Genomic DNA, 72,089 nt, shown 5'->3' with positions numbered 1-72,089 from the left:
TAGTAGCAGATATGACGAGTTCTCCCAGCTGAGGCTAAAATTAGCCAACACACACAGGACCTGGAGAGCACCAGGGTTCTCCGATTTCGCCTCCTCTTACCACCATGGGGCTGGGCTGCCAGGATCTGATTCACATGCCCCATGCCAGCAGTACAGAACATAATGCCGCCAAGTAATACTACTTAATACAATTACAATCTTTCACTATGGCTGGACCTCATATAGCCCAGCATTGATCAGTGAGAGATCACTTATGGGATGTCTCTTGGGGGCAGTCTCCACAGTGAGAGGTTATTCCTATTGACCCTAGACTTGCTTTGCTAATTAACAAATATAGGAGATTCCAATATCATATGAATATTAGTTGTAGACAGGAACCATGTACAGTATAGAAGCAAATCACAAACTCCAGAACACACCAGGAAGCTGACATGTTGGATGTTGATTGCAGTTTGGGCAGTAATATAGCAGTTAGATTGTACTTAGGGGCAATATTATACAGCATGTTATCAAGGATAACCTAAATGGCATCAGTAGAATAAGGAAGGCAGCTCTGGGGTATAATACAGGATGTAACTCAGGATCAGTACAGGATAAGTAATGTCATGTATGTACACAGTGACTGCACCAGCAGGAGAATAGTGAGTGCAGCTCTGGGGTATAATACAGGATGTAACTCAGGATCAGTACAGGATAAGTAATGTCATGTATGTACACAGTGACTGCACCAGCAGCGGAATAGTGAGTGCAGCTCTGGGGTATAATACAGGATGTAACTCAGGATCAGTACATGATAAGTAATGTCATGTATGTACACAGTGACTGCACCAGCAGCGGAATAGTGAGTGCAGCTCTGGAGTATAATACAGGATGTAACTCAGGATCAGTACAGGATAAGTAATGTCATGTATGTACACAGTGACTGCACCAGCAGCAGAATAGTGACTGCAGCTCTGGAGTATAATACAGGATGTAACTCAGGATCAGTACAGGATAAGTAATGCCATGTATGTACACAGTGACTGCACCAGCAGCAGAATAGTGAGTGCAGCTCTGGGGTATAATACAGGATGTAACTCAGGATCAGTACAGGATAAGTAATGTCATGTATGTACACAGTGACTGCACCAGCAGCAGAATAGTGAGTGCAGCTCTGGAGTATAATACAGGATGTAACTCAGGATCAGTACAGGATAAGTAATGTCATGTATGTACACAGTGACTGCACCAGCAGCAGAATAGTGAGTGCAGCTCTGGAGTATAATACAGGATGTAACTCAGGATCAGTACAGGATAAGTAATGTCACGTATGTACACAGTGACTGCACCAGCAGCAGAATAGTGAGTGCAGCTCTGGAGTATAATACAGGATGTAACTCAGGATCAGTACAGGATAAGTAATGTCATGTATGTACACAGTGACTGCACCAGCAGCAGAATAGTGAGTGCAGCTCTGGGGTATAATACAGGATGTAACTCAGGATCAGTACAGGATAAGTAATGTCATGTATGTACACAGTGACTGCACCAGCAGCAGAATAGTGAGTGCAGCTCTGGGGTATAATACAGGATGTAACTCAGGATCAGTACAGGATAAGTAATGTCATGTATGTACACAGTGACTGCACCAGCAGCAGAATAGTGAGTGCAGCTCTGGAGTATAATACAGGATGTAACTCAGGATCAGTACAGGATTAGTAATGTCATGTATGTACACAGTGACTGCACCAGCAGCAGAATAGTGAGTGCAGCTCTGGAGTATAATACAGGATGTAACTCAGGATCAGTACAGGATAAGTAATGTCATGTATGTACACAGTGACTGCACCAGCAGCAGAATAGTGAGTGCAGCTCTGGGGTATAATACAGGATGTAACTCAGGATCAGTACAGGATAAGTAATGTCATGTATGTACACAGTGACTGCACCAGCAGCAGAATAGTGAGTGCAGCTCTGGGGTATAATACAAGATGTAACTCAGGATCAGTACAGGATAAGTAGTGTCATGTATGTACACAGTGACTGCACCAGCAGCAGAATAGTGAGTGCAGCTCTGGAGTATAATACAGGATGTAACTCAGGATCAGTACAGGATAAGTAATGTCATGTATGTACAGTGATTGCACCAGCAGCAGAATAGTGAGTGCAGCTCTGGGGTATAATACAGGATGTAACTCAGGATCAGTACAGGATCAGTAATGTCATGTATGTACACAGTGACTGCACCAGCAGCAGAATAGTGAGTGCAGCTCTGGAGTATAATACAGGATGTAACTCAGGATCAGTACAGGATAAGTAATGTCATGTATGTACACAGTGACTGCACCAGCAGCAGAAGTGAGTGCAGCTCTGGAGTATAATACAGGATGTAACTCAGGATCAGTACAGGATAAGTAATGTCATGTATGTACACAGTGACTGCACCAGCAGCAGAATAGTGAGTGCAGCTCTGGGGTATAATACAGGATGTAACTCAGGATCAGTACAGGATAAGTAATGTCATGTATGTACACAGTGACTGCACCAGCAGCAGAATAGTGAGTGCAGCTCTGGGGTATAATACAAGATGTAACTCAGGATCAGTACAGGATAAGTAATGCCATGTATGTACACAGTGACTGCACCAGCAGCAGAATAGTGAGTGCAGCTCTGGAGTATAATACAGGATGTAACTCAGGATCAGTACAGGATAAGTAATGTCATGTATGTACACAGTGACTGCACCAGCAGCAGAATAGTGAGTGCAGCTCTGGAGTATAATACAGGATGTAACTCAGGATCAGTACAGGATAAGTAATGTCATGTATGTACACAGTGACTGCACCAGCAGAATAGTGAGTGCAGCTCTGGGGTATAATACAGGATGTAACTCAGGATCAGTACAGGATAAGTAATGTCATGTATGTACACAGTGACTGCACCAGCAGCAGAATAGTGAGTGCAGCTCTGGAGTATAATACAGGATGTAACTCAGGATCAGTACAGGATAAGTAATGTCATGTATGTACACAGTGACTGCACCAGCAGAATAGTGAGTGCAGCTCTGGGGTATAATACAGGATGTAACTCAGGATCAGTACAGGATAAGTAATGTCATGTATGTACACAGTGACTGCACCAGCAGCAGAATAGTGAGTGCAGCTCTGGGGTATAATACAAGATGTAACTCAGGATCAGTACAGGATAAGTAGTGTCATGTATGTACACAGTGACTGCACCAGCAGCAGAATAGTGAGTGCAGCTCTGGAGTATAATACAGGTTGTAACTCAGGATCAGTACAGGATAAGTAATGTCATGTTGTTCTGTCTTCATATACGTCACAGCTGTGTATACTCTGACATACAGCATAAACCTTCCTGTCTTCCAATAAGCCAGACTGTTGTGGTTATGTAGTCAAACTTTATTGCTCCAACAGGTTGACAACTGAACAGTGAGGATTAGGATATTCAGATGTCTGTTTAATGGTAAAACAGCTATGCTGTTCACAAGGAATGAAAAGGAGAAAATATATGGCGGGTAGAATGACTAAGATGGAGAGTGTCTGATCTCCCCAAAGTACAGTCTCAAAAATGGTGGAAGCTCCCACAATGCATTTCACCTACTACCAATAAGATTGCATTAAGTCATAGGTCACATGACAATGACATAAGCATTTGACAATTACATGTTTTACAACTAATAACAATAACAGCTGACAGCCACTAGGCGGCGTACTAACCAAAAATTAAACATAATGATTATAATGTGGTCAACAATGCTTTCCACCTCATGCCCTCATTGAAGGGCAGAACACTCCCCGCTTGACATCATTGGATGTCACCACTAGAGTCTTCAGATGAGAACAAAAATGTCAGTTCACCCACTGGTCTGAGGAATATTTTGGTTCCATCTTTTCTCCATACTTTGACTTCTGCCTTACGAACACTACCATCTTCACTTGGTATAGTTCTGGTGACAAGGCCCACAGACCACTCATTTCTGGGTAACTGAGAATCCTTCATGAGTACAACATCTCCCAGCTTGAGATTGGGTTTGGTGGTTTGCCACTTTCTTCTAGGTTGCAGAATAGGGAGGTACTGCTTTCTCCATCTGTCCCAGAAGGTGTTTGCAAGACTTTGTACTTGCTTCCATTGGCATCGGTACATGTCTTTAGAATTAATTTCTCCCATAGGAGCGCTAGGTGTTGTAGTCTTCTGCGTAAGCAGCTTGGTTGGAGTGAGAAGAGATGGATCATTCGGATCACTCAAAATTGCAGTCAAGGGTCTGGCATTTATGATGGCTGAAACTTCTGCCAGAAAGGTTGTTAAGCTCTCATGAGTAAGCCTTGTAGAGCCCACCTGAGTGAGAATAGAGTCCAAGATTCTTCTTGCTAGGCCTATCATTCTTTCCCACACTCCTCCCATGTGTGAAGAGTGTGGCGGATTGAAGGTCCATGTGCATCCTTGTTCACTCAAGTACCTTTCAACCCTAAGAGTGTCAAGATTGCAAGGAATGTTTAGTGTTCTGACGGCTCCTACAAAGTTTGATCCTCGGTCAGAGCGTATGTGCTTCACTGGTCCTCTGATGGCAATGAAGCGCCTGAGGGCGTTTATAAAGCTAGAAGTGTCCATTGATTCGATTACCTCAATGTGAATAGCTCTAATAGACATGCAGGTGAAAAGTACTGCCCACCGTTTGCAGTTTAATTCATTCTTTCTGGTACGTCGAGTAGATATTGTCCAGGGACCGAAGACATCAAGGCCAACATTAGTAAATGGAGGAACCATGCTGAGTCTGTCAATCGGGAGATTGGCCATCTTTTGAGTCTGAAACATACCGCGGAGCTTACGACAAATGACACAGTTAAAGATAACCTTGCTCACACATCTCTTGCCTCCAACTATCCATATCCCAGCGACTCGAAGAGCTCCTTCGGTAAGTAATCGTCCTTGATGTTTTGTTTGATCATGAAAATGTTGCACAAGCAATGTGGCAATATGGTGATGAGCCGGAATTATTATAGGGTGTTTCTCTGCAAAGTCTAAACTGGCTTCCTTAAGTCTACCCCCCACTCTCAACAATCCATCGTTGTCCATAAATGGGTCCAGTTTCCATAAGGGGCTGTCAGTAGAGATATTTTTATGTTTAGCAATGTTTTCAATCTCTTTTACATAGGTCTCTTGTTGTACCAAACGAAGGATTGCATGCTTTGACTGCTCTAAATTGGAGACTGAGTAGGCATGAGTACAGTGATGCCATCCCTTACAGCTGTCTTTAATCTTTGATGCAGTAGACTTGTAAGAATGAGCTATATGTACTAAACAGGTGATGGCTCGGACAAGTGACTTCCAAGTCGAAAATTTCTTGAAACGATCGCTCTTTAAGTGACTTTCTGAAGTTATTGTATGTAGAGTAGATACCTGAGGACGGATTTCTGCATCAGCGTCTGCATCCACTAGCTCATACATGTCAAGAGTGGTAGAACTGTGCCTGGAATCATACAAGAAGGTTGGACCGGTGAACCATATTGTGTCTTCGAGACAATTAGCTGCAACTGGCCTGGTTGCTTGGTCAGCAGGGTTGTGATCTGTGGGTACAAAATGCCATTGTTTTGGAGAGGTAGACCTCCGAATTCTCAGTACTCTGTTGCTGACATAAACATAGAAACGCCTAGTCTCGTTGCAAATGTACCCCAGGACTACTTTGCTGTCAGTGTAGAACTCAACATCTTCAATCTTGATGTTCATTTCAGTAGCAATGAGCTCCGCTAGTTCGACTGCCAGTACAGCGGCACAGAGTTCTAGCCTGGGAATTGTAAGTTCAGGGAGTGGTGCTAGCTTTGCTTTACCCATGACAAACCCAATATGGCATTTTCCTAGGTTATCCACAGTCTTTAGGTAAGCCACTGCGGCAATTGCTTTAACAGAAGCATCGCTGAAGACACACAGTTTCTGCACTTTAACATCTGTAGATGGCACAGGAGCATAAGGGCGTGCAACATGAAGGGTAGCTAAGAACTTTAGTGAACTTTTCCACTTCAACCACAGCTCTGACTTTTCAATGGGCAGTGGGTCGTCCCAGTCAGATGTCTCACGAGTTAAATCTCGTAATATCGCTTTCCCCTGTATGAGGATAGGAGCTACAAAACCTAGTGGGTCATACAAACTGCTTATAGTTGACAAGACACCTCTGCGAGTGAAGGGCTTTTCTTCTCCGCTGATTTGGAAGGTGAAGGTATCAGACTTTAAATCCCAAAGGAGACCAAGGCTGCGTTGCATAGGGAGGAAATCTGTACCTAAATCTAAGTCCTTCAAGTCATTTGCGTGGTCTTGTGTAGGAAACGCTTCCAATAACTTTTGACTATTGGAAGCTATTTTATGCAACCTTAAGTTAGAAGAAGCGAGCATTTTTTGAGTTCTACTAAGGAGACTGATTGCTGATTCATCTGTGGGCATTGACTTCAAGCAGTCGTCCACATAGAAGTCTTTCTCAATAAAGAGCCTAATATCTGACCCATACTTCTGTTCACCTTCTTGGGCAGACTGTCTGAGACCATAAATGGCGACAGCAGGGGAAGGGCTGTTGCCAAAGACATGCACCTTCATCCGATACTCTGTGATACCTTTAGAGGGGTCATTGTCTTTGTACCAAAAGAATCGTAAAAAATTTCTGTGTTCTTTTTTAACAAGGAAACAGTAGAACATTTGCTGAATGTCTGCCGTGAATGCAACAGAGTCTTTGCGGAAGCGAAGAAGAACCCCTAAGAGTCTGTTATTGAGGTCCGGACCAGACAATAAAACATCATTTAATGAGACACCGTTATATTTGGCACTAGAGTCAAATACCACCCTGATTTGACCTGGTTTCTTAGGGTGATATACCCCGAAGATGGGTAAGTACCAGCATTCTTCAGAATTCTTCAGGGTGGGAGCTATCTCTGCATGTTTATTCTCAAATATCTTTCCCATAAAGGTGAAGAACTGGTCTCTCATCTCTGGTTTCTTTTCCAGGTTGTGCTTAAGAGAGACAAACCGTCTATAAGCTAATTCTCTATTATTGGGTAAAGGTTGCCGCTGGAGTTTGAAGGGTAGAGGTGCGATCCAGTTGTTTGACTCATCTTTAGTTATTTCCTGTTTCATTATGTCTAAGAAGAGTCTGTCTTCAAAGGACAGCGCCATCTGCTGGTCATTTTTTTCTCTGTGAAAAACTGTGCAACCTAAGTGGTCTTGGTCATGCTCAAAAGGATGGTTGTCACAAGGCAGGCCTGCAGATGTACAAGTTAAGGGAGTGCTGTAAGTTAGTTCCTTTATGAGGAATTTATTTTGGCATTTTTGGAAAATAGATGGACGTCCACTTTCTAAAATGTTGGTGTGCATACAATTGATGGAGATAGGTTTGTGCATTCCATTTAGACAAACATCTCCTATAATGACCCAGCCTAGGTCGAGCTTTTGTGCATAAGGAGCACTGTGAGGACCGTTAATCTGAGCTCTGGCTTTGTGGACTCGTAAGATATCTCTCCCCAGGAGCAAGACTATCTGAGCCTCAGGGTCAAGCTTAGGTATCACGTGAGCCAAACGTTTCAAATGAGAGTGCTGGGCTGCCACATCTGGCGTGGGTATTTCTGACCTATTATCTGGGATTTGGTTACATTCCAGTATGGTAGGTAGGGACAAACACGTATAACCATCTATGGACTCAATTTGCAAGCCAGTAGCCTTCCTCCCCGCTGTTTCAATAGTGCCTGCACAAGTCTTTAAAGAGTAAGGAGAGCAAGGTCCCTTAATATCAAAGGTGTCAAAGAGGCATGACCTGGCTAAAGACCTATTACTTTGGTCATCTAAGATCGCATAGGCTTTAATGGCTTTGTTCTTGTGGCCCACTGGGTAGACTCTGACCAGGCATATTTTTGAACAGGATTTGCCCCCTGCGATCCCTTTGCAGACTTCCATACATTGTGAGGTAACCGCAGGGGTGTCTGTGTCCGGGATTTCCAGCTCCCCGCTATGCTCATGGATCTGTGATAAAGTGCCTGATGGTGGCTCAGGGTGTAAAGCTGTGTTATGTCCTGTGCTGTTGCATTCTGTGCACTTAACACCAACCTTACAATCCTTTGCGAAGTGTGACACTGAAGAACAGCATTTAAAGCAGATCCTGTGTTCCTTGAGAAAGGCTTTGCGATCCTCCAAAGGCTTCTCCCTAAAGGCCCTGCATTTCAGTAGAGGATGTGGCTTTCTGTGCAGGGGACACAGTTTGTTCGGTTCTTTGACCTTGTCGTCTGCTTGTTCAAAGTTGGATTTCCTGTAAGAAGAACCTGTAGAGGAAATGTTAGTTTTGTGGACTACCACTGGTGTCTTATGAGATGTTGCACCAATGGAAGCCCCACCTGACAGCATAAAATTAAAACTGGGATCATTCCTAATTTTAGATTGCTGTGTAATAAAGTCCACAAATACCTTAAAGGGAGGGAATTGTACATTATGGGTATGTTTGTACCAGGAGCCATGTCTCATCCACATCTCCTGCAAGTTGTTAGGGAGCTTTTGAACTATAGGATTGACGCCTCGAGCAGTATCAAGATAAGAAAGACCTGGTAAGTCATTTTCTATTTTGGCAACCAGAAGCTCCAATAATAGGTCGGCTAGATCTATGAGTTTATGGTAGCCTTTACCAGCTATTTTGGGAAAGTCGTCTATTCTTTTAAATAAAGCATTCTCTATAGCTTCTGGAGACCCATAGCGTTCATCCATTCTCTCCCAAACCATCCTAAGACCTATATCTGGATAGTTCACATTGATGTCTCTGATCCTTTTGGCATGCTCAGCAGAATCATCACCGAGCCATTTGACCAGAAGATCTAGCTCCTCGCTGCTGGATAAGTCTAAGTCTCTCACTAAGTTCTGAAATGAGGATCGCCAAGCTCTATAGTTCTCAGCACGATCACTGAACTTTATAAGTCCTTTGGCAACTAGTTCATGCCGAGTGAAGAACTTAGCAAAGTCCACTGTAGCTTGCTCGGCACTGGAACGGTTTGGTGTCTTGCGATAGGTGTATGGTGTGTTATCGTACCTGTCAGGAGTTCCTTCTGGAGGCCAGTCAGGGTAATACCATTCAGGCTTTGAGGACGCTGCTTTCTTCTGGGTGGAATTCTGGATTCTTTGCTCAGTGACCTCTTGCTTACAATGTTGTGGATCCATGCTGTTGTTCTCTTTGAAGTGCTGATGTACATACTCTGAGGTCCGCTCTGCTCTATCCGGGTGCTCAAATTCTTGGTCAAGCACACTGCCGCGTCTCTCACTCTCAGGGTACTCTGCTGCTTCCAGAGATTCCGCTTCAGCTAGGGCTGCTGCTGCTTCTTTTTCTATGGCAAGCTTCTCCAAGGCCGCATCCAAGTGCGCTTTCTCACGTGCTCTCTCTGCTTCTAGAGCTGCTTTCTCATGTGCTCTATCTGCTTCTAGAGCTGCTTGTTTTTGCTTTAATTGCATCTCCTGTTCAGCAAAGGCTACTCTTGCTTTTGCCGCCTCTGCTTTTGCGCGGGCAATGGCGGCAGCATTTTTGATAGATGACTTATTTGAGCCACTTGCTTCGGATCGTGTCTTTAATGAAGCTGATCCTCTCTGTGACATCCTGGGACTATTTGGAGACTGTTCTACGCAGGCAGGTCTGCGATGGCGTAGTTTCAGTCTTCTGGGTAGACGTACTGTAACTTGCTTGCTTCTCTCACATGTGACAGTTTAGAGGTCGCGTTGGTGTCTGTATGTAGAACTCTACGTAGACGAACTGCACCTCTGTGTAGTCAGAACATATTTTCTTCGGCAATTCCACCACTTGCTTTAGCAAAGCTGTTTTACTGTTCTGTCTTCATATACGTCACAGCTGTGTATACTCTGACATACAGCATAAACCTTCCTGTCTTCCAATAAGCCAGACTGTTGTGGTTATGTAGTCAAACTTTATTGCTCCAACAGGTTGACAACTGAACAGTGAGGATTAGGATATTCAGATGTCTGTTTAATGGTAAAACAGCTATGCTGTTCACAAGGAATGAAAAGGAGAAAATATATGGCGGGTAGAATGACTAAGATGGAGAGTGTCTGATCTCCCCAAAGTACAGTCTCAAAAATGGTGGAAGCTCCCACAATGCATTTCACCTACTACCAATAAGATTGCATTAAGTCATAGGTCACATGACAATGACATAAGCATTTGACAATTACATGTTTTACAACTAATAACAATAACAGCTGACAGCCACTAGGCGGCGTACTAACCAAAAATTAAACATAATGATTATAATGTGGTCAACAATGCTTTCCACCTCATGCCCTCATTGAAGGGCAGAACACATGTATGTACACAGTGACTGCAGCAGCAGCAGAATAGTGAGTGCAGCTCTGGAGTATAATACAGGATGTAACTCAGGATCAGTACAGGATAAGTAATGTCATGTATGTACAGTGATTGCACCAGCAGCAGAATAGTGAGTGCAGCTCTGGGGTATAATACAGGATGTAACTCAGGATCAGTACAGGATAAGTAATGTCATGTATGTACACAGTGACTGCACCAGCAGCAGAATAGTGAGTGCAGCTCTGGGGTATAATACAGGATGTAACTCAGGATCAGTACAGGATAAGTAATGTCATGTATGTACACAGTGGGGCAAATTTACTTACCCGGCCCATTTGCGAACCAGCGGCGCGTTCTCTGCTCTGGATTCGGGTCCGGCTGGGATTTAAGAAGGCAGTTCCTCTGCCGTCCACCAGGTGGCGGTGCTGCGCTGAAAGTCATCTCATCGCGCCGGAATGCACCACCTCGGACCAGGTGAAGGTAAGCGCTCCCCAAGCGACACTTTTTCGGTTTTTAAATACGGCGGTTTTTCCGAATACGTCGGGTTTTCGTTCGGCCACGCCCCCGATTTCTGTCGCGCGCATGCCGGCGCCGATGCGCCACAATCCGATCGCGTGCGCCACAATCCCGGGGCAATTCAGGTACGATCGGCGCAAATCGGAAATATTCGGGTAACACGTCGGGAAAACGCGAATCGGGCCCTTAGTAAATGACCCCCAGTGACTGCACCAGCAGAATAGTGAGTGCAGCTCTGGAGTATAATACAGGATGTAACTCGGGATCAGTACAGGATAAGTAATGTCATGTATGTACACAGTGACTGCACCAGCAGAATAGTGAGTGCAGCCCTGGAGTATAATACAGGATGTAACTCAGGATCAGTACAGGATAAGTAATGTCATGTATGTACACAGCAGAATAGTGAGTGCAGCTCTGGGGTATAATACAGGATGTAACTCAGGATCAGTACAGGATAAGTAATGTCATGTATGTACACAGTGACTGCACCAGCAGCAGAATAGTGAGTGCAGCTCTGGGGTATAATACAGGATGTAACTCAGGATCAGTACAGGATAAGTAATGTCATGTATGTACACAGTGACTGCTCCAGCAGCAGAATAGTGAGTGCAGCTCTGGAGCATAATACAGGATGTAACTCAGGATCAGTACAGGATAAGTAATGTCATGTATGTACACAGTGACTGCACCAGCAGCAGAATAGTGAGTGCAGCTCTGGGGTATAATACAGGATGTAACTCAGGATCAGTACAGGAGAAGTAATAGCATGGATTCATTTTTCGGCACCCCCTCCAGTACTTAGAAACAATATTTATCTTTCAGGTTCTGTATGGCGACTCCAACTTCACAAATTTCCCTGAAGCCTCCTCTGCTCCTGGGGGTCACATAGAAATTCTCTTCTTCTATAACTATGTGTGATGAGATGATCCATTATGACAATTATCAGCCACAGTCAATAAAGTCTCTGACAACCTACAACTGGGAGATGATGATCAGCAATTACTATATCTATATGTACAGAAAAACACAGACACAAGTGGAGACAGATTATACATCCCGGGCTAAGGGTCAGGTATCTGCTGTGTATATGCAGGTATAGGATGGTAGACAATGATCCGGCTGCTCTTCCCCGGGTGCAGGAGATTATTGTTGCTTATAAAACAAGTATTTAAATAAAATGTATAGATCGTTTCCATGGATATGATAGAAAGGAAGATAAAGAGGGAGGGACTGTATATAGAGATATAACATAGGCAGATCCATAGAAACATATTCATGCGATGGATGGATGGGTGGATAGATACATATGAAATAGATAGATAGATATGAGATAGATAGATAGGAGATAGATGATAGATATGAGATAGATAGATGATAGATATGAGATAGATAGATATGAGATAGATAGATGATAGATATGAGATAGATGGATGATAGATATGAGATAGATAGATAGATAGATAGATAGATATGAGATAGATAGATAGATAGATATGAGGTAGATAGATAGATAGATAGATAGATATGAGGTAGATAGATAGATAGATAGATAGATATGAGGTAGATAGATAGATAGATATGAGGTAGATAGATAGATAGATATGAGATAGATAGATATGAGATAGATAGATAGATATGAGGTAGATAGATAGATAGATAGATAGATAGATATGAGGTAGATAGATAGATAGATATGAGGTAGATAGATAGATATGAGGTAGATAGGTAGATAGATATGAGGTAGATAGATAGATAGGAGATAGATAGATATGGAATAGATAGGTAGAAAAATAGATTATGGGAGCAGGGATGTCAGAGATCCGTTGTACATGACCTCTCCGGCTGGTGTGGCTGATAGCAGAGAACAATAGTGGATTAGATCACACATTGGAGGTGCATGGATCCCTGCAGGCTGTGTATGATTACAGGAGTATTAGGAGTATCAGGGTGATGTAGCAGAGCTGAGCAGTTCTCCAGGATTGAGGCAGGAGGAGGAGGGATAACTGTGGAGCAGCAGAAGGAGGAGGAGGAGGGAGATAGGAGAGAGTCTTCCTTCCATCTGACCCCACAACCCTCCAACAACTTCCAGGACTCACATCTCCTCTGACTTGACAGCTGAGGGGCAGCATGGACATCAAGGAGGGAGACACCATAGAGAAGGGCACTGCCAGTGGGGTAGTGGTGCAGGTCAGGGAGAAGAAGGGACCCCTCAGGGCTGCCATCCCATATATGCCTTTCCCTGTGGCTGTCATCTGCCTCTTCCTCAATACTTTCGTGCCAGGGCTGGGTGAGTGCCATGTCTCTTGTATTATGGGGGGCTTCATGGAGTTAATATGGGGGTCAGGAGCAGGAGATGTGCTGCACATGGATCTGACTTGTCCACCTGTTCCATAGAAAGTTTCTTTGAATTGGAAATCTCTGTTTATTCCAGAGCTATAGGTGATACAAATATCACTGCTACAATGTTACAGCCTTATATCACTGATCCATCTTATATCCTTGATACAATGTAACACAGGGTTACCCTGATAAAGTGTATACAATGTAACATAGGGTTACCCTGATAAAGTGTATACAATGTAACATAGGGTTACCCTGATAAAGTGTATACAATGTAACATAGGGTTACCCTGATAAAGTGTATACAATGTAACATAGGGTTACCCTGATAAAGTGGATACAATGTAACATAGGGTTACTCTGATAAAGTGGATACAATGTAACATAGGGTTACCCTGATAAAGTGGATACAATGTAACATAGGGTTACTCTGATAAAGTGGATACAATGTAACATAGGGTTACTCTGATAGAGTGTATACAATGTAACATAGGGTTACTCTGATAGAGTGTATACAATGTAACATAGGGTTACTCTGATAGAGTGTATACAATGTAACATAGGGTTACTCTGATAGAGTGTATACAATGTAACATAGGGTTACCCTGATAAAGTGTATACAATGTAACACAGGGTTACTCTGATAGAGTGTATACAATGTAACATAGGGTTACACTGATAGAGTGTATACAAGGTAACATAGGGTTACTCTGATAGAGTGTATACAATGTAACATAGGGTTACTCTGATAGAGTGTATACAATGTAACATAGGGTTACTCTGATAGAGTGTATACAATGTAACATAGGGTTACACTGATAGAGTGTATACAATGTAACATAGGGTTACTCTGATAGAGTGTATACAATGTAACATAGGGTTACCCTCATAGAGTGTATACAATGTAACATAGGGTTACTCTGATAGAGTGTATACAAGGTAACATAGGGTTACACTGATAGAGTGTATACAAGGTAACATAGGGTTACTCTGATAGAGTGTATACCAGGTAACATAGGGTTACTCTGATAGAGTGTATACAATGTAACATAGGGTTACCCTCATAGAGTGTATACAATGTAACATAGGGTTACTCTGATAGAGTGTATACAAGGTAACATAGGGTTACACTGATAGAGTGTATACAAGGTAACATAGGGTTACTCTGATAGAGTGTATACCAGGTAACATAGGGTTACTCTGATAGAGTGTATACAAGGTAACATAGTGTTACTCTGATAGAGTGTATACAAGGTAACATAGGGTTACACTGATAGAGTGTATACAAGGTAACATAGGGTTACTCTGATAGAGTGTATACAATGTAACATAGGGTTACTCTGATAGAGTGTATACAATGTAACATAGGGTTACTCTGATAGAGTGTATACAATGTAACATAGGGTTACTCTGATAGAGTGTATACAAGGGTTACTCTGATAGAGTGTATACATTGTAAAACAGTGTATACACTGTAACCCTCTAGCAATTGTCATATTGATACAATAGGGTGAACTGATGTTACTGATACAATGTAGTAGATGCATAATGGTATATCACCAATTCAATAGAATACAGGTCACAATAAAATACATGATATCTGAGTTATAACTACACAAGGGAAACCAGTACAATGTAGGATATTCATCATTGCCACAATATAACACATTGGAGCAAATGTATCCTATACTGGTGGGGACTTGAGTGTTGTGACACATTCATTTGGGACTTTTAAGGCACAAATCAGTAATAAATCATCTGCGAACAGGTGCAGCTCAAAGATTATTTGGGCACAAAGCAGGAAAACCAGTGCGTCACGAGTTGCAGAAAGTCACAGAAAAATGCCCAAATGCAAAAAGGAAAGAAAAAACACAAATAAAAATATACAAAATATACATCTGCCCCATGGCTATCACTGCTACAATATTAAACAGAATATTTGATATCACTGATACAATAACCTTTATCTCACTGATGTCACTGGCACAATATAAAAAAAGTATAATTGTTCCACTAGCAAAGTGATACTGATACAATGTAACACATTTATATAGCTAATACTATGTAGAAAATACAATGTAACATAGTGATACACTGATGTAATGTAATGTAGTGATACACTGATATAATGTATCATAGTGATATACTGATATAATGTAATGTAGTGATACACTGATATAATGTATCATAGTGATATACTGATATAATGTAATGTAGTGATACACTGATATAATGTATCATAGTGATATACTGATATAATGTAATGTAGTGATATACTGATATAATGTATCATAGTGATATACTGATGTAATGTAACGTAGTGATATACTGATATAATGTAATGTAGTGATACACTGATATAATGTAATGTAGTGATACACTGATATAATGTATCATAGTGATATACTGATATAATGTAATGTAGTGATACACTGATATAATGTAATGTAGTGATACACTGATATAATGTATCATAGTGATATACTGATGTAATGTAATGTAGTGATACACTGATATAATGTATCATAGTGATATACTGATGTAATGTAATGTAGTGATACACTGATATAATGTATCATAGTGATATACTGATGTAATGTAACGTAGTGATATACTGATATAATGTAATGTAGTGATACACTGATATAATGTAATGTAGTGATACACTGATATAATGTATCATAGTGATATACTGATATAATGTAATGTAGTGATATACTGATATAATCTATTGCAGTAATATACTGATAGCGGGTATAATTGGATAATTATATACGGATAACCTTATGTTATTAATACAATGTATACCACTCATACATCAGTTACCCTCTAACTACAGCACGCCCAGGCTCTGATACATTGTAACGCACTGATACAGGCAGTGATAGAAGTGATAGCAGGCAGCGCAGCCGTGTGGTGATTTGCCAATAATATGGTATAGACTTATACTGTAAAACAAGTTGCTGCCCTGTTATCTGTCATACAGTGAGTGACAGGTGTAATAACTCACATGGGCTGAGGATTTATATCTGTCCCGGGGGAGGGGAATCAGGGTAGAATCAGGGTCTTCTCCTACACTGGTACAAAGGATTGGGCTTATTGACATCCTGCAAGCCTGATCCTTCTTCCCCTGAATATCTGCTAATGGGAAACATAAGGACACCCCCTCCACATATATATTACATCTGATCAAAATTACCAGGTAGTGGTGACTGTCATCTACTGTGAATGAGCATGAAGGCTATATTCACACTGCCGTTGCTCGCCGTACTGTATTATGGCGGGCACATGGGGGCACCGGGGAGAGAAGGAGGGGGTCCTATCTTTCCACGGGCTACAGAATGGTACAGTGCCGCTGCCTCATGTGTGTGGTGCCATCACTCCCGAGGCCATTGCGATGTATGGGGGACGTATATACGCCGTGTATAAGTTGGCCGTATATACACCCCCTATATGTTCATGTGAATATAGCCTAATACTGTATACTCAATGTAAATTACTAGGACAGACTTCAACGCTAAGGCATAACTTGCTGATCAGTGGGCGTCTCGGTGCTGAGACCCCCACAGATCACAAAAACAAGGGGTCCGATGGGGTCACAGGTATCTCCATTGGACCCCTTATTACTCTGTCAGACCATTGGAGCAGACGGCCACCTACACAGATCTCCGTCTGATCCATTAGCAACGAGGGGTCCGATTGAGATATGTGGGACCCCATTGGACCCCTCATTTTCGTGATCTGTAGGGGTCCCAGCACTGAGAACCCCAATGATTAGCAAGTTAGGCCGTATCCCATGGATAGGGCCAATGAAATGGACCCTGCAACACAATTGATGAATGCCCCCCCTGATACTATGATGTCACTGATACAGTCCTGTAATGTCACTGATACTATGTTACACACTGATACTATGTTATACACTGATACAGTCCTGTGATGTCACTGATACTATGTTATGCACTGATACAGTCCTGTGATGTCACTGATACTATGTTATACACTGATACAGTGCTGTGATGTCACTGATACTATGTTATACACTGATACAGTCCTGTGATGTCACTGATACTATGTTATACACTGATACAGTGCTGTGATGTCACTGATACTATGTTACACACTGATACAGTGCTGTGATGTCACTGATATTATGTTATACACTGATACAGTCCTGTGATGTCACTGATACTATGTTACACACTGATACAGTGCTGTGATGTCACTGATATTATGTTATACACTGATACAGTCCTGTGATGTCACTGATACTATGTTATACACTGATACAGATACTATGTTATACACTGATACAGTCCTGTGATGTCACTAATACTATGTTATACACTGATACAGTCCTGTGAGGTCACTGACACTATGTTATACACTGATACAGTGCTGTGATGTCACTGATACTATGTTATACACTGATACAGTCCTGTGATGTCACTGATACTATGTTATACACTGATACAGTCCTGGGATGTCACTGATACTATGTTATACACTGATACAGTACTGTGATGTCACTGATACTATGTTATACACTGATACAGTCCTGTGAGGTCACTGATACTATGTTATACACTGATACAGTCCTGTGATGTCACTGATACTATGTTATACACTGATACAGTCCTGTGAGGTCACTGATACTATGTTATACACTGATACAGTCCTGTGATGTCACTGATACTATGTTATACACTGATACAGTACTGTGATGTCACTGATACTATGTTACACACTGATACAGTCCTGTGATGTCACTGATACTATGTTATACACTGATACAGTCCTGTGATGTCACTGATACTATGTTATACACTGATACAGTCCTGTGATGTCACTGATACTATGTTATACACTGATACAGTGCTGTGATGTCACTGATACTATGTTATACACTGATACAGTCCTATGATGTCACTGATACTATGATACTATGTTATACACTGATACAGTCCTGTGATGTCACTGATACTATGTTATACACTGATACAGTCCTGTGATGTCACTGATACTATGTTATACACTGATACAGTCCTGTGATGTCACTGATACTATGTTATACACTGATACAGTCCTGTGATGTCACTAATACCATGTTATACACTGATACAGTCCTGTGATGTCACTGATACTATGTTATACACTGATACAGTGCTGTGATGTCACTGATACTATGTTATACACTGATACAGTGCTGTGATGTCACTGATACTATGTTATACACTGATACAGTGCTGTGAGGTCACTGATACTATGTTATACACTGATACAGTCCTGTGATGTCACTGATACTATGTTATACACTGATACAGTCCTGTGATGTCACTGATACTATGTTACACACTGATACAGTCCTGTGATGTCACTAATACTATGTTATACACTGATACAGTCCTGTGATGTCACTGATACTATGTTACACACTGATACAGTCCTGTGATGTCACTGATACCATGTTATACACTGATACAGTCCTGTGATGTCACTGATACCATGTTATACACTGATACAGTCCTGTGATGTCACTGATACTATGTTACACACTGATACAGTCCTGTGATGTCACTAATACTATGTTATACACTGAAACAGTCCTGTGATGTCACTGATACTATGTTACACACTGATACAGTCCTGTGATGTCACTGATACTATGTTACACACTGATACAGTCCTGTGATGTCACTGATACTATGTTACACACTGATACAGTCCTGTGATGTCACTGATACTATGTTATACACTGATACAGTCCTGTGATGTCACTGATACTATGTTATACACTGATACAGTGCTGTGATGTCATTGATAATATGTTATACACTGATACAGTGCTGTGATGTCACTGATACTATGTTATACACTGATACAGTCCTGTGATGTCACTGATACTATGTTATACACTGATACAGTGCTGTGATGTCACTGATACTATGTTATACACTGATACAGTCCTATGATGTCACTGATACTATGTTATACACTGATACAGTCCTGTGATGTCACTGATACTATGTTATACACTGATACAGTCCTGTGATGTCATTGATACTATGTTATACACTGATACAGTCCTGTGATGTCATTGATACTATGTTATACACTGATACAGTCCTGTGATGTCACTGATACCATGTTATACACTGATACAGTCCTGTGATGTCACTGATACTATGTTATACACTGATACAGTACTGTGATGTCACTGATACTATGTTATACACTGATACAGTCCTGTGATGTCACTGATACTATGTTATACACTGATACAGTCCTGTGATGTCACTGATACTATGTTATACACTGATACAGTCCTGTGATGTCACTGATACTATGTTATACACTGATACAGTCCTGTGATGTCACTGATACTATGTTATACACTGATACAGTCCTGTGATGTCACTGATACTATGTTATACACTGATACAGTCCTGTGATGTCACTGATACTGTGTTACACACTGATACAGTCCTGTGATGTCACTGATACTATGTTACACACTGATACAGTCCTGTGATGTCACTGATACTATGTTATACACTGATACAGTCCTGTGATGTCACTGATACTATGTTATACACTGATACAGTCCTGTGATGTCACTGATACTATGTTATACACTGATACAGTACTGTGAGGTCACTGATACTATGTTATACACTGATACAGTCCTGTGATGTCACTGATACTATGTTATACACTGATACAGTCCTGTGATGTCACTGATACTATGTTACACACTGATACAGTCCTGTGATGTCACTGATACTATGTTATACACTGATACAGTCCTGTGATGTCACTGATACCATGTTATACAGATGGTATAGATGGGTGAATGTGCGGTGTATAGGGTGTCTGTACATAGATGGGTGGGATTGCTGTGTATAGGGTGTCAGTATATAGATGGGTGGGATTGCTGTGTATAGGGTGTCAGTATATAGATGGGTGGCAGTGCTGTGTATAGGGTGTCAGTATATAGATGGGTGGCAGTGCTGTGTATAGGGTGTCAGTATATAGATGGTTGGGATTGCTGTGTATAGGGTGTCAGTATATAGATGGGTGGCATTGCGGTGTATAGGGTGTCAGTATATTGATGGGTGGCATTGCGGTGTATAGGGTGTCAGTATATAGGTGGTTGGCATTGCGGTGTATAGGGTGTCAGTATATAGATGGGTGGGATTGCGGTGTATAGGGTGTCAGTATATAGATGGGTGGGATTGCTGTGTATAGGGTGTCAGTATATAGATGGGTGGGATTGCTGTGTATAGGGTGTCAGTATATAGATGGGTGGCATTGCTGTGTATAGGGTGTCAGTATATAGATGGGTGGCATTGCTGTGTATAGGGTGTCAGTATATAGATGGGTGGGATTGCTGTGTATAGGGTGTAGGTATATAGAGGAGTAGGATTGCTGTGTATAGGGTGTCAGTATATAGATGGGTGGCATTGCTGTGTATAGGGTGTCAGTATATAGATGGGTGGCATTGCTGTGTATAGGGTGTCAGTATATAGATGGGTGGCATTGCTGTGTATAGGTTGTCAGTATATAGAGTGCACACAGTAGGACGTCTCCTGGAGCTGCTGCTCGGTGTCTATATATGGTCTTATTACTGGGACGCTGCATTTCTTACATTTCTGCTGGAGGAGCTGGATCCTTATATGACTCGAGGACAATGTGCTCTGTGGAATCTGGGTCACTGCCCCTTTAAGGGTCAGAGGTGACAACTTGTATTTATAAAGCATAACTAGGGTGCATGAGACGGCATGCTGCTGGGACTTGTAGTGCCATAACCGTAGCTCCTGCACTCACACACAGTGTTGGATTTTTCTGGCGGAGCAGATGACATATTCCTAGGAAATTCTATTTTTTTTTCTTTACAAATGACATTTGGGAGATGGCAGAGAGCAGAAGGCGGGCAGCGGAGTCAGTGCTCACCATGGCATGCGTCAGGGAGGGGGCGCTAATTCTGTGTGACAGCTCCTGCGCCGCTATGTATACACTGTCATCACATCTGTAAGAGTGGTAGGACATTTAAAGGGGCAGTAATACTTAAAGGTATCCTGTCAGCAAGTGTGACCAGACCTTTGTGTATGTTGTTAGTAGCAGCGGGACTGTGATTTATGGATTTATATCCCAGGATTGTACTGGGACATAGGCTCACACTGCTGTGCTCTGTGCTCTCTGCAGCCAGTGTTATGTATTGTCCCTGGACAGATGTGCAATCAGACCTTTGTGTGTGTTGTTAGTAGCAGCAGGACTGTGAAATATTGATATTAAATTCAAGGATTGTAACTTCCCCACTGGGGTTGTATCCTCACACTGCTGTGCTCTGTGCTCTCCGCAGCTAGTGATAAGTATTGTCCCTGGAGAGATGTGTATTCATACCTTTATGTACGTTGTTAGTAGCAGCTGGAAGATTGGAGCTCTTCTTAGTGAATGGTACAGCTGCACAGCCTTTTCTCCTCTGCTCAGAATGACTGCTGTAGTATCCTACCATAAGCCTGCAGCAACTTTTAATCAGAGCAAAGGGGTGGGCCTGTGGAGCAGTCCAATGCATAGCGATAAGAGCACAGCAGTGTGAGGAATCTGTCAAGCACTTGGTGAAGCTACAATCCTGGAATATAAATACATATATCACAGTCCTGCTTCTACAAACAACAAACACATCTTTCCAGGGACAGTACATAACACTGGCTGCAGAGAGCACAGAGCACAGCAGTGTGAGGTCTGATTACACATCTCTCCAGGGACAATACATAACACTGGCTGCAGAGAACACAGAGCACAGCAGTGTGAGGTATGATTACATATCTCTCCAGGTACAATACCTAACACTGGCTGCAGAGAACACAGAGCACAGCAGTGTGAGGTCTGATTACACATCTCTCCAGGGGAAATACATAACACTGGCTGCAGAGAGCACAGAGCACAGCAGTGTGAGGTCTGATTACACATCTCTCCAGGGGAAATACATAACACTGGCTGCAGAGAGCACAGAGCACAGCAGTGTGAGGTCTGATTACACATCTCTCCAGGGACAATACATAACACTGGCTGCAGAGAACACAGAGCACAGCAGTGTAAGTACCAAACATTAGTGCATAGAGTCTTATTATTAAGCATGGCTGCTATTCTAGCCCCCCCCCTCTCACCTCCGTACCCCCCCTCATCTTTAGATGTGAAGGTTTAGATGTCACGTTGCATAAACTTCCTGAGCGTCTTCCATGTGAGAATCCAATCTACGGAGCCGTGAGCAGAACCCCGTGCGGCGTCTCCGGTCGCATTAGGATCCTCTCGTTTACACTTCGGAGGTCGCTGTCAGCCGCCGCCGCGCTCCAATCAGATTGTCAGTGACCGGGGAGCGGACGGCCAATTCCAGCAGAAAAGTCTCCGAAAATTATAGCAGACGGAAAGTGGGAACATAATCTATTCAGACGGATCTGTAAATCTCCCATATACTCGTTATTTACAGGATGTTCCCGCTTTCCTGTGCGCAGCGAGGCCGTTAAAGGGATAGCATTGTGTTAAAGGGGATGTATAAGAGGTGGCGTAAATCTGACCTGGAGATCATTGAAGACATCTTCAATCCTACAGCGTTCATCCAGAAGAAGGGGAAAAAAAACCCTCTGTAATTGGCTGCAGGCCACGTCCAGCCATTTCCTTAAGGTGACCTAAGATGACCTTTACCCTCACATAACCTCACCTTAATTCACTGAATAGCAAGCAGTGATGAGAGGACGTGTAATGCAGAGAGACCTCCGGGGAGTGAGAGAAACAGAGACATTGGGACAGATTTACTAAGAGCAGCGCAGTGTGTACTATGTGCAGTGTCCTGTGTAGTGTGCAGGGGGCGCCAGATTCAGGATTTCTGGCGTCTGTTCTTCATGAATCTAGTGCCCCCTGCACTGCTCCGACAGAGTGCACCACTTTGTTTTTGGTGGACCTATAACATGGGGCGTGCGACACAGTTCTGTCGGACTTTACATGTTAAATGTGGCGCACGGTCCAACTGAGCGCAATATTCGATAGATAATTAGAAATATATGAGAGCTAGATAGATATGAGATAGATATGAGATGGATAGATAGATAGATAGATATGAGATAGATAGATATGAGATAGATAGATAGATAGATAGATATGAGATAGATATATATGAGATAGATAGATATGAGATAGATATGAGATAGATAGATATGAGATAGATAGATATGAGATAGATAGATATGAGATAGATAGATAGATATGAGATAGATAGATATGAGATAGATAGATATGAGATAGATATGAGATAGATAGATAGATAGATAGATATGAGATAGATAGATAGATAGATAGATAGATAGGAGATAGATAGATATGAGATAGATAGATAGATAGATAGATAGATATGAGATAGATAGATAGATAGATAGATAGGAGATAGATAGATAGGAGATAGATAGATAGATAGATAAATGGATATGAGATAGATAGATAGGAGATAGATAGAGAGATGGATGGATGGATGGATGGATATGAGATAGATAGATAGATGGATGTATGGATATGAGATAGATAGGAGATAGATATGAGATAGATAGATAGATAGATAGATAGATAGATAGGAGATAGATAGATAGATAGATAGATAGATATGAGATAGATAGATAGATAGATAAATGGATATGAGATAGATAGAGAGTACCATGTATTACAGATAGATATTAGATAAAGACAAATACATATATAGATAGGTAGGTTCTCCCTGTGTGGCAGGTTGGGTTGTACATGTGGTGCCGCCCCCTGGTGCTTGCCCTGTGTAGTGACGGTTGTACGTTGGGGATTTGGGGACTTCCTGTCGCTAGATGTTTTGTCTCTAAGGAGCACATGCAGGAAAAACAAGACACTAACAGGAACCTCCTATGTGTCTTCAAGGTGCTCGAGGCTCCTGACACTGGAGGAGAGTGACCTGTGGCAGGGATGTGGGTGTGGGGGCAGGGAGGGGATCATGGGTGTAATTAGGGCACTTTGGCTCCAATTTATCATTTAGAAACATATGGTTGATCACTACAATTTCATGCGGCTTGGTGGCAGCTGCCTGGCGCTGGGGGCTATTGGTCTCCGTCCTGTCCAATCACCTGCCCTGGCGCCGCCTGCATTGGTCCGTCACTTACTGACATGGGTCCTACAGGGCTCTATGACATATAGGAGTTATATGTGACGGGGGAGGGGTAATTAGCGGTGGAGAAGGAGCGCGGGTGACGGGTGTCAGAGGATTGTGGATGACGCCTATTAGTCCTGTCAGGGGACGGTGTCACAATACATCACACGTAAATATTTCATGTGGATCAGTGAAGCCTCTGTGATATTTCGCTTTGATGGATGATCCCTTCCAGGGGAGTCTATCAGATCCCAAATAATCTAATAATCCCGCCATACAGAGGCACCGATGGATCATTAATAAGATTAACTAGAAAATCCCTTTAAGTTTAATTTATGCAACAAAAAAGTTACTTAAATTTGGTTACATTTGCATAATTTTTGGCACATGCCCGTTTCCCAAGTCCACGCCCCCTCTCCAAGTCCACGCCCAAGATACATAGGTGACAAGGTGGTAGGTCCCTTTAAGCAATCTGTTTATTGAATTTTAGCCAAGGCAGAATAGTTTGACATAGAGAAGGAAGAGCAAGGAGCCGTCTCCTCGTCCTATCAGCTCCAGGAATAGATCGCGTCTTGTCCTTGTGACAGATTGTTCTGTAAGAAGCCAAGATCCCAGCAAATGCCAAGAGACTGCGCCAGTCACCCACAATAACACTGCACATTTCCAGGATGTGCCCGGCCAGGGGGGCGAGAGTCCAGGAATCACCACCGAGAACATCAGTAACATTCATGTCACCATCCTGATAGCAGTAATATATAGGGGCAGAAGGAGGCGGTAATATGTCACCAGACAGGGCAAAGGCGAAAGCCAATTATTCTGCACATGCAAGCAGTAGCCTCCAACACATGGCACAAATGAGGGCAACGCCATATGTTCTGCCATCACTTCTCCTATAGGGAAATCAAATTGAGAACTTACATTAGCTACATAAGAGAGTGAAAAGATTGAATGTACCACAATATAACTACTATAATACTGCCCCTATGTACAAGAATATAACTACTATAATACTGCCCCCTATGTACAGGAATATAACTACTATAATACTGCCCCCTATGTACAGGAATATAACTACTATAATACTGCCCCCTATGTACAAGAGTATAACTACTATAATACTGCCCCCTATGTACAAGAATATAACTGCTATAATACTGCCCCCTATGTACAGGAATATAACTACTATAATACTGCCCCCTATGTACAGGAATATAACTACTATAATACTGCCCCCTATGTACAAGAGTATAACTACTATAATACTGCCCCCTATGTACAAGAATATAACTACTATAACACTGCCCCTATGTACAAGAATATAACTTCTATAATACTACCCCCTATGTACAAGAATATAACTACTATAATACTGCCCCCAATGTACAGGAATATAACTACTATAATACTGCCCCCTATGTACAGGAATATAACTACTATAATACTGCCCCCTATGTACAGAAATATAACTACTATAATACTGCCCCCTATGTACAGGAATATAACTACTATAATACTGCCCCTATGTACAGGAATATAACTACTATAATACTGCCCCCTATGTACAAGAATATAACTACTATAATACTGCCCCCTATGTACAGGAATATAACTACTATAATACTACCCCCTATGTACAGGAATATAACTACTATAATACTGCCCCCTATGTACAAGAATATAACTACTATAATACTGCCTCCTATGTACAAGAATATAACTACTATAATACTGCCCCCTATGTACAAGAATATAACTACTATAATACTGCCCCCTATGTACAAGAATATAGCTACTATAATACTGCCCCCTATGTACAAGAATATAACTACTATAATACTGCCCCCTATGTACAAGAATATAACTACTATAATACTACCCCCTATGTACAAGAATATAACTACTATTATTCTGCCCCCTATGTACAAGAATATAACTACTATAATACTGCCCCCTATGTACAGGAATATAACTATTATAATACTGCTCCCTATGTACAAGAATATAACTACTATAATACTGCCTCCTATGTACAAGAATATAACTACTATAATACTGCCCCCTATGTACAAGAATATAACTACTATAACACTGTCCCCTATGTACAAGAATATAACTACTATAATACTGCCCCCTATGTACAAGAATATAACTACTATAATACTGCCCCCTATGTACAGGAATATAACTACTATAATACTGCCCCCTATGTACAAGAATATAACTACTATAATACTGCCCCCTGTGTACAAGAAAATAACTACTATAATACTGCCCCCTGTGTACAAGAATATAACTACTATAATACTGCTCCCTATGTACAGGAATATAACTACTATAATACTGCCCCCTATGTACAGGAATATAACTACTATAATACTGCTCCCTATGTACAAGAATATAACTACTATAATACTGCCTCCTATGTACAAGAATATGACTACTATAATACTGCCCCCTATGTACAAGAATATAACTACTATAATACTGCCCCCTATGTACAAGAATATAACTACTATAATACTGCCCCCTATGTACAAGAATAAATCTACTATAATACTGCCCCTATGTACAGGAATATAACTAATATAATACTGCCCCCTATGTACAAGAATATAACTACTATAATACTGCCCCCTATGTACAGGAATATAATTACTATAATACTGCCCCCTATGTACAGGAATATTACTACTATAATACTGCCCCCTATGTACAGGAATATAACTACTATAATACTGCCCCCTATGTACAAGAATATAACTACTATAATACTGCCCCCTATGTACAGGAATATAACTACTATAATACTGCCTCCTATGTACAAGAATATAACTACTATAATACTGCCCCCTATGTACAGGAATATAATTACTATAATACTGCCCCCTATGTACAGGAATATTACTACTATAATACTGCCCCCTATGTACAAGAATATAACTACTATAATACTGCCCCCTATGTACAAGAATATAACTACTATAATACTGCCTCCTATGTACAAGAATATAACTACTATAATACTGCCCCCTATGTACAGGAATATAACCACTATAATACTGCCCCCTATGTACAAGAATATAACTACTATAATACTGCCTCCTATGTACAAGAATATAACTACTATAATACTGCCCCCTATGTACAAGAATATAACTACTATAATACTGCCTCCTATGTACAAGAATATAACTACTATAATACTGCCCCCTATGTACAGGAATATAACCACTATAATACTGCCCCCTATGTACAGGAATATAACTACTATAATACTGCCCCCTATGTACAGGAATATAACTACTATAATACTGCCTCCTATGTACAAGAATATAACTACTATAATACTGCCCCTTATGTACAAGAATATAACTACTATAATACTGCCCCCTATGTACAGGAATATAACTACTATAATACTGCCCCCTATGTACAGGAATATAACTACTATAATACTGTCCCCTATGTACAAGAATATAACTACTATAACACTGCCCCCTATGTACAAGAATATAACTACTATAATACTGCCCCCTATGTACAAGAATATAACTACTATAATACTGCCTCCTATGTACAAGAATATAACTACTATAATACTGCTCCCTATGTACAAGAATATAAATACTATAATACTGCCCCCTATGTACAGGAATATAACTACTATAATACTGCCCCCTATGTACAAGAATATAACTACTATAATACTGCCCCTTATGTACAAGAATATAACTACTATAATACTGCCCCCTATGTACAGGAATATAACTACTATAATACTGCCCCCTATGTACAAGAATATAAATACTATAATACTGCCCCCTATGTACAGGAATATAACTACTATAATACTGCCCCCTATGTACAAGAATATAACTACTATAATACTGCTCCCTATGTACAGGAATATAACTACTATAACACTGTCCCCTATGTACAAGAATATAACTACTATAATACTGCCCCCTATGTACAGGAATATAACTACTATAATACTGCCCCCTATGTACAGGAATATAACCACTATAATACTGCCCCCTATGTAATGTAAATATTTGGACCTTGGATTATCTATACATCTGGTTTGGATATAAATCCGCTATCCTCTGCTGGTGATGATGATGGTTCTATGTACAGATAATCCGCTGTGATGTATATGTAAGAGGATCGAGGTGCTGGATTTCGTTCAGTCTTTAGTCGTCTTATTGTACACATAGGGAAAATAAATTTACCTTATGGGAACATTTAAAAAATACAATGTGATTATAATCCATATTCTGGGGCTGGTGTTAGGTGCTGGTGATATAGAGGAATCATGCAGGTACTATATGGCAGCATTAATTGGTATTTTGAAGGGATTACTATATACATTGCATATTATTTGTGTAATAAAAAATGATAATATATAATCTACATATGTACTATATGGCAGCATTATGTTGCTATGTGTACTGTATTTGGCAGTGATAGCGTTTCACTAAATGGCGGTCTTACATGTGTTATATAAAGCAGTATGGCAGTATTATGTGAGCAATACACATCAGTGTTATCTTGGCACTACATGGCAGTATTATGTCAGCAATATACACTCACCGGCCACTTTATTAGGTACACCTGTCCAACTGCTCGTTAACACTTAATTTCTAATCAGCCAATCACATGGCGGCATGTAGACATGGTCAAGACAATCTCCTGCAGTTCTCCCGAGCATCAGTATGGGGAAGAAAGGTGATTTGTGGCCTTTGAACGTGGCATGGTTGTTGGTGCCAGAAGGGCTGGTCTGAGTATTTCAGAAACTGCTGATCTACTGGGATTTTCACACACAACCATCTCTAGGGTTTACAGAGAATGGTCCGAAAAAGAAAAAGCATCCAATGAGCGGCAGTTCTGTGGGCGGAAATGCCTTGTTGATGCCAGAGGTCAGAGGAGAATGGGCAGACTGGTTCGAGCTGATAGAAAGGCAACAGTGACTCAAATCGCCACCCGTTACACCCAAGGTAGCCAGAAGAGCATCTCTGAACGAACAGAACGTCCAACTTTGAGGCAGATGGGCTACAGCAGCAGAAGACCACACCGGGTGCCACTCCTTTCAGCTAAGAACAGGAAACTGAGGCTACAATTTGCACAAGCTCATCGAAATTGGACAGTAGAAGATTGGAAAAACGTTGCCTGGTCTGATGAGTCTCGATTTCTTCTGCCACATTCGGATGGTAGGGTCAGAATTTGGCGTCAACAACATGAAAGCATGGATCCATCCTGCCTGGTATCAGCGGGTCAGGCTGGTGGTGGTGGTGTCATGGATCCATCCTGCCTTGTATCAGCGGCTCAGGCTGGTGGTGGTGGTGTCATGGATCCATCCTGCCTTGTATCAGCGGCTCAGGCTGGTGGTGGTGGTGTCATGGATCCATCCTGCCTTGTATCAGCGGCTCAGGCTGGTGGTGGTGGTGTCATGGATCCATCCTGCCTTGTATCAGCGGGTCAGGCTGGTGGTGGTGGTGTCATGGATCCATCCTGCCTTGTATCAGCGGCTCAGGCTGGTGGTGGTGGTGTCATGGATCCATCCTGCCTTGTATCAACGGGTCAGGCTGGTGGTGGTGTCATGGATCCATCCTGCCTTGTATCAGCGGCTCAGGCTGGTGGTGGTGGTGTCATGGATCCATCCTGCCTTGTATCAGCGGCTCAGGCTGGTGGTGGTGGTGTCATGGATCCATCCTGCCTTGTATCAGCGGGTCAGGCTGGTGGTGGTGGTGTCATGGATCCATCCTGCCTTGTATCAGCGGGTCAGGCTGGTGGTGGTGGTGTCATGGATCCATCCTGCCTGGTATCAGCGGCTCAGGCTGGTGCTGGTGGTGTCATGGATCCATCCTGCCTTGTATCAGCGGCTCAGGCTGGTGGTGGTGGTGTCATGGATCCATCCTGCCTTGTATCAGCGGCTCAGGCTGGTGCTGGTGGTGTCATGGATCCATCCTGCCTTGTATCAGCGGCTCAGGCTGGTGCTGGTGGTGTCATGGATCCATCCTGCCTTGTATCAGCGGCTCAGGCTGGTGCTGGTGGTGTCATGGATCCATCCTGCCTTGTATCAGCGGGTCAGGCTGGTGGTGGTGGTGTCATGGATCCATCCTGCCTTGTATCAGCGGGTCAGGCTGGTGGTGCTGGTGTCATGGATCCATCCTGCCTTGTATCAGCGGCTCAGGCTGGTGGTGGTGGTGTCATGGATCCATCCTGCCTTGTATCAGCGGCTCAGGCTGGTGGTGGTGGTGTCATGGATCCATCCTGCCTTGTATCAGCGGGTCAGGCTGGTGGTGGTGGTGTCATGGATCCATCCTGCCTTGTATCAGCGGCTCAGGCTGGTGGTGGTGGTGTCATGGATCCATCCTGCCTTGTATCAGCGGGTCAGGCTGGTGGTGGTGGTGTCATGGATCCATCCTGCCTTGTATCAGCGGCTCAGGCTGGTGGTGGTGGTGTCATGGATCCATCCTGCCTTGTATCAGCGGGTCAGGCTGCTGGTGGTGGTGTCATGGTGTCTTTGGGCCCCTTGGTACAACGCCACAGCCTACCTGAGTATTGTTGCTGCCCATGTCCATCCCTTTATGAGCACAATGTACCCTGTAACATCTGATGGCTACTTTCAGCAGGATAATGCGCCAGGTCATAAAGCTGGAATCATCTCAGACTGGTTTCTTGAACATGACAATGAGGTCACTGGACACAAATGGCCTCCACAGTCACCAGATCTCACTCCAATAGAGCATCTTTGGGATGTGGTGGAACGGGAGATTCGCATCATGGATGTGCAGCCGACAAATCTGCGGCAACTGTGTGATGCCATCATGTCACTATGGAGCAAAATCTCTGAGGAGCTTCCAGCACCTTGTTGTATCTATGCCACGAAGAATTGAGGCAGTTCTGAAGGCAAAAGGGGGTCCAACCCGTTACTAGCATGGTGGACCTAATAAAGTGGCCGCTGAGTGTACATCAGTGTTACCTTGGCACTACATGGCAGCATTACTGTATGTCAGCTGTATATGAATGGCATTATATATATTTGTATCAGGGTTTTCCGTTGTTAGTAACATAGTATAAGGAGTGGGGGTGTCCAGCAGCACAGAGTATTTCAGGAGAGGGAATATAAGGGATATAAGGGAAGAGGGGGGCAGGTGCCCCATCCTACACCCCCACATGTCTCCCCTCTGCAGCCACATATCCATCCAGTATGGCTCCCTCCGGGGAAGTCGCCGATTATTTCCATGGGGAGTTAATTTTGAATGAATGTAATTAGCAGTAACGAGCGCCCGGACACCAGTTATAGCAGGGAGCAAGGGAAATATGTGGCCTGAATTACTGGGGCGCAAAGGAGCCTATCAGCATGGAGGGAAGTGCAGACTATTATTCTCTGGTGGCAGCCATATGCTCTGGCTATGTATAACACCTTCTCCAGCAGTGATGACCCGCTCAACACTTAAAGGAAATCTACCATGAAAATCCATCAGGATAAACCAGAGGCACTTATTCATAAATCCAGGCACCGGGACTGTGGGAATCTTCTTATATTTGTTATCTACGGCCTCCATCCTTCTAAAATCAACTTATCTAATTATGCTGGTGTCACCAGAGCTCCTCTGTGCTGTAGCTTCACAGGCTGTTACACTGTCTTTCTACCTACCTGGCACTTTCCCCCCTCAGTCTGCCGTAATCTTACAAACTGGGAGGGGGAAGTGCTCTAACACTGTGTAACAGCCTTTGAAGCTACATCATGGATGGGCTCTGGTAACACCCCCAGAGCCCTTCTGGCATAAGAAGGATGGAGGCCATGGATAAGAGATTTAAGCAGATTCCCAGAGTGCCGGTGTTGGGATCTATGAGGACGTGTCCCGGGTTTATCAGGATGGATTTTCATGGTAGATTTCCTGTAATGTATTTGTTGTGTCGTGTATTAACACTTTGTATCGATTCAACCAAACACTGAGAGAAGGAAAGACAAAAAGCGTCACCCGGGGGAAACCTCAGAACTGGGACAGAGGAGGCGCGAGGCCACCGCCTGGAGGGGCATGTGTTGCTATGACTGCTGCAATTTGTATTCTCCCCAATTTTGAACTTTTCACCTTAATACTGCCATATAGTGCCAAGTAATACTGCCATATAGCGAACACCGAGACGTTGACCTTGATGGGACTTGAACCCAGGACTCCAGCGCTGCAAGTCTGTAATGCTAACCACTGAGCCACTGTACTATCTACGCTGTACTGTTGCAGACAGGAGAAGACATAACCCTCACAGTGTCCCTGCAGACTGGACAGGACATAACCCTCACAGTGTCCCTGCAGACTGGACAGGACATAACCCTCACAGTGTCCCTGCAGACTGGACAGGACATAACCCTCACAGTGTCCCTGCAGACTGGACACGACATAACCCTCACAGTGTCCCTGCAGACTGGACACGACATAACCTTCACAGTGTCCCTGCAGACTGGACAGGACATAACCCTCACAGTGTCCCTGCAGACTGGACAGGACATAACCCTCACAGTGTCCCTGCCGACTGGACACGACATAACCCTCACAGTGTCCCTGCAGACTGGACAGGACATAACCCTCACAGTGTCCCTGCAGACTGGACAGGACATAACCCTCACAGTGTCCCTGCAGACTGGACAGGACATAACCCTCACAGTGTCCCTGCCGACTGGACAGGACATAACCCTCACAGTGTCCCTGCAGACTGGACAGGACATAACCCTCACAGTGTCCCTGCAGACTGGACAGGACATAACCCTCACAGTGTCCCTGCAGACTGGACAGGACATAACCCTCACAGTGTCCCTGCCGACTGGACACGACATAACCCTCACAGTGTCCCTGCCGACTGGACACGACATAACCCTCACAGTGTCCCTGCAGACTGGACACGACATAACCCGCTCAGTGCCTGGAGTGTTAGTAGTGAGGCTTTGCTCCGCGCTCTGTGTAGTGTCACGGTGAGTTCCCTGTGATGTTTGGGGCTGGTTCTAGAATTCCTTGTAGTGAAGCAGAACAGGACGGACCTGGTAAATATTTATAGAAGGTCCCGGGCACAGAGCGGCTCCGCCAGGCAGACACAGGGCAAGATACATCACCTGCCTAACACCTTGGAATGAAGCAGCTTAAAGGGGAAGTCACCTAAATCTAGACTCTACTGTGTCTGCCAATCACCAGCATCTGAGTGTCAGGGCATGCTGGGAGTTGTAGTTTTCCAACACGCTGAAATATTAAAAGGATGAAAGTCATTGATCTCAGGCCACCCTGGATTTTATAGAGGACACCCCACCCCCACCGTGTCCATATGGAGCTCCCCTTTAAGACTAGTGAAGGTGACATGTGGAGCGCCCCTTTAAGACGAGTGAAGGTGACATCTGTAGGGCCCCTTTAAGACGAGTGAAGGTGACATGTGGAGTGCCCCTTTAAGACGAGTGAAGGTGACATCTGGAGTGTGGCAGAGCAGTTGTCGTCAGTCCGGTGTGCGGTCCGATCCCCCAGCACAGAACTTTCTGTTTGATTTGCTGCTCATTTTCCCGCTTTCCGCTTTTCTGCCTCTTCTTCTGCGCTAATTAATGTGTGGAAGCGATTAGTTCTACATAATACTTCTGACTTATTGGATTATTTTGTGTCTTCTGTATGGGCCTGTCTACGCTCACTGAAGAATTGCTTTATGACAGCAGCACAGAGGTGCAATGTGATGCAGCAGTGACCTGACCACATGTCATAGATACCCATAGGTACCGTATTGTGAGAGGGCACAATGTGTCCCCATATGATGGACAAAATGATAGCTTTGCCCTATAGTGTTCCCCATAGATGTGCCCTATAGTGTTACCCATAGATGTGCCCTATAGTGTTACCCATACATGTGCCCTATAGTGTTACCCATACATGTGCCCTATAGTGTTCTCCATAAATGTGCCCTATAGTGTTACCCATAGATGTGCCCTAGTGTAAGAACACTAAGAACTTGAAGCCCAAATACTGTCATATCCTGGAGTACAATGTGGCTGCTGCGAGCACTATATGGCGGTATTATGTAGGTGACTGTATGACATGTGACATGACATCCCCTCTGTCTTCTTTTTCAGGGACATTTGTATCAGCGTTCACCGTGCTGTGCGGAGCCCGGACCGACCTCCCGGACCGCCACATATGCTGCGTCTTCTGGCTGAACATAGCAGCCGCCCTCATCCAGATCCTCACAGCCATCGTCATGGTGGGATGGATCATGAGCATATTCTGGGGGATGGACATGGTCATCCTGGCAAGTAAGTGCTTTATCGTCTAATCTTCTCCGCACATCTAGAGGCTGGAGGTTCCCCCATTCTTCTTTGTACATCTAGAGGCTGGAGGTTCCTCCATTCTTCTTTGTACATCTAGAGGCTGGAGGTTCCCCCATTCTTCTCTGTACATCTAGAGGCTGGAGGTTCCTTCCATTCTTCTTTGTACATCTAGAGGCTGGAGGTTCCCCCATTCTTCTTTGTACATCTAGAGGCTGGAGGTTCCCCCATTATCTTTGTACATCTAGAGGCTGGAGGTTCCCCCATTCTTCTTTGCACATCTAGAGGCTGGAGGTTCCCCCATTCTTCTTTGTACATCTAGAGGCTGGAGGTTCCCCCATTCTTCTTTGTACATCTAGAGGCTGGAGGTTCCCCCATTCTTCTCTGTACATCTAGAGGCTGGAGATTCCCCCATTCTTCTTTGTACATCTAGAGGCTGGAGGTTCCTCCATTCTTCTTTGCACATCTAGAGGTTGGAGGTTCCCCCATTCTTCTTTGTACATCTAGAGGCTGGAGGTTCCCCCATTCTTCTTTGTACATCTAGAGGCTGGAGGTTCCTCCATTCTTCTTTGTACATCTAGGGGCTGGAGGTTCCCCCATTCTTCTTTGTACATCTAGAGGCTGGAGGTTCCCCCATTCTTCTTTGTACATCTAGAGGCTGGAGGTTCCTCCATTCTTCTTTGTACATCTAGAGGCTGGAGGTTCCCCCACTCTTCTTTGTACATCTAGAGGCTGGAGGTTCCCCCATTCTTCTTTGTACATCTAGAGGCTGGAGGTTCCCCCACTCTTCTTTGTACATCTAGAGGCTGGAGGTTCCCCCATTCTTCTTTGTACATCTAGAGGCCGGATGTTCCCCCATTCTTCTCTGTACATCTAGAGGCTGGAGGTTCCCCCATTCTTCTCTGTACATCTAGAGGCTGGAGGTTCCTCCATTCTTCTTTGTACATCTAGGGGCTGGAGGTTCCCCCATTCTTCTTTGTACATCTAGAGGCTGGAGGTTCCCCCATTCTTCTTTGTACATCTAGAGGCTGGAGGTTCCCCCATTCTTCTTTGTACATCTAGAGGCTGGAGGTTCCCCCATTCTTCTCTGTACATCTAGAGGCTGGAGGTTCCCCCATTCTTCTTTGTACATCTAGAGGCTGGAGGTTCCTCCATTCTTCTTTGTACATCTAGGGGCTGGAGGTTCCCCCATTCTTCTTTGTACATCTAGAGGCTGGAGGTTCCCCCATTCTTCTTTGTACATCTAGAGGCTGGAGGTTCCCCCATTCTTCTTTGTACATCTAGAGGCTGGAGGTTCCCCCACTCTTCTTTGTACATCTAGAGGCTGGAGGTTCCCCCATTCTTCTTTGTACATCTAGAGGCCGGATGTTCCCCCATTCTTCTCTGTACATCTAGAGGCTGGAGGTTCCCCCATTCTTCTCTGTACATCTAGAGGCTGGAGGTTCCTCCATTCTTCTTTGTACATCTAGGGGCTGGAGGTTCCCCCATTCTTCTTTGTACATCTAGAGGCTGGAGGTTCCCCCATTCTTCTTTGTACATCTAGAGGCTGGAGGTTCCCCCATTCTTCTTTGTACATCTAGAGGCTGGAGGTTCCCCCATTCTTCTCTGTACATCTAGAGGCTGGAGGTTCCCCCATTCTTCTTTGTACATCTAGAGGCTGGAGGTTCCTCCATTCTTCTTTGTACATCTAGGGGCTGGAGGTTCCCCCATTCTTCTTTGTACATCTAGAGGCTGGAGGTTCCCCCATTCTTCTTTGTACATCTAGAGGCTGGAGGTTCCTCCATTCTTCTTTGTACATCTAGAGGCTGGAGGTTCCCCCATTCTTCTCTGTACATCTAGAGGCTGGAGGTTCCTTCCATTCTTCTTTGTACATCTAGAGGCTGGAGGTTCCCCCATTCTTCTTTGTACATCTAGAGGCTGGAGGTTCCCCCATTATCTTTGTACATCTAGAGGCTGGAGGTTCCCCCATTCTTCTTTGCACATCTAGAGGCTGGAGGTTCCCCCATTCTTCTTTGTACATCTAGAGGCTGGAGGTTCCCCCATTCTTCTTTGTACATCTAGAGGCTGGAGGTTCCCCCATTCTTCTTTGTACATCTAGAGGCTGGAGGTCTCCTTTATTCTTCTTTGTACATCTAGAGGCTGGAGTTTCCCCCATTCTTCTTTGTGCATCTAGAGGCTGGAGATTCCCCCATTCTTCTTTGTACACCTAGAGGCTGGAGGTTCCTCCATTCTTCTTTGTACATCTAGAGGCTGGAGGTTCCCCCATTCTTCTTTGTACATCTAGAGGCTGGAGGTTCCCCCATTCTTCTTTGTACATCTAGAGGCTGGAGGTCTCCTCCATTCTTCTTTGTACATCTAGAGGCTGGAGTTTCCCCAATTCTTCTTTGTGCACCTAGAGGCTGGAGATTCCCCCATTCTTCTGTGTACACCTAGAGGCTGGAGGTTCCTCCATTCTTCTTTGTACATCTAGAGGCTGGAGGTACCCCCATTCTTCTTTGTACATCTAGAGGCTGGAGGTTCCCCCATTCTTCTTTGTACATCTAGAGGCTGGAGGTTCCTCCATTCTTCTTTGTACATCTAGAGGCTGGAGGTTCCCCATTCTTCTTTGTACATCTAGAGGCTGGAGGTTCCTCCATTCTTCTCTGTACATCTAGAGGCTAGAGGTTCCCCCATTTTTCTCTGTACATCTAGAGGCTGGAGGTTCCCCCATTCTTCTTTGTACATCTAGAGGCTGGAGGTTCCTCCATTCTTCTCTGTACATCTAGAGGCTGGAGGTTCCCCCATTCTTCTTTGTACACCTAGAGGCTGGAGGTTCCTCCATTCTTCTCTGTACATCTAGAGGCTGGAGGTTCCTCCATTCTTCTTTGTATATCTAGAGGCTGGAGGTTCCCCCATTCTTCTTTGTACATCTAGAGGCTGGCGGTTCCCCATTCTTCTTTGTACATCTAGAGGCTGGAGGTTCCCCCCATTCTTCTTTGTACATCTAGAGGCTGGAGGTTCTCCCATTCTTCTTTGTACATCTAGAGGCTGGAGGTTTTCCCATTCTTCTTTGTACATCTAGAGGCTGGAGGTTCCTCCATTCTTCTTTGTACATCTAGAGGCTGGAGGTTCCTCCATTCTTCTTTGTACATCTAGAGGCTGGAGGTTCCCCATTCTTCTTTGTACATCTAGAGGCTGGAGGTTCCCCCATTCTTCTTTGTACATCTAGAGGCTGGAGGTTCCTCCATTCTTCTCTGTACATCTAGGGCTGGTGGTTCCTCCATTCTTCTTTATACATCTAGAGGCTGGAGGTTCCCCATTCTTCTTTGTACATCTAGAGGCTGGAGGTCCCCCCATTCTTCTTTATACATCTAGAGACTGGAGGTTCCCCCATTCTTCTCTGTACATCTAGAGGGTGGAGGTTCCTCCATTCTTCTTTGTACATCTAGAGGCTGGAGGTTCCCCCATTCTTCTTTGTACATCTAGGGGCTGGAGGTTCCCCCATTCTTCTTTGTACATCTAGAGGTTCCCCCATTCTTCTTTGTACATCTAGAGGTTCCCCCATTCTTCTTTGTACATCTAGAGGTTCCCCCATTCTTCTTTGTACATATAGAGGCTGGAGGTTCCTCCATTCTTCATGTACATCTAGAGGCTGGAGGTTCCCTCATTCTTCTTTGTACATCTAGAGGCTGGAGGTTCCCCCATTCTTCTTTGTACATCTAGAGGCTGGAGGTTCCCCCATTCTTCTTTGTACATCTATGGGCTGGAGGTTCCCCGATTCTTCTTTGCACATCTAGAGGCTGGAGGTTCCCCCATTCTTCTTTGTACATCTAGAGGCTGGAGGTTCCCCCATTCTTTTCTGTACATCTAGAGGCTGGAGGTTCCTCCATTCTTCTTTGTACATCTAGAGGCTGGAGGTTCCCCCATTCTTCTTTGTACATCTAGAGGCTGCAGGTTCCCCCATTCTTCTTTGTACATCTAGAGGCTGGAGGTTCTCCCATTCTTTGTACATCTGGAGGCTGGAGGTTCCCCCATTCTTCTCTGTACATCTAGAGGCTGGAGGTTCCCCCCATTCTTCTCTGTACATCTAGAAGCTGGAGGTTCCCCCATTCTTCTCTGTACATCTAGAGGCTGGAGGTTCCTCCATTCTTCTTTGTACATCTAGAGGCTGGAGGTTCCCCCATTCTTCTTTGTACATCTAGAGGCTGGAGGTCCCCCCATTCTTCTTTGTACATCTAGAGGCTGGAGGTCCCCCCATTCTTCTCTGTACATCTAGAGGCTGGAGGTTCCTCCATTCTTCTCTGTACATCTAGAGGCTGGAGGTTCCTCCATTCTTCTTTGTACATCTAGAGGCTGGAGGTCCCCCCATTCTTCTTTGTACATCTAGAGGCTGGAGGTCCCCCCATTCTTCTCTGTACATCTAGAGGCTGGAGGTTCCTCCATTCTTCTCTGTACATCTAGAGGCTGGAGGTTCCTCCATTCTTCTTTGTACATCTAGAGGCTGGAGGTTCATCTCATTCTTCTTCGTACATCTAGAGGCTGGAGGTTCCCCTATTCTTCTTTGTACATCTAGAGGCTGGAGGTCCCCCATTCTTCTTTGTACATCTAGAGGCTGGAGGTACCCCCCATTCTTCTCTGTACATCTAGAGGCTGGAGGTTCCTCCCATTCTTCTTTGTACATCTAGAGGCTGGAGGTTCCCCCATTCTTCTTTGTACATCTAGAGGCTGGAGGTCCCCCCATTCTTCTTTGTACATCTAGAGGCTGGAGGTCCCCCCATTCTTCTCTGTACATCTAGAGGCTGGAGGTTCCTCCATTCTTCTCTGTACATCTAGAGGCTGGAGGTTCCTCCATTCTTCTTTGTACATCTAGAGGCTGGAGGTTCCCCCATTCTTCTCTGTACATCTAGAGGCTGGAGGTTCCTCCATTCTTCTTTGTACATCTAGAGGCTGGAGGTCCCCCCATTCTTCTCTGTACATCTAGAGGCTGGAGGTTCCCCCATTCTTCTCTGTACATCTAGAGGCTGGAGGTTCCCTCATTCTTCTTTGTACATCTAGAGGCTGGAGGTTCCCCCATTCTTCTTTGCACATCTAGAGGCTGGAGGTTCCCCCATTCTTCTTTGTACATCTAGAGGCTGGAGGTCCCCCCATTCTTCTCTGTACATCTAGTGGCTGGAGGTTCCCCCATTCTTCTCTGTACATCTAGAGGCTGGAGGTTCCCTCATTCTTCTTTATACATCTAGAGGCTGGAGGTTCCCCCATTCTTCTTTGTACATCTAGAGGCTGGAGGTTCCCCCATTCTTCTTTGTACATCTAGAGGCTGGAGGTTCCCCCATTCTTCTTTGCACATCTAGAGGCTGGAGGTTCCCCCATTCTTCTTTGCACATCTAGAGGCTGGAGTTTCCCCCATTCTTCTTTGCACATCTAGAGGCTGGAGTTTCCCCCATTCTATTTTGCACATCTAGAGGCTGGAGGTTCCCCCATTCTTCTTTGTACATCTAGAGGCTGGAGGTTCCCCCATTCTTCTTTGTACATCTAGAGGCTGGAGGTTCCCCCATTCTTCTTTGCACATCTAGAGGCTGGAGGTTCCCCCATTCTTCTTTGTACATCTAGAGGCTGGAGGTCCCCCCATTCTTCTCTGTACATCTAGTGGCTGGAGGTTCCCCCATTCTTCTCTGTACATCTAGAGGCTGGAGGTTCCCTCATTCTTCTTTATACATCTAGAGGCTGGAGGTTCCCCCATTCTTCTTTGTACATCTAGAGGCTGGAGGTTCCCCCATTCTTCTTTGTACATCTAGAGGCTGGAGGTTCCCCCATTCTTCTTTGCACATCTAGAGGCTGGAGGTTCCCCCATTCTTCTTTGCACATCTAGAGGCTGGAGGTTCCCCCATTCTTCTTTGCACATCTAGAGGCTGGAGTTTCCCCCATTCTTCTTTGCACATCTAGAGGCTGGAGTTTCCCCCATTCTTCTTTGCACATCTAGAGGCTGGAGGTTCCCCCATTCTTCTTTGTACATCTAGAGGCTGGAGGTTCCCCCATTCTTCTTTGTACATCTAGAGGCTGGAGGTTCCCCCATTCTTCTTTGCACATCTAGAGGCTGGAGGTTCCTCCATTCTTCTTTGTACATCTAGAGGCTGGAGGTTCCCCCATTCTTCTTTGTACATCTAGAGGCTGGAGGTTCCCCCATTCTTCTTTGTACATGTAGAGGCTGGAGGTTCCCCCATTCTTCTCTGTACATCTAGAGGCTGGAGGTTCCTCCATTCTTCTTTGTACATCTAGAGGCTGGAGGTTCCTTTATTCTTCTTTATACATCTAGAGGCTGGAGGTTCCCTCATTCTTCTTTGCACATCTAGAGGCTGGAGGTTCCCCCATTCTTCTTTGTACATCTAGAGGCTGGAGGTTCCTCCATTCTTCTTTGTACATCTAGAGGCTGGAGGTTCCTCCATTCTTCTTTGTACATCTAGAGGCTGGAGGTTCCCCCATTCTTCTTTGTACATCTAGAGGCTGGAGGTTCCTCCATTCTTCTTTGTACATCTAGAGGCTGGAGGTTCCCCCCATTCTTCTCTGTACATCTAGAGGCTGGAGGTTCCCCCATTCTTCTTTGTACATCTAGAGGCTGGAGGTTCCTCCATTCTTCTTTGTACATCTAGAGGCTGGAGGTTCCTCCATTCTTCTTTGTACATCTAGAGCCTGGAGGTTCCTCCATTCTTCTTTGTACATCTAACGGCTGGAGGTTCCCCCATTCTTCTTTGTACATCTAGAGGCTGGAGGTTCATCCATTCTTCTCTGTACATCTAGAGGCTGGAGGTTCCTCCATTCTTCCTTGTACATCTAGAGGCTGGAGGTCCCCCCATTCTTCTCTGTACATCTAGAGGCTGGAGGTTCCCCCATTCTTCTTTGTACATCTAGAGGCTGGAGGTTCCTCCATTCTTCCTTGTACATCTAGAGGCTGGAGGTTCCCCCATTCTTCTTTGTACATCTAGAGGCTGGAGGTTCCTCCATTCTTCTTTGTACATCTAGAGGCTGGAGGTTCCTCCATTCTTCTTTGTACATCTAGGGGCTGGAGGTTCCTCCCATTCTTCTCTGTACATCTAGAGGCTGGAGGTTCCTCCATTCTTCTTTGTACATCTAGAGGCTGGAGGTTCCCCCATTCTTCTCTGTACATCTAGAGGCTGGAGGTTCCTCCATTCTTCTCTGTACATCTAGGGGCTGGAGGTTCCCCCATTCTTCTCTGTACATCTAGAGGCTGGAGGTTCCTCCATTCTTCTCTGTACATCTAGAGGCTGGAGGTTCCCCCATTCTTCTCTGTACATCTAGAGGCTGGAGGTTCCTCCATTCTTCTTTGTACATCTAGAGGCTGGAGGTCCCTCCATTCTTCTTTGTACATCTAGAGGCTGGAGGTTCCCCCATTCTTCTCTGTACATCTAGAGGCTGGAGGTTCCTCCATTCTTCTCTGTACATCTAGAGGCTGGAGGTTCCCCATTCTTCTTTGCACATCTAGAGGCTGGAGTTTCCCCCATTCTTCTTTGCACATCTAGAGGCTGGAGGTTCCCCATTCTTCTTTGTACATCTAGAGGCTGGAGGTTCCCCCATTCTTCTCTGTACATCTAGAGGCTGGAGGTTCCTCCATTCTTCTTTGTACATCTAGAGGCTGGAGGTTCCTCCGTTCTTCTCTGTACATCTAGAGGTTGGAGGTTCCCCCATTCTTCTCTGTACATCTAGAGGCTGGAGGTTCCCCCATTCTTCTTTGTACATCTAGAGGCTGGAGTTTCCTCCATTCTTCTTTGCACATCTAGAGGCTGGAGGTTCCCCATTCTTCTTTGTACATCTAGAGGCTGGAGGTTCCCCCATTCTTCTTTGTACATCTAGAGGCTGGACGTCCCCCCCCCCCATTCTTCAAACATCTGAGTTCTTCAACGAATAAATCTCTAGATCTTCTCTATGCGGCTGCAACATTTATAAATGAGGAAAAGTTAATGGGGTAGAGGTGGATACTTTTGCACCCCACTGTATCCGCCATATTCGGGTGTTGTGACCACCCTGAGCCTGGCATGGATGCCCGCTCCCCTCTGTGACTGTAGAGAATGACTTGTTCTAGTAGAAGAATGCGGCGGCCGGATTGTCTATAAACCGTCTCCATCACTCCGGCTCCGAGCTGTAAACACGTCAGATCCTGGAGATGCCGGAGGTCGGAGCGTTTACATAAGGCTGGATGTATGACCTGTATAAGAAACATTTACACTAGTGTGGGGGCGGCTGACACAGATATGTCTGGGTGAGGAGTCACAGATAACGCGAGGAGTCTGCAAACTGCGAAGAAACCGCCTTATATATACTTAAAGGGGTTCTCCACTGTTACACTCCATTAAGGGACCCTCAAGGGAGATATTGGGGGGCATTAATCATAAGGGGGTCTCTAGTTCGTCTATTTTTGCGCCTAGTTTGTTCTTTTTTTTGGTGTTGTGATCTATGATGGATCTAGTTCTGCCTTAGTAAATGCATTTTTGCACCTTTTCTGCGCCTTTTTAGGCGCAAATTTGTGATAGATCCCGTGCAAACATCTGTATAGGAGGCACTCACTATGTCAGATAAGGCGCAGGGACTCAGAACCACTAAGTGCCGGACTTTGCCGTGCGCCGGAAAATGTCGCAAAAATGCGCTAAATTAACGAGATGCGCCAGATTTTTGCGCCTAAAAAAACTATGATGAATGTCTCCCCTGTCTTCCCTTATAGATAGGAAATAGATGAAAGATATCAATATTTAGAAAATTTGGGTATATTGTGGCTTCAGGAAGTGTAAAATCCATAGGGGGGTCATTTATCTTAGTCTGATGCGACTTTTTGGGTTGTTTTTTAGTGACTTTTTTTTAGCGAATTGGTGTATTTGCACAATTTTTTGCCCCTTTTTCCTGCAGCTCGCCGGAGTTCTCCGTTTAGCGGTTTCCTGGTTTGCGCCTAATTTGTCTTTGTGTTTCTCCGGCTTCCAGAGGTTTGCACCTTATTTAAAATTGATTATCGCCTATATGGGGCGCAAATAATTGCGCAATAACGCGCCAGTCCGGACCGTGTGGAGGAAAGGCAAATCAGGTGCAAAAATTTGACTCCGATGAATCCCCCCACCCCACACGTTGAATCCTTGGGGACATTTCCGATTCCGGGTTTTCGGTGTCTCGGATTTCTCCCATGTGTCGGTTACTAATGGATGTTTTTTATTCCTTTTGTTCTCTATGTGGTGATATTCCAGTATCCAGGCGGCAGGGTCCCTCTCTGTGGGGGTCCCGGGGGTCCGCACGCCTGCCGTACACGTTGAGCCGCTGCAGCGTGAATAATCTCCACATTCCTGAAATAAAATTGACCTATTTTCCGTGGTTCTTGTACCTTTGCTCATGACGCAGAGCGATGGCGCCGGCCGCGGGCAGATGGATGACGTTCGCTCCCCGGAGCCTCATTTCCATCTGTTGGAGTTTTCTGAGACCTTCCCTTTAATTAGCCCCCAGTGTCCCCTTACTGAGACGTCTTGTAGTTTCCCCCCCAGGGGGATGATTCGGGGCTCGGGACACTCGTCTAATAAGTCAGGACAACGTTGCCTATTTATAGATATGCAGAACATGACTGATCCCGCAGGGCAGCCGCGGAGACACGGAAATCCTGAGGATTGACACCGATATTTACCGGAGCGGATCCACAAGTCTCATCACTCAGGATGTGCCGCTAGTTATTGGGCTGTACCACTTTTACCACTTTCAGAAATGTAGCCAATCATCTGCAAGCTACAGGCATTGGGGGATAACATTGGGTGCGGGACCTCCCACTGCTGTGCTCTGAGCTCTCTGCATTCAGCTGCACCACTGCCACTGAGTGAATGCAGCCTCTGCTTGCTAAGAGGGACCTGGGTCTTGGAGTAACTCAATACTAAAGAGTGCAGAGCACAGCAGTGTGAGGACACGCCCCCGGTGCACTTGGAGAACCTACAATTCTGGACTAAAAATCCAAATGTCACAGTCCTGCTGCTACTAACAACATACACAAGGTCTGGTTACACATCTCCCCAGGGTTACTACATATCACTGGCTGCAGAGAGCACAGAGCACAGCAGTGTGAGGAAACGCCTCCAACGCACTTGGAGAAACCATAGTGCTGGAATATAAATCCATATATCACAGTCCTGCTGCTACAAACAACATACACCAAGGTCTGATTATACCTCTGCCCAGGGTAAATACATAACACTGGCTGCAGAGAGTACAGAGCACAGCAGTGTGAGGATACGCACACTGTGCACTTGGAGAAGCTACAATGCTCATATATAAATCCATATATCACAGTCCTGCTGCTACAAACAACATACACCAAGGTCGGATTATACCTCTCCTCAGGGACAATACACAACATTGGCTGCAGAGAGCACAGAGCACAGCAGTGTGAGAACACACCCCAGTAGAATCCTGTAATATAAATCCATAACAATATAAACAAAGGTCTGATTACACATCCCTTCAGAGACAATGCATAACAATAACTGCAGAGAGCGCAGATCACAGCAGTGTGAGACATGCCCCTGGTACAATAATGGAATATACATCTATACATCACAGTTCTGCTGCTACTAACACCACACACAAAAGACACACAGGGATCATACTTAACACAGTTTACACAGAGCACAGCAGTGTGAGGACACACCTCCAGTGCACTTGGAGAAACTGCAATACTGGAATTTAAATCATATATCACAGTCCTGCTGCTAACAACACCATACACAAAGGTCTGATTACACATCTTTCCAGGGACAATGCATAATACTGCAGAGAGCACAGAGCACAGCAGTGTGAGGGCATACTCCCAGTACAACCCTGGAATTTAAATCCATATTTCACAGTCCTGCTGCTACTAACAGCATACACACAGGTCTCTAAACATTGCTATTATGACCGCGTGTCAGTCTTTACTATAGTTATCACATTCTATTCGTGAATCCGGAGGCTCCGGATGAACAGACTAATAGGTTTATGGGAAACAATTGCAGAGCATGGATTAGGGAGCTGCCGGAGACACCCTATAGGGACAGATGTTGGAGTAGTTGAGTCATTGCGCTGTCTGACCCTTGACCTTTGCGGTCAGTTGCGTTCGCCATTGCCTCATTTTCAGTCCCGATTTCTTATCCAGCGCTGGGAATTATTTGCCGGAGTCGGAGGAGGCGATTCCCCAAACATAGACGTCTAATTTTACTCTGTTTTATCCTTGTTGGTTGTCATGACGATAAATCTTAGGGAACGGCAGAAGATTAACTCTTTAAAAAAACATTTTTGGAGCGGGTCGGAAGCCTGAATGTAAGACGAGCGCAGGGGCCGGGGTGGAGAGACCTCGGACGATAGTTCAGCAGTTCAGCTCCTATGTATGAAGGGGCAGTTATATAGGCCACACCCCCTGTATACTCCGATCTACCTAAATGAGACCCTAAAATAAATTTCAAACCCCCAGACCTCAAAAATCATTTCATCTCCAGAATAAAGGAAGACCCCAGACCCAAAAATAAACACAGACCCCAGGAGAATTGTTGACCACAGACTTAAATACCAAAATACATTGAGACTTTAGCCCAAACCCCACAATAAATATAACTCCCAGACCCCAAAATTAGTACAAGTAGTACCCCATCATTAACTGAGAACATAAGAGAAATACATACAGACATAAATTCAGACCCCAAACTAGACGACCGTAATACATAGAAACCCCCAGACCAGACCCCAGAATACACACAGACCCCAGACCAGACCCCAGAATACACACAGACCCCAGACCAGACCCCAGAATACACACAGACCCCAGACCAGACCCCAGAATACACACAGACCCCAGACCAGACCCCAGAATACACACAGACCCCAGACCAGACCCCAGAATACACACAGACCCCAGACCAGACCCCAGAATACACACAGACCCCAGACCAGACCCCAGAATACACACAGACCCCAGACCAGACCCCATAATACACACACAGACCCCAGACCAGACCACAGAATACACACAGACCCCAGACCAGACCACAGAATACACACAGACCCCAGACCAGACCCCAGAATACACACAGATCCCAGACCAGACCCCATAATACACACAGACCCCAGACCAGACCCCAGAATACACACAGACCCCAGACCAGACCCCAGAATACACACAGACCCAAGACCAGACCCCAGAATACACACAGACCCCAGACCAGACCCCAGAATACACACAGACCCCAGACCAGACCCCAGAATACACACAGACCCCAGACCAGACCCCATAATACACACACAGACCCCAGACCAGACCACAGAATACACACAGACCCCAGACCAGACCCCAGAATACACACAGACCCCAGACCAGACCCCAAAATACACACAGACCCCAGACCAGACCCCAAAATACACACAGACCCCAGACCAGACCCCAGAATACACACAGACCCCAGACCAGACCCCAGAATACACACAGACCCCAGACCAGACCACAGAATACACACAGACCCCAGATCAGACCCCAGAATACACACAGACCCCAGACCAGACCACAGAATACACACAGACCCCAGACCAGACCACAGAATACACACAGACCCCAGACCAGACCCCAGAATACACACAGACCCCAGACCAGACCCCAGAATACACAAAGACCCCAGACCAGACCACAGAATACACACAGACCCCAGACCAGACCCCAGACCAGACCCCAGGATACACACAGACCCCAGACCAGACCCCAGAATACACACAGACCCCAGACCAGACCCCAGAATACAAACAGACCCCAGACCAGACCCCAGAATACACACAGACCCCAGAATACACACAGACCCCAGACCAGACCACAGAATACACACAGACCCTAGACCGGACCCCAGAATACACACAGACCCCAGACCAGACCCCAGAATACACACAGACCTCAGACCAGACCACAGAATACACACAGACCCTAGACCAGACCCCAGAATACACACAGACCAGACCCCAGAATACACACAGACCCCAGACCAGACCCCAGAATACACACAGACCCCAGACCAGACCACAGAATACACACAGACCTCAGACCAGACCACAGAATACACACAGACCCCAGACCAGACCACAGAATACACACAGACCGCAGACCAGACCCCAGAAAACACACAGACCCCAGACCAGACCCCAGAAAACACACAGACCCCAGACCAGACCACAGAATACACATAGACCCCAGACCAGACCCCAGAATGCACACAGACCCCAGACCAGACCACAGAATACACACAGACCCCAGACCAGACCACAGAATACACACAGACCCCAGACCAGACCTCAGAATACACACAGACCCCAGACAAGACCACAGAATACACACAGACCCAAGACCAGACCAGAATAAGTTCAGACCTCAAGCTAGACCTACACTCACCGGCCACTTTATTAGGTCCACCATGCTAGTAACGGGTTGGACCCCCTTTTGCCTTCAGAACTGCCTCAATTCTTCGTGGCATAGATACAACAAGGTGCTGGAAGCTCCTCAGAGATTTTGCTCCATAGTGACATGATGGCATCACACAGTTGCCGCAGATTTGTCGGCTGCACATCCATGATGCGAATCTCCCGTTCCACCACATCCCAAAGATGCTCTATTGGATTGAGATCTGGTGACTGTGGAGCCATTTGTGTCCAGTGACCTCATTGTCATGTTCAAGAAACCAGTCTGAGATGCTTCCAGCTTTATGACATGGCGCATTATCCTGCTGAAAGTAGCCATCAGATGTTACAGGGTACATTGTGCTCATAAAGGGATGGACATGGTCAGCAACAATACTCAGGTAGGCTGTGGCGCTGTACCAAGGGGCCCAAAGACACCATGACACCACCACCACCAGCCTGAGCCGCTGATACAAGGCAGGATGGATCCATGACACCACCACCACCAGCCTGAGCCGCTGATACAAGGCAGGATGGATCCATGACACCACCACCACCAGCCTGAGCCGCTGATACAAGGCAGGATGGATCCATGACACCAGCACCACCAGCCTGACCGCTGATACAAGGCAGGATGGATCCATGACACCACCACCACCAGCCTGAACCGCTGATACAAGGCAGGATGGATCCATGACACCACCACCAGCCTGACCCGCTGATACAAGGCAGGATGGATCCATGACACCACCACCACCAGCCTGACCCGCTGATACAAGGCAGGATGGATCCATGACACCACCACCACCAGCCTGACCCGCTGATACAAGGCAGGATGGATCCATGACACCACCACCACCAGCCTGAGCCGCTGATACAAGGCAGGATGGATCCATGACACCACCACCACCAGCCTGACCCGCTGATACAAGGCAGGATGGATCCATGACACCACCACCACCAGCCTGACCCGCTGATACAAGGCAGGATGGATCCATGACACCACCAGCACCAGCCTGAGCCGCTGATACAAGGCAGGATGGATCCATGACACCACCACCACCAGCCTGACCCGCTGATACAAGGCAGGATGGACCCATGACACCACCACCACCAGCCTGACCCGCTGATACAAGGCAGGATGGACCCATGACACCAGCACCACCAGCCTGAGCCGCTGATACAAGGCAGGATGGACCCATGACACCAGCACCACCAGCCTGACCCGCTGATACAAGGCAGGATGGATCCATGACACCACCACCACCAGCCTGAGCCGCTGATACAAGGCAGGATGGATCCATGACACCACCACCACCAGCCTGAGCCGCTGATACAAGGCAGGATGGATCCATGACACCACCACCACCAGCCTGAGCCGCTGATACAAGGCAGGATGGATCCATGACACCAGCACCACCAGCCTGACCCGCTGATACAAGGCAGGATGGATCCATGACACCACCACCACCAGCCTGAGCCGCTGATACAAGGCAGGATGGATCCATGACACCAGCACCACCAGCCTGAGCCGCTGATACAAGGCAGGATGGATCCATGACACCACCACCACCAGCCTGACCCGCTGATACAAGGCAGGATGGATCCATGACACCACCACCACCAGCCTGAGCCGCTGATACAAGGCAGGATGGATCCATGACACCACCACCACCAGCCTGAGCCGCTGATACAAGGCAGGATGGATCCATGACACCACCACCACCAGCCTGACCCGCTGATACAAGGCAGGATGGATCCATGACACCACCACCACCAGCCTGAGCCGCTGATACAAGGCAGGATGGATCCATGACACCACCACCACCAGCCTGAGCCGCTGATACAAGGCAGGATGGATCCATGACACCACCACCACCAGCCTGAGCCGCTGATACAAGGCAGGATGGATCCATGACACCACCACCACCAGCCTGACCCGCTGATACAAGGCAGGATGGATCCATGACACCACCACCACCAGCCTGAGCCGCTGATACAAGGCAGGATGGATCCATGAACCCACCACCACCAGCCTGACCCGCTGATACAAGGCAGGATGGATCCATGACACCACCACCACCAGCCTGAGCCGCTGATACAAGGCAGGATGGATCCATGCTTTCATGTTGTTGTACCAAATTCTGACCCTACCATCCGAATGTCGCAGCAGAAATCGAGACTCATCAGACCAGGCAACGTTTTTCCAATCTTCTACTGTCCAATTTCGATGAGCTTGTGCAAATTGTAGCCTCAGTTTCCTGTTCTTAGCTGAAAGGAGTGGCACCCGGTGTGGTCTTCTGCTGCTGTAGCCCATCTGACTCAACGTTGGACGTACTGTGCGTTCAGAGATGCTCTTCTGCCTACCTTGGTTGTAACGGGTGGCGATTTGAGTCACTGTTGCCTTTCTATCAGCTTGAACCAGTCTGCCCATTCTCCTCTGACCTCTGGTATCAACAAGGCATTTCCGCCCACAGAACTGCTGCTCACTGGATGTTTTTTCTTTTTCGGACCATTCTCTGTAAACCCTAGAGATGGTTGTGCGTGAAAATCCCAGTAGATCAGCAGTTTCTGAAATACTCAGACCAGCCCTTCTGGCACCAGCAACCATGCCACGTTCAAAGGCCACAAATCACCTTTCTTCCCCATACTGATGCTCGGGAGAACTGCAGGAGATTGTCTTGACCATGTCTACATGCCTAAATGCACTGCCGCCATGTGATTGGCTGATTAGAAATTAAGTGTTAACGACCAGTTGGACAGGTGTACCTATTAAAGTGGCCGGTGAGTGTATATATATATAGAAACCCATAAAGACAGACCCCAGGCCGGGTCCCAGATCGACTACAGTAAAATACAGATGCCAGACCAGACATTAGAATAATTAATATCACAGAATATACATAGAAACCCCCATATATGTGGGAAGCATGGTGGCTCAGTGGTGAGCACTACAGCCTTGCAGCGCTGAGGTCCTGGGTTCAAGTCCCACCAAAGTCAACATCTGCAAAGAGTTTGTAAGTTCTCTCCGTGTTTGCGTGGGTTTCCTCTGGGTCCTCCGGTTTCCTCCCACACTCCAAAACATACTGGTGATTAGATTGTGAGCCCCATTGGTGACAGGGACTGATGTGACAAACTCTGTGCAGTGCTGTGGTATCTGTAGGCGCTATATAAATAAAGGAATTATTATTATTATATATGTCCAGACCCCAGACCTGACCACAGAATACAAACAGGCCCCAGACCAGACACCAGTATACAGACAGACCTCAAGCTACACCTACTATATACATAAAAACCCCAAAATAAGGCCAGACCCTAGACCCGACCACAAAATACAAACCGGCCCCAGACCAGACACCAAATAAAAGACAGACCTATATATACATAAAATCCCAAAAATAAGACCAGACCCCAGACCCAGCCACAGAATACATACAGACCTCAAGCTACACCTACTATATACATAGAAACCCCAAAATAAGGCCAGACCCCCAAAATAAGACCAGACCCCAGACCAGACATTATAACAAGACAGACCAAAAACCACAGTATACATGAAACACAGACCCCAAAATATATGGATACCCCCCTATAGGCACATAGAGACCCCTAGCACAATGCACAATAAACACAGACCCCAAACAGATCCCAAAATAATGAGAGCCCTCAGACCCCAGACCAGACCACAAAGTAAGTATTAGACCTGACCCTTGAATAATTACTGTATAAAATAAAAACCCCAGACCAAAGCCTGGAATAATCCCAGACACCCCCACAAACTGCGCCCCCTACAGCCCCGGCCGGTGCCCTGTAACCTGCACATGTGATGGCTGATATAAATGAACCGTTCCTTTAAGAGGCTCCTGCACGGCAATTACCGGCTGATGTGACAGCACTTTAGCACTTTACTTAAAGCTGCTGATAACCGGATTATCACTAATTACCAGTAATTATCGCTGTCAGACAAACCACAAACAGCGCTCCCTCTCTACGCCTTCAAATCCTGATACGACACCACAGCAAATCTATTATACTATATACCTCAGTTACCCAGCTTTCCCAAAGTCCTGAATGGCTTCTATGGCTAGGGGGATTTATCAAATAGGATTCTCCACTAGGGGGAGACATATTTGACATCTTAAAGATTGTTTCCTTTTACATCGCCATATAATTTAATGTTAGAATAATTTAAGCCATCAGTCACCACTAGGGGGCGCTCAGTGTGTGTAAGTTATTACAGCGCCCATTATTCTTGTTTAGAGCTCCCCCTAGTGGTCACTAAAGGAAGGAACAATATTAGCATTTTACTGACAGGTACTTCAGCCTGTTGTATGCAAAGTATATATCACCATTGTATTCCTAATTTCCTCCATTATTTCCCTCTTTTTCATGCTTCTCTCTGATGATATCCTCACCTGTCTCACAGTCTCACAAGGTAGGTCTTCAGCGCCCCCTATAGGGGTCATCATGTATACACAGGGGTGTGAAAAATAAAATAAAATATGGCATCATGATTGGAAATTAAAATATCGCCCCCTGTTATAGGTAGATTATCTCTATCTATCTGATATCTATCTATCTGATATCTATCTATCTATCTCATATCTATCTATCTCATATCTATCTATCTATCTATCTATCTATCTATCTATCTATCTATCTCATATATATCTATCTATCTGATATCTATCTATCTCATATCTATCTATCTCATATATATCTATCTATCTCATATCTATCTCCTATCTATCTATCTCATATCTATCTATCTATCTATCTATCTATCTATCTATCTATCTATCTCATATCTATCTATCTCATATCTATCTATCTATCTATCTATCTATCTATCTATCTATCTCATATCTATCTCCTATCTATCTATCTATCTATCTATCTATCTATCTATCTATCTCATATCTATCTCCTATCTATCTATCTCATATCTATCTATTTCATATCTATCTATCTCATATCTATCTATCTATCTCATATCTATCTATCTCATATCTATCTATCTCTCTATCTATCTCCTATCTCCTATCTATCCATCTATATATCTCCTATCTATCCATCTATCTATCTATCTATCTATCTATCTATCTATCTCCTGTCTATCTCTCATATCTATCTATCTATCTATCTATCTATCTATCTATCTATCTCATATCTATCTATCTCATATCTATCTATCTCATATCTATCTATCTATCTATCTCATATCTATCTATCTATCTCATATCTATCGATCTAATATCTATCTTATATCTATCTATCTATCTCATATCTATCTCCTATCTATCTCATATCTATCTATCTATCTATCTATTTCATATCTATCTATCTCATATCTATCTATCTATCTATCTCATATCTATCTCCTATCTATCTCCTATCTATCCATCTATCTATCTATCTATCTCCTGTCTATCTCTCATATCTATCTATCTATCTATCTATCTATCTCATATCTATCGATCTAATATCTATCTTATATCTATCTATCTAATATCTATCCCATATCTATCTCATTTCCATGTTAACCAGTTTGTATCCTTATTGCAGGATATAAGGAGCAGGGGATCCCCCAGCAGCTGTAATCAGAACATCCATCTTGATGGAGACGTCAGGGACATGTTTCAGGACTGATCTCTCTTCTTCTAGAACATTTGTAACATAATGGAGAGAACAAGGAGCCGGCCCCCCATGTATAATGGCAGCTTTGGTGTATGAAGGGGGACAGACAAATGGGCGATTTATCTGGAACCTACAACAATGGAAGAACTTTCCGCCTCTGCCCCCGGATATATCCGCTCCCAGACTGTAGGCTCAGTTTCACTAATCACTTACCGAAATTCATTGGTGTCATCCATTCTCCAAACCTGAAAGGTCCATCCACTGTCCTTCATATCTGGTTTAGTAATGGCAGGGGGTACGGGAGGTACAGATTAAAGACCATCCATGAACCATCCATGAAGTGGTGGAGAACAACCTGTGGCCACCCTACAAGTGCTCATCCTCCGTGTGTTGAGTCCTCAAGACTTGGGACACAAGAAGAAAATTTGTGATTCTTCAAAAGGCGTCAAACCCAACATTCTGTAATTGTGAGAGAACTTTCTGTAATTCTAAGCGGACATTCTGTAATTCTGAGAGACATTCTGTAATTCTGAGAGACATTCTGTAATTCTGAGAGACATTCTGTAATTCTGAGAGAATATTCTGTAATTCTGAGAGAATATTCTGTAATTCTGAGAGACATTCTGTAATTCTGAGAGAATATTCTGTAATTCTGAGAACGTTGTGTAATTCTGAGAGAATATTCTGTAATTCTGAGAACGTTGTGTAATTCTGAGAGAATATTCTGTAATTCTGAGAGAAAGTTGTGTAATTCTGAGAGAATATTCTGTAATTCTGAGAGAACTTTGTGTAGTTCTGAGAGAACATTGTGTAATTCTGAGAGAATATTCTGTAATTCTGAGAGAACTTTGTGTAGTTCTGAGAGAATATTCTGTATTTCTGAGAGAACTTTGTGTAATTCTGAAAGAACGTTGTGTAATTCTGAGAGAATATTCTGTAATTCTGAGAGAACTTTGTGTAATTCTGAGAGAACTCTGTGCAATTCTGAGAGAATATTCTGTAATTCTGAGAGAACTTTGTGTAATTCTGAGAGAATATTCTGTAATTCTGAGAGAACGTTGTGTAATTCTGAGAGAATATTCTGTAATTCTGAGAGAACGTTGTGTAATTCTGAGAGAACGTTGTGTAATTCTGAGAGAACGTTGTGTAATTCTGAGAGAATATTCTGTATTTCTGAGAGAATATTCCGTATTTCTGAGAGAACGTTGTGTAATTCTGAGAGAATATTCTGTAATTGTGAGAGAATATTCTGTAATTCTGAGAGAACTTTGTGTAATTCTGAGAGAATATTCTGTAATTCTGAGAGAACGTTGTGTAATTCTGAGAGAACTTTGTGTAATTCTGAGAGAACTTTGTGTAATTCTGAGAGAACAGTGTGTAATTCTGAGAGAACGTTGTGTAATTCTGAGAGAACTTTGTGTAATTCTGAGAGAACTTTGTGTAATTCTGAGAGAACAGTGTGTAATTCTGAGAGAACGTTGTGTAATTCTGAGAGAACTTTGTGTAATTCTGAGAGAACTTTGTGTAATTCTGAGAGAACGTTGTGTAATTCTGAGAGAACGTTGTGTAATTCTGAGAGAACGTTGTGTAATTCTGAGAGAACTTTGTGTAATTCTGAGAGAACTTTGTGTAATTCTGAGAGAACTTTGTGCAATTCTGAGAGAACGTTGTGTAATTCTGAGAGAATATTCTGTAATTCTGAGAGAACGTTGTGTAATTCTGAGAGAACATTGTGTAATTCTGAGAGAATATTCTGTAATTCTGAGAACGTTGTGTAATTCTGAGAGAATATTCTGTAATTCTGAGAGAACGTTGTGTAATTCTGAGAGAATATTCTGTATTTCTGAGAGAACTTTCTGTAATTCTGAGAGAATATTCTATGGTTGAGACCCTTAATTTATATGTCGTCTCCTACGTTGAGCCTGAGGGGGATGTTTAGATTCATAGACTGATTCTATTACATGTTAAAAACCGAAAGAACATTCTATGGCGAAATCTATGGAAATTTTTCCAAGTATCAGGTATAAGACCCAACGTGGAGCTGGTGGAGTTTCAGCTCCGGTGACGACTTCTGTTGTATGTGGAATAGATATCAAAACAACGTGATAGAATATTCTGTCATTATGAAGGAACATTCTATGTTATCGATCCGGAGATTTCTATCCTTGTCGTATTCTGCTTCGGGTCAGAGGTTCGGATCTATAGACCAAGTTTCATGTCAAATGTCAGATTTTATCATTTTCATTTTTTTTTTAATTTTGGTGAAATTTAGTAATTCTTACAAGTCATGGGGCAGATGCAAGGAGCCGACAGAGACAAAGTGAGACACTTCTGCTCAGACATAGATGTATGATGGCTTAGATACACTATTCTGGTGTATCTCAACAATCAGCAGTATCACATATGCTGGGCTTAGATACTGGGGCTCAGAAAACTCCATCCAAGATACAGTTAGATATACAGCTCAAGAGACAGTATCACACATTATAGGCTTAGATACACCTGCCAAAGAGACAGTATCACACATTATAGGCTTAGATACACCTGCCAAAGAGACAGTATCACACATCAAAGGTTTAGATACACAACTCAGGAGACAGTACCACACACTAGGCTTAGATACGTCAGTCAAGGAGACAGTATCACACATCAAAGGTTTAGATACACCAGACAAGGAGATGTCATCACTCATCAAAGGTTTAGATACACAGCTCAGGAGACAGTGTCACACATCAAAGGTTTATATATACGACTCAGGAGACAGTATCACACATTATAGGCTTAGATACACCAGCCAAAGAAACAGTATCACACATCAAAGGTTTATATACACAACTCAGGAGAAAGTACCACACGCTAGGCTTAGATATATCAGCCAAGGAGACAGTATCACACATCAGAGCTTTAGATACACCAGGGAAGGAGATGTCATCACATCGGCAGTTTAGATACACGACTCAGTGTTACACATTATAGGCTTAGATACACCAGCCAAGGAGACAGTATCACACATGAAAGGTATTGATATACCACTAAGGAGACATACCACACATTAGGCTTAGATACACCTGCTAAGGAGGCGGTATCACACAGCATTGGTTTGGATACAGTGGCTCGGGTGATGATATCATACATGAATGTAGATACTTCATGTCAGGAGACTGTATCACACAAGACTGGCTTCATAACATGTGCTCAGTAGACAGTATCACACATTACAGACTTAGATACTCAACTCAGCAGACACACATATGCGATACTGTCTGCTGAGCTGTGTATCTAAGCTGCTCAGGTGCGGCACAGTTATGGGGTGCTGCGGGGTCATGAGTCAGGGGAATGTTTACCCCCAATATAATCCAAAACCAAATTGTGGGGGTATGTTAAGCCCCACCCTTTTCTGCTCAGGAAAGCACTCCAAAATTTGAGGTGTATCTAAACTGTTGGCTGTAGTATGGCAATGTATCTAAGCTGTCAGCTCTACAGCTCAGCAGTGTATCCAAGCTCTCGGCTATACCATGGCAATGTATCGAAGATGACAGTTATTTATTGCACTGTATCTAAACATTCAGGAACAAAGTGCCATTGTATGTTACCTTTACTGCCGCACCGTATCTAGGCCAGTGTATCTAAACTATCACTAATCTAAGTATCTGAGCTATTACCCGTTCTATGGAAGTATCTAAAATGGGATAAAATATCTAAAATTGCACCACGGCAGCAAATGTAATCTGTCCATAGCATTAAGCAACTGCAATAAATAAGGTATCTAAGCCCCCAGCTATAATGTCACAAGGTATCTAAGCTGTCAGTTGTTCTGTGAAAAGGTATCAAAGCCCTCAGGTGTTCTACAGCAGTGTATCTAAGCTGACAGCTATACAACAGCAGTGTATCTAAGCTGTCTACTATACTAGCAGCAGTGTATCTGAGCTGATAGCTATACTAGCAGCAGTGTATCTAAGCTGACAGCTATACAACAGCAGAGTATCTTATCTAAGCTGTCAACTATACTAGCAGCAGTGTATCTAAGCTGACAGCTATACTAGCAGCAGAGTATCTAAGCTGACAGCTATACTAGCAGCAGTGTATCTAAGCTGACAGCTATACTACCAGCAGTGTATCTAAGCTGACAGCTATACTAGCATCAGTGTATCTAAGCTGTCAACTATACTATGAAAGTGTATCTAAGCTGACAGCTATACTAGCATCAGTGTATCTAAGCTGTCAACTATACTATGAAAGTGTATCTAAGCTGACAGCTATACTAGCATCAGTGTATCTAAGCTGTCAACTATACTATGAAAGTGTATCTAAGCTGACAGCTATACTAGCATCAGTGTATCTAAGCTGTCAACTATACTATGAAAGTGTATCTAAGCTGACAGCTATACAACAGCAGTGTATCTAAGCTGTCAACTATACTATGAAAGTGTATCTAAGCTGACAGCTATACAACAGCAGTGTATCTAAGCTGTCAACCATACTATGAAAGTATCTAAGCTGTTGGCTATACTATGGCAGTGGATCTTAGCTGTTAGCTATCCTAGCAGCAGTGTATCTAAGCTGTTGGCTATACCTTAGCGGTGTATCTAAGCTGTATATAATCTCTTGTACAGTCACATCAGTATCGCGCATGGGATTTGTGGTTTTTAATGTTTTTAAACTAAATCCTGAATGTGGAAACAAATTTTTGTATTTAATAAAATGTTCCTGTGATATTTAACCCCGTGTCTGCTGTAAACGCCAAATCATCGGGTAGCGAGAAGGTAAGGTAGACCCTAAATCCTGAATCTGGGGGACGAAGTGTAAAAAAAGAATCGGTCCATATGCAACGAGGCTCATCAATAGATAATTCACCGAGTAATTATAAGGCAGATCTGCTCATAAACGTCTTCATTCTGCCCGATGAGGCTCGTAACCCCAGAAATCCACTAATTATAGGCGACTGCAACACCCCCCCCCCCTCATCCCTCGCTTATTTTTGCTTCTAAAAATTCTCATTAATTTTTTCTCATTTCAAAGCTGCAAGAAATCAAAAAAGATCAAAGAGGTCGCAATATCACCAGCAATTACTGCGCCTCCACTCACAACACAAGCTGCAGCAACAGAGTAACCACCAGAAAAGACATCAACAGGTGAAGAGAGGATCTGAGGAAACACAGAAACAAAAGAGCAGCTGTAACTATAAGTGACGTACAAAGCAAGAGGAGGGAGAACTCAGGGGCCTCTGTACATACAAAAAAAATACTCCACAATTTTAGTACAATAATACTGCCCCCTATGTACAATAAATATAACTACTATAATACTGCCCCCTATGTACAATAAATATAACTACTATAATACTGCCCCCTATGTACAAGAATATAACTACTATAATACTGCCCCCTATGTACAAGAATATAACTACTATAATACTGCTCCCTATGTACAAGAATATAACTACTATAATACTGTCCCCTATGTACAAGAATATAACTACTATAATACTGCTCCCTATGTACAAGAATATAACTACTATAATACTGCCCCCTATGTACAAGAATATAACTACTATAATACTGCTCCCTATGTACAAGAATATAACTACTATAATACTGCCCCCTATGTACAGGAATATAACTACTATAATACTGCCCCCTATGTACAGGAATATAACTACTATAATACTGCCCCTATGCACAGAAATATAACTACTATAATACTGCCCCCTATGTACAGGAATATAACTACTATAATACTGCCCCCTATGTACAGGAATATAATTACTATAATACTGCCCCCCTATGTACAGGAATATAACTGATATAATACTGCCCCCTATGTACAAGAATATAACTACTATAATACTGCCCCCTATGTACAGGAATATAACTACTATAATACTGTCCCCTATGTACAGGAATATAACTACTATAATACTGCCCCTATGCACAGAAATATAACTACTATAATACTGCCCCCTATGTACAGGAATATAACTACTATAATACTGCCCCCTATGTACAGGAATATAATTACTATAATACTGCCCCCCTATGTACAGGAATATAACTGATATAATACTGCCCCCTATGTACAAGAATATAACTACTATAATACTGCCCCCTATGTACAGGAATATAACTACTATAATACTGTCCCCTATGTACAGGAATATAACTACTATAATACTGCCCCTATGTACAGGAATATAACTACTATAATACTGCCCCCTATGTACAAGAATATAACTACTATAATACTGCCCCCTATGTGCAGGAATATAACTACTATAATACTGCCCCCTATGTACAATAAATATAACTACTATAATACTGCCCCCTATGTACAATAAATATAACTACTATAATACTGCCCCCTATGTACAATAAATATAACTACTATAATACTGCCCCCTATGTACAAGAATATAACTACTATAATACTGCCCCTATGTACAGGAATATAACTACTATAATACTGCCCCCTATGTACAAGAATATAACTACTATAGTACTGCCCCCTATGTACAAGAATATAACTACTATAATACTGCCCCCCTATGTACAGGAATATAACTACTATAATACTGCTCCTTATGTACAGGAATATAACTACTATAATACTGCCCCCTATGTACAAGAATATAACTACTATAATACTGCCCCTATGTACAGGAATATAACTACTATAATACTGCCCCTATGTACAGGAATATAACTACTATAATACTGCCCCCTATGTACAGGAATATAACTACTATAATACTGCCCCCCTATGTACAGGAATATAACTACTATAATACTGCTCCTTATGTACAGGAATATAACTACTATAATACTGCCCCCTATGTACAAGAATATATCTACTATAATACTGCCCCCTATGTACAGGAATATAACTACTATAATACTGCCCCCTATGTACAGGGATATAACTACTATAATACTGCCCCTATGTACAGGAATATAACTACTATAATACTGCCCCCTATGTACAAGAATATAACTACTATAATACTGCCCCCTATGTACAGGAATATAACTACTATAATACTGCCCCCTATGTACAAGAATATGACTACTATAATACTGCCCCCTATGTACAAGAATATAACTACTATAATACTGCCCCCTATGTACAAGAATATAACTACTATAATACTGCCCCCTATGTACAAGAATATAACTACTATAATACTGCCCCCTATGTACAAGAATATAACTACTATAATACTGCCCCCTATGTACAGGAATATAACTACTATAATACTGCCCCCTATGTACAAGAATATGACTACTATAATACTGCCCCCTATGTACAAGAATATAACTACTATAATACTGCCCCCTATGTACAAGAATATAACTACTATAATACTGCCCCCTATGTACAAGAATATAACTACTATAATACTGCCCCCTATGTACAAGAATATAACTACTATAATACTGCCCCCTATGTACAGGGATATAACTACTATAATACTGCCCCCTATGTACAAGAATATAACTACTATAATACTGCCCCCCATGTACAACAATATAACTACTATAATACTGCCCCCCATGTACAACAATATAACTACTATATTACTGCTCCCTATATACAAGAATAAGTACTGTGTAGAGCACATCCAATTAGTACACTCAGTGTAATCTCAGCAGGACACCGGGGGGCGCTGTGTCTTCTCACTGGTCTGTACAGTTAACATCTGAGATTACATTACAGCAATAAATAAATAACGAGACTTAATAATTTGAAGAAGAGGTAACACCTTTGTAAGTCTTGGAGGGGACATGCGAGCCCCCTGTGTGAGGCCAGTAGTAAGGTGTTATATGGCGGTATTATTTATGCTGTCACATATCACTGTTCACATATAGACACAATAATGCTATAGTAGAAAATGTTTTCTTGTTTTCTGCAAAGAACCTTGGGAACAACAAGTAAAATAAACCTGATTTCTGACCTCAGGTCTGCGGCAGCTGGATAAGTACCACCCATCTCATTCACCAGCAGGGGGCACTACAGAGGGGCACAGACACCTGAGCACTGACTTCTTCCACGTCTCCCAATGTTGTGGGGAAGAGGAAGGGGTAAAGAATACATGACACCCCCCGCAGCCTCCACATCCATCACATGTCTCTGCAGGGGCTGGTTTTATGTTGTTTATTTGCTTTAGATATTATTGCACAATTACACTCACCGGCCACTTTATTAGGTACACCTGTCCAACTGCTCGTTAACACTTAATTTCTAATCAGCCAATCACATGGCGGCAACTCAGTGCATTTAGGCATGTAGACATGGTCAAGACAATCTCCTGCAGTTCTCCTGAGCATCAGTATGGGGAAGAAAGGTGATTTGTGGCCTGTGAACGTGGCATGGTTGTTGGTGCCAGAAGGGCTGGTCTGAGTATTTCAGAAACTGCTGATCTACTGGGATTTTCACTCACAACCATCTCTAGGGTTTACAGAGAATGGTCCGAAAAAGAAAAAACATCCAGTGAGCGGCAGTTCTGTGGGCGAAAATGCCTTGTTGATGCCAGAGGTCAGAGGAGAATGGGCAGACTGGTTCGAGCTGATAGAAAGGCAACAGTGACTCAAATCGCCACCCGTTACAACCAAGGTAGGCAGAAGAGCATCTCTGAACGCACAGTACGTCCAACTTTGAGGCAGATGGGCTACAGCAGCAGAAGACCACACCGGGTGCCACTCCTTTCAGCTAAGAACAGGAAACTGAGGCTACAATTTGCACAAGCTCATCGAAATTGGACAGTAGAAGATTGGAAAAGCGTTGCCTGGTCTGATGAGTCTCGATTTCTGCTGCGACATTCGGATGGTAGGGTCAGAATTTGGCGTCAACAACATGAAAGCATGGATCCATCCTGCCTTGTATCAGCGGCTCAGGCTGGTGGTGCTGGTGTCATGGATCCATCCTGCCTTGTATCAGCGGCTCAGGCTGGTGGTGGTGGTGTCATGGATCCATCCTGCCTTGTATCAGCGGCTCAGGCTGGTGCTGGTGGTGTCATGGATCCATCCTGCCTTGTATCAGCGGCTCAGGCTGGTGCTGGTGGTGTCATGGATCCATCCTGCCTTGTATCAGCGGCTCAGGCTGGTGCTGGTGTCATGGATCCATCCTGCCTTGTATCAGCGGCTCAGGCTGGTGGTGGTGGTGTCATGGTGTCTTTGGGCCCCTTGGTACAATGCCACAGCCTACCTGAGTATTGTTGCTGCCCATGTCCATCCCTTTATGAGCACAATGTACCCTGTAACATCTGATGGCTACTTTCAGCAGGATAATGCGCCATGTCATAAAGCTGGAATCATCTCAGACTGGTTTCTTGAACATGACAATGAGGTCACTGGACTCAAATGGCCTCCACAGTCACCAGATCTCAATCCAATAGAGCATCTTTGGGATGTGGTGGAACGGGAGATTCGTATCATGGATGTGCAGCCGACAAATCTGCGGCAACTGTGTGATGCCATCATGTCAATATGGAGCAAAATCTCTGAGGAGCTTCCAGCACCTTGTTGTATCTATGCCACGAAGAATTGAGGCAGTTCTGAAGGCAAAAGGGGGTCCAACCCTTTACTAGCATGGTGTACATAATAAAGTGGCCGGTGAGTGTACATCTACTATTATATTACCATGGTAACAGACTACAAACCGTCGCTATGTAGTCTGATCCTGCAGTCAGGTGTGAATCCCTTCCATCTGCATCCTGTTCTGCAGTCAGGACAAGTTGGGGGCCACAACCGCAAAGACAAAAGATTCTTACTGTATTTAATTGAGTAGAGGAAATCAGGGACACAGTAGGTCCTCCTAAGGGTGGTGGCACACGTGGCGTTCTCAACCTGTTTTTAGTCATGTGTTTTCAGTCCGTTAAAAAACGCATCAGTTTTTGTCCGGTTTTTCCCAGTTATCTTCATTAAAAACAGACGGAAAGAGGGCTCAAAACGTCACGTGTGCCACCACCCTCAAGGTTACATTTTTTGCAATGGATTCCAGATCAGTCTCACTGGGGCTCATTTGCGAAGGGTCACGGATCACACTTTCGTCGGACTGTTCGCCTTTTTCGGGGTTTGAGCGGCTTGGACAGGTATTTACCAGGGGTTTGCGCTGGAATTGTGTTGCACGCGATCGTTTTTTGGCACAGCTGCGCTGCTTCCATGCAACAGAAATCAGGGGGCGTCCGTCTGATTCGGACTCAGCGCGGGATTTAACTTTCAAATAATGGGGCTCATTTACTAAGGCCTCTGCGGCTGCACTTTCGTCGGGTTTCCTGACTCTTTCCGTTTTGCGCCGAATTCCACCGCAATTGCGCCGGCTTTCACACAACAGAAATCAGGGGGCGTGGCCGTCAGAAAACCCGACGGATTCGGAAAAACTGCGGAATTTAAAAAACGAAGTATGTCGCAAAATAAAGCACTTACATGCACCGAGGAGAAGATGGTGAACTCCGGCGGACCTCGGTGCAGCAGCGACACCTGCAGGAAGTTGGACGTACGATCTTGCTGAATTGCCGGAAGACCCGAATCCACGTCGGAGAACGCACCACGGGATCGCGACAGGCCCGGGTAAGTAAATGAGCCCCTGTGTCGCACGACAATGCACTTACATGCACCAGGAAGAAGAAGGTGAACTCCGGGGACCTGAGCGGGGAAGCGACACATGCAGGATATAGGGCACAGGATCTAAGTGACTCCCCACACAGCACATTATACACGGACAATGCACTTACATGCACCAGGAAGAAGAAGGTGAACTCCAGGGACCTGAGCGGGGAAGCGACACATGCAGGATATCGGACGCAGGATCTTAGTGACTCCCCGCACAGCGCATTATACACGGACAATGCACTTACATGCACCAGGAAGAAGAAGGTGAACTCCAGGGACCTGAGCGGGGAAGTGACACATGCAGGATATCAGACGCACAATCTTAGTGACTCCCCACACAGCGCATTATACACGGACAGTGCACTTTCAGTGAACTCTAGCGGACGGGGTAAGTAAATGAGCCCCACTGTTACGATGTTGGTTGTGGATTATATTTTGGTTTAAATGTCTGCAATGAATTGTCACACTTCACATGAATGCATACACCGCCCCCTAGTGGCCATTCTGTAGAGTTACAGCTGTGCACATTCATTTCCCTGAGACCATATTGAGGGTGGTGGCACATGTGGCGTTTCGAACCCGTTTTTAGTCCGTTAAAAAACGCATGCAGTTTTCTAAAATGTACCTTTTGTAGAGAGCCTTCAAGCAATTCCTGGAGCGTTGGCAGATATAACTGTCAGTCCATATATCTGGAGGTATGGATTATATACAGTACACTGTGCAGACAAACGTGGCAGAGGAATATTAGGCTCTAGGGTGCAATAGCCACCTCTGCACTTACTACAGTATAACTTTATCTCTCCCTACAGTACTATGAAGTCATAGTATCATAATATCATAGTGTAGTATCATAGTATTATAGTTTATACGGATGAAAAAAGACACTTGTCCATCCAGTTCAACCAAGGAAGGGAAGGGATTGTATGAGGAAGGGATTTAGGGGAAACAATTCTATATAACATAACCATCAATGTTATTTAGGTGTAAAAAGGCATCTAGACCCTTCTTGAAGCTCTCTGCTGTCCCTGCTGTGACCAGCGCCTGAGCTCGGCTATTCCACAGATTGACAGTTCTCATAGTAAAGAAGCCCTGTCGCCTCCGGTGATTAAACCTTGTTTTCTCCAGGAGGAGACAGTGCCCCCTCGTCTTTTGATTTGATTTAATCTGAAACAACTTACCACCATATTTTTTGTATGGACCATTCATATATTTATATAAATTAATCATGTCCCCTCGTAGTCGTCTCTAGACTATATAAATCTAGTTGTTTTAATCTTTCCTCATAACTGAGACCCTCCATACCCCTTATCATTTTTGTGGCTCTTCGTTGAACCCTCTCCAGCTCCAGGGCCTCCTTTTTATGGACCGGTGCCCAGAACTGGACAGCATATTCCAGGTGAGGCCAAACCAATGCAGTGTACAGAGGTAATATTACATCACGAGAGTCCAGACCCCTGCTGATACATGACAAGATCCTGCAGCTTTAGAGGCAGCTGACTGACATTATGCTGTTATTCAATTTATGATCTACTAGTCACCCAGGTCCTTCTCAATGAGAGACTCTCCCATATTTACTCACCCAAGGACATATTTTGCCTTTGGATTATTATCCCCCAGGTGCATATCCTTACGTTTATCCACATTAAACCTCATTTGCCAGGTGGACGACCAAACACTCAGTTTGTCCAAGTCACCTGCAGCTACAACTCCCATCTTCCATAGAATTTATTACACTACACAGCTCGTACTACTCCCATCCTCCATAGACTGTATTACATTACACAGCTTGTACTACTACTCCCATCCTCCATAGACTGTATTACACTACCCAGCCTGTACTACTACTCCCATCCTCCATAGACTGTATTACACTACCCAACTTGTACTACTACTCCCATCCTCCATAGACTGTATTACACTACCCAGCTTGTACTACTACTCCCATCCTCCATAGACTGTATTACACTACACAGCTTGTAGTACTACTCCCATCCTCCATAGACTGTATTACACTACCCAACTTGTACTACTACTCCCATCCTCCATAGACTGTATTACACTACCCAGCTTGTACTACTACTCCCATCCTCCATAGACTGTATTACACTACACAGCTTGTAGTACTACTCCCATCCTCCATAGACTGTATTACACTACACAGCTTGTACTGCTACTCCCATCCTCCATAGACTGTATTACACTACACTACAATGGTGCTATTAATTCCTACCTCTATATCATTAATAAATATATTAAATAGTAGTGGGCCAAGCACAGAACCCTGGGGTACACCACTCATAACTGGTGACCATTCCGAGTAGGAATCATTGACCACAACTCTCTGGATCCTTCAGTTCTCAATCTAATTGCAAATTATTTCTGCCAAACCAATAGCCCTAATGTTACCCATCAGGTGACTATGAGGGACACAATATCCACAGCAGCTCCTCCATCCTGGCACCTGCTCAGCTTTTCATAGAAGCAGATCAGGTTAGTCTGACAACTTCTATCCCTAGTAACCCCTCGCTGGCTGTCACTTATTAAACCATGTGATGTCCCATACTCCACTATATAGTCTTTTACTAACCCTTCCAATATTTTCCCACAATTGGAGTTAGGCTTACAGGCCTGTAATTGCCTGGCGAAGTTCTAGAGCCCTTTTTATATATTGGCATCACATTTGCCTTGCGCCAGTCACTTGGCACCACAAGGGACATTAGGGAATACCTGAAGATTTTAGACAGCGGTACAGCAATAACAGAACTGAGTTCTTTAAGAACTCTGGGGTGTAACCCATCTGGTCCAGGAGCCTTGTACATTGAGCTCACATTGGATAATGTCTACCTTCAGCCAGTCTAATACACACATAAAATGTTGTTTTTGCATTTCTGTAATGTGACAATTTCCAGTACCGAATGTCAAATTCACAATGACAGAGGAACCATGTACTATTGTCTAACGAGGCAACTTCGCTGTAACTTAGATACATTATATGAAATCTCAGTAATAACACAGAGGAAAAAAGGAATAGCGGTGGAGGGAGGGTCAGAAAAGAAGAAGAAGAAGAGGGACAAGAGGAGGAAGAGGAGGGAGAGAAGGAGAAGTAAAAGAGAAAGAGTCATGCCTCCCCCTACCTGGAGCTCAGGTCTCGGTGGATTCACTATCTCGTACCTGAAGCAGGACTGAGTTGGTCAATTCCAGATAGCGCGGAGATGCCACAAATGACAACAATTTTGCTTCATTGCTGCATGACCACAGATATGCTTCATTGCTGCATGACAACAATTTTGCTTTATTGCTGCATGACAATTTTGCTTCATTACTGCATGACCACAGATATGCTTTATTGCTGCATGACCACAGATATGCTTCATTGCTGCATGGCAACAATTTAGCATCATTGCTGCATGACAACAATTTTGCTTCATTACTGCATGACAACAATTTTGCTTCATTGCTGCATTACCACTGATGTGCTTCATTGCTGCATTACCACAGATGTGAACATTGCTGCATTACCACAGATGTGCTTCATTGCTGCATTACCACAGATGTGCTACATTGCTGCTTAACAACGATTTTGCTTCATTGCTGCATGACAATTTTGCTTTGTTGCCGCATGACAATTTTGCTTCTTTGCCGCATGACAACAATTTTGCTTCTTTGCTGCATGATAACAATTTAGCTTCACTGCTGCATAACCACAGATATGTTTCATTGCTGCATGACAACAATTTTGCTTCATTGCTGCATGACCACAGATATGCTTCATTGCTGCATGACAACAATTTTGTTTCATTGCTGCATGACAACAATTTTGCTTCATTGCTACTTGACAACGATTTTGCTTCATTGCTACTTGACAAGAATTTTGCTTCATTGCTGCATGACAATTTTGCTTCATTGCTGCATGACAACAATTTTGCTTCATTGTTGCATGACAACAATTTTGCTTCATTGCTGCATTACCACTGATGTGCTTCATTGCTGCATTACCACTGATGTGCTTCATTGCTGCATGACAACAATTGTGCTTCATTACTGCATGACAATGATTTTGCTTCATTGCTGCATTACCAAAGATTTGCTTCATTGCTGCATGACAACAATTTTGCAACATTGCTGCATGACAACAGTTTTGCATCATTACTGCATGACCACAGATATTCTTTATTGCTGCATGACCACAGATATGCTTCATTGCTACATGACTAAAGATATCCTTCATTGCTGCATGACAAAAATTTAGTTTCATTGCTGCATGACAACGATTTTGCTTCATTGCTACTTGACAACAATTTTGCTTCATTGCTGCATGACAATTTTGCTTCATTGCTGCATTACCACTGATGTGCTTCATTGCTGCATTACCACTGATGTGCTTCATTGCTGCTTGACAACAATTTTGCTTCATTGTTGCATGACCACAGATATGCTTCATTGCAGCATGACAACAATTTTGCTTCATTGCCGCATGACAACAATTTTGATTCTTTGCTGCATGACAACAATTTTGCTTCATTACTGCATGACAATGATTTTGCTTCATTGCTGCATGACCAAAGATATGCTTCATTGCTGCATGACAACAATTTTGCTTCATTGCTGCATTACCACTGATGTGCTTCATTGCTGCATTACCACAGATGTGCATCATTGCTGCATTACCACAGATGTGCTTCATTGCTGCATTACCACAGATGTGCTACATTGCTGCTTGACAACGATTTTGCTTCATTGCTGCATGACAACAATTTTGCTTCGTTGCCGCATGACAATTTTGCTTCTTTGCCGCATAACAACAATTTTGCTTCTTTGCTGCATGATAACAATTTTGCTTCACTGTTGCATAACCACAGATATGCTTCATTGCTGCATGACAACAATTTTGCTTCATTGCTGCATGGCCACAGATATCCTTCATTGCTGCATGACCACAGATATGCTTCATTGCTGGATGAAAACAATTTTGCTTTATTGCTGCATGAAAAATGTTTTGCTCCATTGCTGCATGACAACAATTTTGCATCATTGCTGCTTAACAACGATTTTGCTTCATTGCTGCATGACAATTTTGCTTCATTGCTGCATTACCTAAGATATGCTTCATTGCTGCATGACAACAATTGTGCTTCATTACTGCATGACAACAATATTGCATCATTGCTGCATGACAACAGTTTTGCATCATTACTGCATGACCACAGATATTCTTTATTGCTGCATGACCACAGATATGCTTCATTGCTACATGACTAAAGATATCCTTCATTGCTGCATGACAAAAATTTAGTTTCATTGCTGCATGACAACGATTTTGCTTCATTGCTACTTGACAACAATTTTGCTTCATTGCTGCATGACAATTTTGCTTCATTGCTGCATTACCACTGATGTGCTTCATTGCTGCATTACCACTGATGTGCTTCATTGCTGCTTGACAACAATTTTGCTTCATTGTTGCATGACCACAGATATGCTTCATTGCAGCATGACAACAATTTTGCTTCATTGCCGCATGACAACAATTTTGATTCTTTGCTGCATGACAACAATTTTGCTTCATTACTGCATGACAATGATTTTGCTTCATTGCTGCATGACCAAAGATATGCTTCATTGCTGCATGACAACAATTTTGCTTCATTGCTGCATTACCACTGATGTGCTTCATTGCTGCATTACCACAGATGTGCATCATTGCTGCATTACCACAGATGTGCTTCATTGCTGCATTACCACAGATGTGCTACATTGCTGCTTGACAACGATTTTGCTTCATTGCTGCATGACAACAATTTTGCTTCGTTGCCGCATGACAATTTTGCTTCTTTGCCGCATGACAACAATTTTGCTTCTTTGCTGCATGATAACAATTTTGCTTCACTGTTGCATAACCACAGATATGCTTCATTGCTGCATGACAACAATTTTGCTTCATTGCTGCATGACCACAGATATCCTTCATTGCTGCATGACCACAGATATGCTTCATTGCTGGATGAAAACAATTTTGCTTTATTGCTGCATGAAAAATGTTTTGCTCCATTGCTGCATGACAACAATTTTGCATCATTGCTGCTTAACAACGATTTTGCTTCATTGCTGCATGACAATTTTGCTTCATTGCTGCATTACCTAAGATATGCTTCATTGCTGCATGACAACAATTGTGCTTCATTACGGCATGACAACAATATTGCATCATTGCTGCATGACAACAGTTTTGCATCATTACTGCATGACCACAGATATTCTTTATTGCTGCATGACCACAGATATGCTTCATTGCTACATGACTAAAGATATCCTTCATTGCTGCATGACAAAAATTTTGTTTCATTGCTGCATGACAACAATTTTGCTTCATTGCTACTTGACAACGATTTTGCTTCATTGCTACTTGACAACAATTTTGCTTCATTGCTGCATGACAATTTTGCTTCATTGCTGCATGACAACAATTTTGCTTCATTGTTACATGACAACAATTTTGCTTCATTGCTGCATTACCACTGATGTGCTTCATTGCTCCATTACCACTGATGTGCTTCATTGCTGCATGACAACAATTGTGCTTCATTACTGCATGACAATGATTTTGCTTCATTGCTGCATGACCAAAGATTTACTTCATTGCTGCATTACAACAATTTTGCTTCATTGCCGCATGACAACAATTTTGATTCTTTGCTGCATGACAACAATTTTGCTTCATTGCTGCATGACCACAGATATCCTTCATTGCTGCATTACCACAGATGTGCTTCATTGCTGCTTGACAACGATTTGGCTTTATTGTTGCATGACCACAGATATGCTTCATTGCTGCATGACAACAATTTTGCTTAATTGCTGCATGAAAATTTTTTTGCTCCATTGCTGCATGACAACAATTTTGCATCATTGCTGCTTAACAACGATTTTGCTTCATTGCTGCATTACCTAAGATATGCTTCATTGCTGCATGATAACAATTGTGCTTCATTACTGCATGACAATGATTTTGCTTCATTGCTGCATGACCAAAGATTTGCTTCATTGCTGCATGACAACAATTTTGCAACATTGCTGCATGACAACAGTTTTGCTTCATTACTGCATGACCGCAGATATTCTTTATTGCTGCATGAACAAAGATATGCTTCATTGCTACATGACTAAATATATCCTTCATTGCTGCATGACAAAAATTTAGTTTCATTGCTGCATGACAACGATTTTGCTTCATTGCTACTTGACAACAATTTTGCTTCATTGCTGCATGACAATTTTGCTTCATTGCTGCATTACCACTGATGTGCTTCATTGCTGCATTACCACTGATGTGCTTCATTGCTGCTTGACAACAATTTTGCTTCATTGTTGCATGACCACAGATATGCTTCATTGCAGCATGACAACAATTTTGCTTCATTGCCGCATGACAACAATTTTGATTCTTTGCTGCATGACAACAATTTTGCTTCATTACTGCATGACAATGATTTTGCTTCATTGCTGCATGACCAAAGATATGCTTCATTGCTGCATGACAACAATTTTGCTTCATTGCTGCATTACCACTGATGTGCTTCATTGCTGCATTACCACAGATGTGCATCATTGCTGCATTACCACAGATGTGCTTCATTGCTGCATTACCACAGATGTGCTACATTGCTGCTTGACAACGATTTTGCTTCATTGCTGCATGACAACAATTTTGCTTCGTTGCCGCATGACAATTTTGCTTCTTTGCCGCATGACAACAATTTTGCTTTGTTGCCGCATGACAAT

The 72,089-nt window shown here is 43.8% G+C and overlaps 1 protein-coding gene across 1 annotated transcript; it reads left to right on the top strand.

Annotated features, from left to right (window-relative positions):
- Nucleotides 1-12,595: 12,595 nt before the first annotated feature.
- Nucleotides 12,596-58,426, top strand: STUM (stum, mechanosensory transduction mediator homolog). The gene is made up of 3 exons (XM_072140006.1): nucleotides 12,596-13,136; nucleotides 34,459-34,638; nucleotides 53,635-58,426. The coding sequence occupies exons 1-3, from the start codon at nucleotides 12,977-12,979 to the stop codon at nucleotides 53,667-53,669; spliced, it is 375 nt and encodes a 124-aa protein (XP_071996107.1). The 5' UTR covers nucleotides 12,596-12,976; the 3' UTR covers nucleotides 53,670-58,426.
- The last annotated feature ends 13,663 nt before the right edge of the window (nucleotides 58,427-72,089 follow it).

Source organism: Engystomops pustulosus, chromosome 3 (assembly GCF_040894005.1).
Source record: "Engystomops pustulosus chromosome 3, aEngPut4.maternal, whole genome shotgun sequence".
Taxonomy (NCBI): domain Eukaryota; kingdom Metazoa; phylum Chordata; class Amphibia; order Anura; family Leptodactylidae; genus Engystomops; species Engystomops pustulosus.
Note: the sequence above shows the minus strand (reverse complement) of the source record. Positions and strands in the feature narration are given on the sequence as shown.

Coding starts and splice junctions, on each gene's coding strand:
- STUM (XM_072140006.1), top strand. CDS start 12,977: ATGGACATCAAGGAGGGAGACACCATAGAGAAGGGCACTGCCAGTGGG. Junction 13,137..34,458: donor TACTTTCGTGCCAGGGCTGG/GTGAGTGCCATG, acceptor CTTCTTTTTCAG/GGACATTTGTATCAGCGTTC. Junction 34,639..53,634: donor GGACATGGTCATCCTGGCAA/GTAAGTGCTTTA, acceptor TCCTTATTGCAG/GATATAAGGAGCAGGGGATC.